This window comes from Lynx rufus, unplaced genomic scaffold, assembly GCF_022079265.1.
Source record: "Lynx rufus isolate CCGP_SWC_20201006 ecotype Redwood Valley unplaced genomic scaffold, mLynRuf1.p SCAF_2, whole genome shotgun sequence".
Classification (NCBI taxonomy): domain Eukaryota; kingdom Metazoa; phylum Chordata; class Mammalia; order Carnivora; family Felidae; genus Lynx; species Lynx rufus.
The window spans coordinates 192,396,386-192,468,474 of NW_025814834.1; the positions used below are offsets into that span (position 1 = coordinate 192,396,386).

Below are 72,089 nucleotides of genomic sequence, written 5' to 3' on the forward strand. Positions count from 1 at the left end.
GTGTGTTTATGGGGCAGGAGGTATATGAAAACTCTCTGTACTTGCCTTTCAGTTTGTCTGTGACCCAAAATTTTCCCTAAAAAATAAAGTCTACTGGGGTGCCTGACTGGCTCAATCGGTTAAACGTCCGACTTCAGCTCAGGTCATGATCCCACGGTTTGTGAGTTCGAGCCCCGCATCGGGCTCTGTGCTGACAGCTCGGAGCCTGGAGCCTGCTTCAGATTCTGTGTCTTCCTCTCTGCCCCTCTCTGCTCGAACTCTGTCTCTCTCTCTCTCTCAAAAAGAAATAAACATTTAAAAATAAAATGAAATAAAGTCTATTTAGTAGAGAGAAACAGGTGAAATTAATTTGAATAATATATTACAAACAGTGGCATAGTCAGTCCTCACAACAATCCTGTACATCTAACATATCCAAAATATTATCATTTCAAAATGTAATTAGCATAAAAAATTGATTAGATAGTTCAATATCTTTTAAGTTTATTTATTATTTTGAGAGAGAGTGAGCAGGGGAGGCTCAGAGAGAGAGGGAGAGAGAGAGAGAGAGAGAGAGAGAGAGAGAGAGAGAGAGAATCCCAAGCAGGCTCCACTCTGTCAGTGCAAAGCCTGACCTGGGGCTTGAACTCACAAATCGTGAGATCATGACCTGAGCCAGACGCTTAACCAACTGACCCACTCAGGTGCCCCAGTATTTCAACATCTTTTTGGTGAACTAGGTCCTCAAAACTCCCATGTGCATTTTACATTCACAGCACATCTCAATTTGGAGCAGCCACATGTGGCTGGTAGTTTCCAAATTGGGCAATGCAGAGGCAGAACGTTTCAAGCAAAGGAAACAGTAAGTGCAAGAGTGCTGAGGCAAGAATAAGTTTCGCTGTGTTTGAGCAGAGCCAGCAGGCATGGGAAGGAGCGAGGGGTGAGTGGGCGGAACACGGGATGAGACTGGTTGGAGAGAAGGGCAGGAGCTGGGGCAGGGCGGGGGGGGGGGGGCGGGGGGGTTAGCCTTGGATTAAGCAGTCTGGAATTGTTCTAAGTGTGATCAGGAAAGCCCTGAGGCGCTCTGAGCAGGGAACATGGCAAGTCCTTTGTGACATGAAATGCAGTGCACATGTTCCTTATCATTATACTGTTTCTAATTATAGGAGAGGCAGTGCGGGGCCCTGGATCCCTCTAATGCTGCAGGGGGAAGCCAGCTATCTCTCTCCCAATTTCACATTTGCAGACCAGAGGCCCAGAGACAAAGAGTGCTCGCACCGGGATGCATAGCACGTCTTTTCTTGTTATTGGTGATTGGATGTAAACAGGCTCAGCAGACTTTTGTGGGTAGAAGCCTGGCTGGAGGGAGTTGAGAAGGAGATGGAGAGGTTTGGCAATGAAGGGAAGGAGAAATGATAGGGTGGGAACTGGAAGGATGTGGAGTCTGTTCGCTTGTTTGTTTTTGAGCAGAGAAAGATTTGGACATGATTGCAAACTGATCTGAAAGCAGGAGTAGAGAGGGAGAGGCTGGGAAGAATGGGTTCCAGATGGTGTGGGGCTCCTGAAGACATGGCAGGCACTGGCTGTGGAGTGGAGGAAAGCTAGGTGGTGATGTAGGTAGGCCTGGGGACTTGGTGGCACCAGGCTCAGCTGCCTCTGTTCCCTTGACCCTTTGCCATCTGGATTCCTGGGACCTGCGTGCTGCCTCGGTCCCGAAGCCCACTCTCTGCTAGTCACTCTCAGCGCCCCCCCAGACCAGAGATGATCCTGGCAGGGCTGCTGCTGACCATCTGCCACTTTCACTCTGAGCTCCTGTGCCCTGGTTAGGGACTGCTGCTTAGAGCCTTCTTCTTTATCCTTCCATTCTATGATCCCAGTTCTACCCTCCAAGCAAGACCTTTGCATGAGTCTCCTTTTTTTTTTTTTTTTTAATATTTATCTATTTAAGTAATCTCTACACCCAACGTGGGGCTCGAACTCACAACCCCGAGATCAAGAGTCGCAGGCTCTTCCAACTGAGTCAGCCAGGCGCCCCAGCGAGTCTCCTGGTTCTGACATCCAAAACTCAAACATCTACCATATGCGGAACCTTCCCTGTTTAAGCACGGTTCTATTTGCTTCACAAAGGTATGTGCTGTCAGAATCTCATTGTACAGGTGAGGAAATTAGGGCTCAGAATGGATAAACGTCTTGGGCAAGTCTTACGGCCAGTAAGCGCCAGAGGGACGATTTGCCCCCAGTCTGTACACTCTACAAACTGGCCTCGTTCTATGATGCCACACTGTCTTTTAGGTGTCAGAAAGAGCTGCTGTCCTGGAGGTCTTTTCTCATTTGGGCAGTGGGCTATGGGCACAAGCAGCAGAATGTGGGGCTCAGCTGTGGGGACAGCTAGAGAAGGTAAGTTCTGTGCCAGCAAGGACTTGTGTCTCTTTGATCACTGCTATACCCCTGTCCCCAGAATAGCATCTGACATAAAATAGGATGCAATAAATATTTATTGAACAAATGGATGCCTGAATGAACTCTAGCCTCTGAGAGGGCTGGTCAAAACCCAACCAGAGATGAAATCAGGCAAGAATACAAAGCAGGGAACAAGTGCCCAGAACTGGCTAAGGTACAGCTTGATTATAGGAGAAAGACAAAAGTCCAGGATTCAAGTTCAGGGCTTCTTTCCTAAACCACTTGAAGAGATCTTGTAAACTAAGCCTAAACCAATCAAGACACTGCATTTCTTTGCCACAGTAAGTAATTCAGAGAAAAACAAACAGCTGCTTTATTCTTTATAAATTACTGTGTATAATTTCATTATATGGATGTATCATAATTTCACTAGTATCCTAATGAGGGACTTTCAGGTGATTTAGAATCTTTTGCTATTACAAAAATGCTGCCAGGAATAACTGTGTACAAATGTCGATTCTCACAGATACATCATATCTGAAATATAAATTTCAAGAAGTGAAATCCCTGAGTCAAAAGGTATATGCACTTATAATTTTCATAGATAACTGTCAAATTGCCCACCATTAAGGTTGTAACTGAAAACTCCCTTCTGAAGTGTGTGAGAAGATGTGCTTACAATATTCTGGCCGAAACAATATCACTGAAATGTTTTATCCTTGATAGTCTGACAGGTGAAAAATGAAATGCCAGTCCAGTTTTAGTTCACAGCACTCTTGTTATGAGCGTGAGCATCTTTTCATGGATTTAAGAAGTTTTTTTTTAAAAAATCCTCCTACTCAGGTGCTTGGCTGGCTCAGTCAGTAGAGCATGTGACTCTTGATCTTGGGGTCATGAGTTCAAGCCTCATGTTGGGCATAGAGCTTACTTTAAAAAAACTCCTCCTACTTAAAAAAAAACTCTTGGGGTGCCTGGGTGGCTCAGCGGGTTGAGCGTCCGACTCTTGATTTGGGCTCAGGTCATGATCCCAGGGTCGTGAGATGGAGCCCGGCATCAGGCTCTGTGCTGAGCGTGCAGCCTGCTTGGGATTCTCTCTCTCCCTCTGCCCCTCCCCCTGCTCGCATGCACTCTCTCTCTAAAATAAAAAATAAAAATAAATTTTAAAAAATTCTCTAAAGAAGTAAAAATTTGCCTCTAATCCTAGATCCCAAAAGCAAATAGTGTTGGTTACTATGTATCTTCCAGACTTTTCCTTAAATTCATACATATTTATATAATTTCACCTAAAAAAACATGTATGTGTATACATACATATATGTGTGTAACATACCTGAATTATGAAACCTCCATTTTCTTTCTTATCTTTTGCCAGTTACATTTTTTTAAATTTGATTTTAGATGCCTTGCATTTTTGGTTAATGTAGAACTTCTCCAAGGTCTGCTTCTTATTTCTTTATGGCTACTTCATATGACCTTTGGGGTATGCGATAATCCACTTAACAATTTCCTTAGACATTTTGATGATTTTCAATTTGTTAAATCCCAGTAATGCTGCAACAAATGTTTTTCTACGTGCATTTTTACATACACGTGCTATTATTTCTTTAGGTCTCATTCCTAGAAGTGGTCTTTGGATGCTTCCAATGATAAACTGATCTGAAGCTAAGAAGGTTGGTCTGGGATAGGAAAGGCTTCCATGTATTTTACCTGCTGTCTTCGGCACATAAAAGAGGTCCACTTTCGAGTCTGTTCCCCTTCATATCATGAACAGCTGGGTATTTCCCTGAACAAATGGTATTACAGTTCATCATGGTGAAGGATTCTTGAGTGGCTGCTGAATTCAATGTAAGCAATGAGAGGGTTAGAATAACACAGAAAGGTCTCTGCCTTCCAAACTCACAGTCTCACAGAGAAACAGGGATAGAAAGAGAAATAGCAATCTACATGATACAATGAGTAATCGGCCCTGGTCCAGATTTTTCTTCTCTTGGGCTGAAGCATTACTGTCCAGGTGGAGAGACTATAACTTAGGCTTCGTCAGCTCTCTGTGCCTGCTCCTTGGACTATTAGGAGAGAGAATGGCTCCAGATATGTAAGCAAGAGACGATCTAAATTATTCCATTAGGCTGGAGGCCAGAGTCTCTATCTCCTCTCCAACGGTCTTCTACACACCTTCATTTGGTAGACATTTCCCTATCTCTATTTCCTGTCAGAAGCTGGGGAGGCAATGGAAACTAGCATTCAAGTACTCGGTAATATATGTTGATTCGGAAGGCACTGGGTGGCAAAAAGATAAAATATTCCAGTGTTTGGCCTAGAAAAACTCAGGCTGAAAGCTGGTATATTTTGTTTACTCCATATTCTTTTGGCGTTGTTGTTGTTTAACTTAAAATACTTTACTGAGGTAGAGTTTACATGCAATAACACACACCCATTTTAAAAGAATGGTTAGTTAAGTTTTAAGAACCGTATTCACTTATGTAACCACAAAGCCTATAGAACATGCTGATCACCCCCAAAAGTCCCCACATGCTATTTAACTTTTTAAAATGTTTATTTAGTTATGTATTTATTTGAGAGAGAGAGAGAGTATGTGTGCACGAGCACAGGGGCAGGGCAGAGGATCCGAAGTAGGCTCTGCACTGACAGCCGCGAGCCCGATGCAGGGCTCGAATCCACAAACCACAGGATCATGACCTGAGCCAAAGTCAGACACTTAACTGACTGAACAACCCAGGCGTCCTGCTATTTAACTTTTAAAAAATCTTTTGTCTTGAAATAATTATAGAGTCACAGAAAGTTGCAAAGATAGTACAGAACAATCCCATGTACCCTTTAATCGTCTTCCCGCAGTGGTTACGTCTTCCATAATTATAGTATAGTACATATCCAGAGCAGGAAATGTACACTTGTACAATGTGAATAAATAGTTAATGTGAATAAATAGCTCTGTGTCATTTTATCACTTTTAGACTCATATAACCAATCCTGCAGTCAAGATACAGATCTGTTCCATCATCACGGGGATCTCCCTAGCGCTGCCCCATTATAATCACGTTCCCGCCATCCCTATCCTCTGGCAACTAATTAGTAACCTCTTTTCCACCTCTACAATTCTGTCTTTTTGGGAATGTTATATAAATGGAATTATACAGTGTGTGACCTTTTGAGATGGCTTTTTTCCGTCAGCCCTTGAGATCCATCTAAGTTGTTGCTGTATCAAGTTTGGTCCTTGTCAGTGATGCACAGTATTCCAAGCTGTATGTGTTTCCCAGAGCTGCCATCACAAATTGGCACAAACTTGGTGGCTTACAACAACAGAAATTTATTCTCTCATATCTAGAGGCCGGGAGTCCTCAATCCAGGTGTCACCAGGGCCGCCCTCTCCAAAGACTTGAAAGGAGGCTCCTCCCTTGCTTCTTCCAGCTTCTTTTGGCTTCCCCCATTCCTTGGCTTGTGGCTGAATCACCCCAGTCTCCGTCTCTATCTTAAGATGGCCCTTCTCCAGTATAACTGAGTCTTCTCTTCTATCTCTTACAAGGACACCTGTCGTTGGATTTAGGGCCCATTTAGATAATCCAGGCTGATTTTATCTCAAGACCCTTAACTTAATCCAGGGTTTTTCAGCTATACTTAGCAGGAGGAACAGGGAAAAATATGTCTGGTCCATATTTCCGGAAGTGGAAGTTGCTCTACATCCTTAAAAAAAAAATTAAGGCCGACCTTTAAAAATCACACGTCTCATAAAAATGTAGACTTCTGGTTTCCCATGAACCGTTGGAAGAAAAGTCATCCTGGCCTGCACTTCTGCTTGGTAACAATTGGCTGTGCCGTTGGGGCACCTGGGTGGCTCAGTCGGTTAAGCCTCTGACTTCGGCTCAGGTCACGATGTCGCGGTTCATGAGTTCGAGCCCCGCAACGGGCTCTGTGCTGACAGCTTGGAGCCTGGAGCCTGGAGCCTGCTTCGGATTCTGTGTCTCCCTCTCTCTCTGTCTCTCCTAGCTTGTGCTCCGTGTGTCTCTCTCTCAAAAATAAATAAACATAAAAAATAAATAAACAATTGGCTGTGCCGCTGTGAATGGGTGATGATGAGTTTACCATAAGCCCTGCCCTTGCCCAGTGAATGAATATAGACTTAGACGTACAAAAGGTTTGTATCGCTAGTCCTTACGTTACTGTAGGAGTCTGAACTTGCCGCCTGTGTATAAGAACTTGTGTTGGGGGGGGTACCTCGGTGGCTCAGTAGGTTAAACGTCTGACCTTGGTTCAGGTCTTGATCTCAACGGTTTGTGACTTCGAGCCCCACACGGTACACTCTGCTGTCATCGCAGAGCCTGTTTTGGATCCTCTGTCCCCCTCTCTCTCTCTGCCCCTCCCCCGCTCTCTCGCTCAAAACTAAATAAACATTTAAAAAAGAAAAAAACAACTTGTGTTTGATCTTCAGGAAGTGTTGGCCACAACAAAGCCTGGATGTCACGCCAGAAAAGGAGCCACTGGCAGGATCCTTAAAGGATTCTGCTACATCATTGAGGAAATGTTCTCTCTCTCTCCCAGCACAAAACTCTGCTTCAGCACAGATTGTTCTCAGCAGTTACAGTAAAAGATAAAACAATAAAATAAATAAAAAGATAAATTCTCTCAGGAAACAGCTAGCTCATTCCTCCTTTTGAGAACCCCTAAGCATGAAGTGACCCAGAGCTAAGCTCCCAGCCCATTCTTGTGGAAGCACTACAGACAGAGCCGGTTGGCCCACAGAAACACCTAAGTCAGCAAAAGCCTTGGATTCTTGGTGACTGCAAAGCAAAGCCCCGAGGGGAGGCAGCTTTGTGATCTAAAACAGCAAAGAATGTTGTGTTGGAAGCTCCCACCAGACAGACGATCCAGGCAATGTGGGAGTTTTCGTGAGGGCCCAAGGAAAGGCCTAAAAATGGCTCATCTCTCCTCACGGATTCAAACAAGTGGTTCCGTTAGCCTGGTCAGGTATGCCATTTCAGTGCCCAAACTTACCAGCACCGGTGGGGCTGCAGAACCACACTCAAGGCAGATATTTTCTTTTATCTATCTATCTATCTATCTATCTATCTATCTATCTTTCTTAATTAATTAATTAATTAATTTTTTGAGTAAGCTCTCTGCCCAATGTGGAGTTTGAACTCACAACCTCGAGATCAAGATCACACGTTCTACCAACTGAGCCAGCCAGGGGCCAGCCCCTCAAGGCAGATATTTTCAAACTGTTGGGTTCACTGACTCCTTTCGGAGACATGAGGCCTCATGAGTGGCCTAGTCTCTTCGATCCACTGCACTCTGGCTTCTTCCTGAGAGGGAAATATCAAGAGGAAGCCACCGATCTCCTTCCTGTTGCTTGAATCCTCACCCCTCCCCGTCCCCAGCGCCTCACCTCTGGTTCTGTGTACAGCAACAGCCACCATTGCTTCTGGCCAGAGCTGAGAAATGCTGAGCAACCTTTTTGCTCTGTTTGGATAAAGCAAAGCCCAACAAGTGACAAGAGGGCAGGAGCTGCCTGAGGAACCCTGCTTCCCTTATGTGCTGTCTCTGGGAAATCAAACACAAAACAATTCAGGTTGTCAACAAGGGCCCCGGCTCAATGCATCTTGAGGGTGTTTTGGCCAGGGACCTCATCATTCTCCTTGGCCAGGGCCCCGTGCCTGGCCCTCTGTGCCATAAGGAAACAAAAGTACTGATGTCAAACTAGGAGGAAACTCAACTCAAAGAGACCCTTCAAGAGGGCTGGCCATATATAATGTAGTAATTGGTATGAGGAAGAGGAGAAGAAGAAGTAGTCCAGGTGGTCCAGGGTTGCTCTGGTCTCCAGCCAGGACTGGCAGGTAAGTGCCTCTAAATTATATGCAAATCAGTACTAAGTAATCCTGGCCTGGGCCATTTATGCTCATATCTCTGTGGTCTGCAAATGAACAGGTGCCACTCTCACTCTGAATGGTTACTGGAATCGAGTGAGTCCTCCAGGTGCCTAGACTGGGTAGTGGGGCAGGAGAGAGGACGCCATTTTGACTGACTCCAGGCAGGGACCTCAGGGCCGCCCTCTTGGCAGTCCAGGGACTTCACCTCCAACCGTGCCTCCCTTCCATCCCCTCCTCTGCTCCACTGCCACCACTACCCTAGGCCAAGTCTGTGCCCCTGCATTAGTCTCCACTACTCTCCTTGCTTCCTCGAAGCCAGAGATGGTGAACCAACACATGCCTCCTAAAAACACAGATCTAGCCTTTCTTGCAGTCTCCACCCATCCCTCTCAGAGACCACCTGATCGATTTTCCAAAGCTTTGATCACATTACTCCTTTGCTCCTAAACCTATAGGGGTTCCCCAGTGCTGTCAGTAAACTCTTGTCCTGATGTTCATGGCTCATCTCATCCTTTTCAGTCAGCTCTCTCTCTTTGCTCCCCCTTGGCCCCATGGTTTTGTTGTTGTTGGGTTTTTTTTTTAATGTTTATTTATTTTGAGAGAGAGAGAGAGAGAGAGAGAGAGAGCAGGAGAGGGACAGAGAGAAGGGGAGACAGAAAGAAGAGGAGACAGAGCCTGACACAGGGCTCAAACTCATGAACTGTGAGATCATGACCTAAGCCAAAATCAAGAGTCAGATGCTTAACTGACTGAGCCATCCGTAGTTCTTGAGCATTCTCTGATTGTACCAGAATGGTACACAAAACCATTTCACAATGAGGACCTCTGGTTGAAGAGGAACTGAGGGGGCTGCTAATAATCCCTTTTCTCCTTCTGCTTGAAAACCATTGCTTGAACCAGTGATTCTGAGCACAGTTGCTCTCAAACGCCTCCAGGCTTTTGCTCAAGTACCCTCTGCCCAGAACATCTGGCAAATCTCCATGTCCAAACCCTATCAGTCCTTTAGGGGTCAACATGAGTGCCACAAAGCCTCCAGCCCATTTCTGCTCCCCTGGCCCCCAATATCCATTCTCATACCAACAAGGCTGTCTCCCTTTCCTGGGCTCACACAGGACTTGAACATCCCTCATGAAACTGAGTACTTTCTACTATGAACTGATTATTTGTGTCCATACTTGTCTCTCACTGAACTGTGAGCTCCATGAGGGTAGGGACCATGATCTATCACCTTTGACTCTTCCACAAGGCCCAACAGAGTAGCTGTTTTTCCTCCATCCCTGTGAATAAGAAGTTTCTAATCCTTCATTTTCCAAATTGGGTAATGTAGAACACCAGGCCCATGGGACGCTTCTTCAAAATTAGGTTCTTGAACCAAATACAGTTGGGTAACACTGTATAGTCTACCCCTTTTTTTCTTTAATGTTTTTCTTTTATTTTTGAGAGACAGAGAGAGACAGCATGAGTGGGGGAAGAGCAGAGAGAGAGGGAGACACAGAATCCGAAGCAGGCTCCAGGCTCCGAGCTGTCAGCACAGAGCCCGACGTGGGCCTCGAACCCACAAACTGTGAGATCATGACCTGAGCCGAAGTCGGATGCCTAACTGACTGAGCCACCCAGGCGCCCCAAGTCTACCCTTTTCTTGGAGATTCACAAACTCTATTAGCACAGTAAAAGTTCTAAGTTCTACAGTTAAAAATGACAACTTGACTTACTCGGCTTTACTGAATTGTATTTGATCTTTTTCCAACTCCCCCCAAAATACATACTGAGATCTCATAAAAGTACTGTTCCAACAGCACACATGGAGGAAATGCTGTTCTAAATTCCTTTTGAAACCTTGATTCTTGTGTTCTCTTTCACATGACCGAGAGTTAACATTTAGGTGAATACAGCAGTGACGTTGAGTAAGACTGCAACATCTTTCAAATCTGGGACCTTCTTTATTGCATGTAAACATCAAGAAAAGGGACATGCATGTAGGGAAGGACTCCATTGCTTTCCTCCTGCTGCCCCCTCTTCCTAGATGCTTCTGCAATCAGGTGCTCTTGGTAAGATTCCTAGTCTGGCAGTCACTGCCCCAGTCTGGCCTCACCTCCCTTTTTAGGTTTTCTCCCCAGCACTCCCCAACAATCCCTAACCTTCACTCTGAAGATGGGACGCTGGCTCGAGCAATTCTGTGAGCAGAGCTATGTTTTCCAACCGCCCATGTGATCCTCTGCCCTGAATGGCCATCCGTGCTCACAAGTTTGCTGGTGGAAATCCTGCCCCACCTTTCAAGGCCCTGATGCAACCTGCACTAGCTGAGCTGGAAGTTCATCGATCAATGAAGTCGAGTGCTGCAAGAAAACTTAGAAATGAGCTAATCCAAAGCCTTCATTTCAGGAAATGGTGATTCAAATAGGCTTAAGTGACCTCCTTAGGTGATAAAACTCAGTAGAGGGTAATTCAGAAACCAGCTCCTCCTCACTCTTTAAAAATTTCCCTCCAGTTGTATTTTATCTTATTGTGCATTGAATTATGGTTAAACGGTAATTCCCCTCCAAGGAATTTACTTTTTATTTCCATTGATAAGTCATAATGCTCTAACCAGAGGATACAGATAGATGGGTGTGGTTTCAGTATCTTTCAAGAGTTTGAGCCCTGGAGTTAAATAAACCAGATTTTTTTCAAAACAGGGTTTAGTTAAATTTATAAATGAAATGCACGCATTTTAAAGTATATAGTTCTAGGAGTTTTGACAAATGTAAACACCACCACCACCATCATCAAAATGTGGAATGGGTTGCCTGGGTGGCTCAGTCAGTTAAGCATCCAACTTCAGCTCAGGTCATGATCTTGAGGCTCATAGGTTGGAGCCCCACGTCAGGTTGGAGCCCCACGTTGGGCTCTGTGCTGACAGCTCAGAGCCTGGAGCCTGCTTCAGATTCCATGTCTCCCTCTCTCTCTGCCCCTCCCCCACTATTCTCTCTCTCCCTCTCTCTCTCTCTCTCTCTCTCAAAGATAAATAAACATTAAAAATTTAAAGGGGCGCCTGGGTGGCGCAGTCGGTTAAGCGTCCGACTTCAGCCAGGTCACGATCTCGCGGTCCGTGAGTTCGAGCCCCGTGTCGGGCTCTGGGCTGATGGCTCAGAGCCTGGAGCCTGTTTCCGATTCTGTGTCTCCCTCTCTCTCTGCCCCTCCCCCGTTCATGCTCTGTCTCTCTCTGTCCCAAAAATAAATAAACATTGAAAAATAAATAAATAAATAAACATTTAAAAATTAAAAAAAAAAAGAAATTGGAAAATAATTTTCTAAGCAATACCATTTTATACTCCCATCAGTAATGTAAGAGAGTTCCAGATGCTCCACTTTCTCACCAACATTTGGTATTCTTAGTTTTAAAAAATTTTTGGCCATCCTAGTGGGTATGAAGTGGTATCTCATTATCATTCAAATCTGCATTTTCCTGATTACTAATACTATTGAGCACTTTTTTAAAAAAGATTTTATTTTCAAGTAATCTCTACACCCAACATAGGGCTCAAACTCACAACCTTGAGATCAAGAATTGCACGCTCTACTGACTGACCCGGCCAGGTGCCCCTAGCACTTTTTTTTTTTTTTTTTGAGCATCTTTTTTATGTGCTTATTGACCATTTGTGTATCTTCCTTTGTGAAAATATATATTCAAGTCTTTTACCATTAAAAAAAAGACTGGGTTGGGGCACCTGGGTGACTAAGTTGGTAAGTGCCTGACTTCAGCTCAGGTCATAATCTCATGGTTTGTGGGTTCAAGCCACATGCCAGACTTTATGTTGATGTGCTGAGCCTGCTTCATATTCTCTGTCTCCCTCTCTCACTGCCCCTCCCTTCTTCCTCTTCTTCTTCCTCTCCTCCTCCTCTTTATTCTTCTTTTTCTTTTTTTTTTTTTCTTTTTGTAGAGAGAGACCATGAGTTGGGGAGAGGGGCAGAGGAAGAGACAGAATCTTAAGCAGACTCCACACTCCGTGCAAAGCCTGATGCGGGGCTCAATCCCATGACCTTGGGATCATGATCTAAGCTGAAATCAACAGTTGGACACAACCAACTGAGCCACCCAGGCACCCCTGCCTATTCATTTTTTAATACTATCTTTTGATGAGAAGTTTTAATGTAATGAAATCCAATTTATCACTTCTTCTTAATGGTTAGTGACTTCTGTGTTCTTTGTAAGAATCTTTACCAACCTAAGATCACATATATATTCTCTTACATTTTCTTCTAGAACTACACTGTTTGTCTATATTCAAGTTCATGGATTCTTTTTTCTGTCATTTTCATTTGGATACTGAGCCCATCCGGTGAGTTTTTGATTTTGGTTACTCTATTTTTCAGCTCAATAATTTCAGATTGGTTCTTTCATATATTTTTCTACTTGCTGAGATGTTTGTTTCAAGAGTTTGTAATTGCTCACTAAAGTATTTTTATGATGACTGCTTTAAAATCTTTATTTAGATAATTCCAACATCTGAATTATCTTTGTGTTGGCATCTGTTGATTATGCTTTCTCATTCAAGTTCCTAGTTCTTGGCATGATGAGTGATTTTCTATTGAAACCTGGACATTTTGCATATTATGTTATGAGACTCTTGATTCTACTTCAATCTATTTTAGCTGGCAGTCACAATATTTAGCTTAGTGCCCAGGTCCCGGCTTCATTTTGAGGGCTGTCATTCCAAAGACAATTTAGTTTTCAGAGTGCTTGCAGTTATATTCTGGTCTGCTTCATTTATGTGTGACCAGAGACCAATCGGAAAACCTGCATGGTATTCCTCACTGTAATTCAGTGCCTAAATATCTGCCATATGAATTCTACTTATTTTATCCTGTGGGCCATTCTGGGGTCTGCCTAGGATTTCACGTACAGGTTTTAAAGAACCTCTTTCAGTGGCACCTGGGTGGCTCAGTCAGTTAAGCCTCCGACTTTAGCTCAGGTCATGATCTCGTGGTCCATGAGTTTGAGCCCCGTGTTGGTCTCTATGCTAACAGCCCAGAGCCTGGAGCCTTCTTCAGATTCTGTGTCTCCCTCTCTCTCTGCCCCTCCCCAGCTCATGCTCTGTCTCTCTCTCAAAAAAATTAAAATAAAGAAAGAAAGAACCTCTTTCATCAGTTTCCTCATCTCCCAAATCCTCCTCTGCACAGATGAGGGTTACCTTGCTGCTGCTGGGTGGTGGGGGTAGGGCTCACAGTCCAAGGCACCTTGCTTCTTCAGAGTGAGCAAGTGAGGAGAATGAGTGAGGCAGCAAGATGGAAGTAAGTCTTTTGCATCCTAATCTCAGAAGTGACATCCTGTCACTTTTGCCGTATTCTGTATGTTAGAAGCAAGTCACTTAAGGCAGCCTGACACACCACGAAAAGGGGATTACATAGGACAGGAGTATCAGGGGATGGGGACCACTGGGAGTCTTAGAAGCAGCCTACCGCAGTTGTCTGATTTTTCTCATCATTTTGTAGTTTTCAGAGACATTAAGTAGAAAAGCTACCTTTTACATTTACTCATATATTAATCTGGTTAGATTTAAGCATCCCCGCTCTGCTATTTGTTTCCTGTTTATTTCACCCGGTTCTTTTGTTCCTGTTCCTTTTTTCTTGCCTTCTTTTAGGTTAATCCTGCACATACGTGAAATACACAGCTCTTAAGTGTACGGTTTCATGAGTTCTGACAATCGTGTACATCCAGGTAATCACCACTGTGATCAAGATATCGAACATTTCCACTACCCGCGAAAGCTCTCATGTCCTCCCCCGTTCGATCCCCATCCAACTGCCCCTCTTAGGCAATTACTGTTTTATTTTCTATTACCAGACATTATTTTACCTGTTCTTGAAATTCCTATGAATGGAATCATACAGTATTGTATACTTTCTTGTGCCTGACTTCTTTCATGTGATCTGCTTTTAAGATTCCTTTTATTGGCTTTTTTGCTATTTTTCTTTGATCTATCTTCAATGCCACTGAACCTTTCTTTTGCTGTCTCCAATTTGTTAAGCCCATCTAGTGAATTTTTAATTTTAGATACGGTAGTTTTCAATTCTAAAATTTCATTTGCTTTGTTTTTCATGTTTTCATTTCTCTTCTAAGATTTCCTATCTTTTCGTGCATTATGCTGATCTTTTTAAGTTCATGAATATATTTTTAATGGATGCTGTTGTCCTTGTCTGTTAACTGAACTTCTGAATCATCTTGAGGTCTGTTTCTGTTGACTACTTTTTCCCTTTACTATGGTTCACACTTCTTGTTTACAATATGTATACATGTCTACCATATGTTGAAAATTGTGAGTGATAAAAGTAGTACAGACTCTGGCTTCTGTTATTATTCTCTCAGGAGTGCTGATTTTGGGGCACCTGGGTGGCTCAGGCAGTTAAGCATCCGACTTCTACTCAGGTCATGATCTCATGGTCCAAGAGTTTGAGCAGCGCGTCGGTCTCTGTGCTGACAGTTCAGAGCCTGGAGCCCGCTTCAGATTCTGTGTCTCCCTCTCTCCCTGCCCCTCCCCTGCTTGCATCTGTCTTCCAAAAATAAATAAAAATAAAAATAAAAAAGAATCAGCTTGTCAATTTCTACAAAGAAGCTAGCTGGAATTCTGACAGGGATTATGTTGAACGTGTAGATGAATCTGGAAAGTATTGCAATCCTCAAAATGGTATCTTCTGACCCATGAACATGATGTCTTTCCATTTTATAGATTTTCTTTAATTTCTTATACCAATCTTTTGAAGTTTTGTGGGGTTTTTTTCAAGTTTATTTTGAGACAGAGAGAGAGCGAGAGAGCTAGCATGAGTAAGGGAGGGACAGAGAGAGGAGAAAGAATCCCAAGCAGACTCTGCACTGTTAGCACAGAGACCAATGAGGGGTTAAAAGGGGTTAATGGGGGGCGCCTGGGTGGCTCAGTCAGTTGGGCGTCCGACTTCAGCTCAGGTCACGATCTTGCAGTCCGTGAGTTCGAGCCCCGCGTCAGGCTCTGGGCTGATGGCTCAGAGCCTGGAGCCTGCTTCTGATTCTGTGTCTCCCTCTCTCTCTGCCCCTCCCCCGTTCATGCTCTGTCTCTCTCTGTCTCAAAAATAAATAAAACGTTAAAAAAAATTAAAAAAAAAAAGGGGGGGTTAATGGTTAACCTCACAAACCATGAGATCCTGATCTGAGCAGAAATTGAGTTGGATGCTCAACTGACTGAGCCACCCAGGCGCCCCAGACCAATGTTTTGAAGTTTTAAGAGTACAAATTTTACACTTCTTTTGTTAAACTTATTTCTAAGTGTTATTCTTTTCAATGCTATTGTAAATGGAATTATTCTCTTAATTGCATTTTCAGATTTTCATATGTGTGATATTCTCTCCGGTCTTTTTGAAACTTCAATTATATGAAGACTGCTTTATATTATTCCATGGGTAACTGATACTCCTTTTTTCTCTAATCTTTTTTCTCTCTCTGCCTTAGTTTTTACTGATCTGTTTTCACATCCACTGATTTTTTTACAGCATCCAACCTGTTAAGTCCATTCAACGCATTTATTTCATACATTCTATTTTTCAGTTCTGTAATTTCCATGTTTATAATATTTATTTATAATAGTTCTGGTGACTTTTTCTCCTTGAGTATGGGTCACATTTTCTCACTTCTTTGCATGTCTTACAATTTGATACTATATATCAGATATTGTATATAAAAGAACAGAAGAATAAAGTATAATAAGAAACCATAAAAAAAGAAATAAAGCATAAGAATAAAGTATAATACTTGTTTTTTAGAAATCCTTTTCTCCAAGAGCCTGGGTGGTGCAGTCGGTTAAGCAAGTACACTTGATCTTGGCTCACGTCATGATCTCTCCATTCGTGGGCTCGAGCCCCACACTGGGCTGTGAGCTGAGCCAGCTTGGAATTCTGTCTCCTCTTCTCTCTGCCCCTCCCCCACTTGTGCGCATGCACGCCTCTCTCAAAACAAATAAACTAAAACAATTTTTTAAGAAACCCTTTCCTCTAACCATTAGAGGGGTTATCATTCAGATTCGTCTTAGAGTAGGGTTGGGGGTGTGTTATGGCTTTAATTAAATTGATTTCACCTGTGATTCACCCACCTCCCAACCTTCCTAGGTGTTGTCTATCAGATCTTGTCAGAATTTGAGCTGGGAAGAATTTGATTTGGATGCACTTCTAGACATTCTTGGTTCACCTTTGGAGTCAACTGACAGGGTCCCAGAATGTAATCACCCCAAGAATGTGCACAGCTACATTATTTATGCTTATCAGCCTCTTCTCAACGCTGTCTCCTCAGCAAAATATGGGGGCAGGCAGAATTGTTGAACCAGGCAATTTGTTGCGTTTGAAGTTCTTCCAGATTCCAAAATGTCTTCCCATTCCAAACAGTCATCTTAGACCCACTTGATTTCCCCTCAACCCTGCAATGTTTCCCTCTCTATGGCAGGCCTACCCATACCCACACCAGGAGCCCACCCCCCCAGACTGGAAGCTGATCAGATTTGTTACCTATATATTTTTTCTGGAGTTCAATTCAACGCTTCCTTACATATGCCATTTTCTATCAGTCCCATGGAAAACTATGAATTCTTTTGTCCAGGTTTTTCTTATCACATTAGCAACAGTCTCTCAAAGTCATCTATACAGTCAGAAGTGAAAGTCTAGGGGAGCCCAGGTGGCTCAGTTGGTCAAGCATCCGACTTCGGCTCAGGTCATGATCTCATGGTTTGTGAGTTCAAGCCCTGCATCGGGCTCTGTGCCAACAGCTCAGAGCCTGGAGCCTGCTTCAGATTCTGTGTCTCTCCATCTCTCGGCCCTTCCTCTGCTCATGCTCTGTGTCTGTCTCTCAATAATAAATAAACGTTTAAAAAAAAAAAAAGTGAAAGTCTAGATTTAGATTCAAATCCTGCTTCTAATACTTAGATGTTTGATACCCATGAAGTTACTTCACTCTTCTAAGCCTGTTTCCTAAGATGTAAAATGAGGCAACTTTGATGTATTTGCTATTCAGTGGGCTTTCTTTGTTACAAGTGACAAAAATCCAACCGGCATTGGCTTAAGGAAAAAGAAATTTATTTACTCATACAACTTTCAAGTCCAGGGACAGGGCTAGGTTTTCGGGGTTTTTTTTTAATGTTTATTTTTGAGTGAGAGAGCACGTGAGAGTCGGGGTGGGGGGGCAGGGAGAGAGGGGGACAGAGACTACAAAACGGGTCCTGTGCTGACAGCAGTGAGCCCGATGTGGAGCTCAGGCTCACAAACGTGGGATCATGACCTGAGCCAAAGTCGGACGCTTAACAGACTGAGTCCCCCCAGGCACCCAGGACAGGGCTAGTTTTATAAAGGACTTGAGGAAGAAGCTCATGTTACCAGACAGCAGTTTTTCTCTCTCAAATTGGCTGTTCCTCTTCATCTATTGAAAATATACCTTTATATTTCTCCTCTTAGTAGCACAGTTGCTTAATCAAATGAATAAAACATGTCTACAGCACCTATAAACTTAAACCTCCTCCACATTAAATCAGAGGAAACATCAATCCTCTCTTCTAATATTCCAAGCAAGTCTCAATCATTGGCTCCAACCGGGTCATGTTCATGATTTGGAACATTCTTGAAAATACAGTAAGGGAAGAAAGCAAAATGCAGAAATCATGTACATAATTTGCTACCATTTTTGTTTAAAAAAGGGCAAAGAAAATGTGTGTTATGTATGTATAGGCACAGAGTATTTCTAGGATACTCAAAATACTGGTTGCCTCTGGTAGGATTACTACTATATGACTGGGAGAGATTTTTCATTACATATCTTTTCTATCTTTTGAATTTTAAACCACATCAATCACCTATTCAAAAAAATTACATTACATTACATTACATTACATTACATTAAATGAGTTGCCAAAGCACTCAGTGGTTTCCCTTGTGTGTTGTATTGCAGCAGTCAGGGTTAAAGAGCACAGGCCAAAGGAGTTAAGGAGTCTTGCCTAGCAGAGTGTAGGGAAGGAAGAGGCAAGCGCAACAAATAATGCTGTTTTGAAGGAGCAAGTAACTTGCTGAGTGTTTAATCATCAGTTACAAAGAACTTCACAGCTTTGTCCCTCCTGCCTCCCAAACCCAGTTCTGCACCAACCTAGTTGGCCAAAAAGATACAGTCCTATTTGTTCTTATTCAAACTGCCTAAAGGAGGGGTGTCTTGGAGCTGGTTCCTTCCTTTTAACAGTTCATTAAAATTTTTTTTTCTCAAAAAAGCAATATAGGGACAAAATTGACCAAATATAAAGGCAAAAGGCAAGGTTGCTTTGTGCCAGGGCTATTTATGGGTATCATATCACCTAAATGAAGGCTTCCGATATTCTATAAAGATATCAAGGCAATCCTTTCCAGCAAACACAATGCAGTGTTCTCTACAACTCATTTTTTACCTTTAGGCAAACACAATCTACTGGAATTTGGTTTCCTTTCATACAACAACCAAGAGCTCAGGAATAAGAGATCTTTGAGTGAAAGGGAGGTACTTACTTTAAGCCTTGATTAACATTCTGCTTTCCTCTCTGGCACTTCCAATTTGCCTGACTTTCCAAAAACATGTATGCACTGAATCCCATTTTGGACTTTAAAAACTCAGAAAAGCTTGTGTGCACGGAGCACAGAAAAACAACCTGACACAGGACACGGCATGGGATCTTGCTGGAAGGACTCCAGCTTGTTTCTCCATTGTGACTGACTGGTGATTAGTTTAAGAAAATGCTGCTTGGCTAAAGATCTGCCCTGTAACACAAAGAATAAGCAGGACCTTGCTCAAATGCCAAATCCTTTTTTCCCAATTTTGGGACTAGAATGCAATCTACTTTCTCTTTTGAGGAGAACCTTATATTCAAGCCCTACAACTGATATTTTTTGACTCAAAATGCTACAAGATTAATAATGAACAATACAAAAAGGAGATTAACAAAACCAATTCCACTTAAAGTAATATTAAAACAAACAAACAAACAAACAAACAAACAAAAACATCCTTTGGGCACCCGGCTGGCTCAGTTGGTAGACCATGCAGCTCTATCTCTAGGTTGTAAGTTCATGCCCCACATTGGGTATAGAAATTACAAACAAACAAACTTTTTTTAAAAATTGAAAACTTGACAGCTGCATTTGTTAAAAAACAAAAAACAAAACCACCAAACTTAGGAATTAACTTAGCCAAGGAGGTGAAAGACTTGTACAGTGAAAATTATAAAACACTGCTGAGAGAAATTAAAGACATAAATACAAAAAGACATCCTATGTTCATGGATTGAAAGACTTATTGTTGTCAATATTACCCAAAGCAAGCTATAGATTTAATGCAATCGTGATAAAAACCCCAGTTTTTCTGCAGAAATAGAAAAACTCATCCTAAAATTCATACAGAATCTCAAGGGGTCCTGAATAGCCAAAACAATCCTGAAAAACAAGAATAAAAGCTACAAGACTCCCACTTCCTGATTTTAAAACTTCCTACAAAGCTGCAGCAATCAAAACAGTGTGGTAGTGGCATATAAAGGCAGACATATGGGCAGAATTGAACAGAATCCAGAAATAAACCCTTGCACATACAACCAAATGACTTCTGACAAGGGTGTCAAGACCATTCACTAAGGAAGAGTCTCCAACAAATGATGCTGGAAAATCTGGATATCCACATGCAAACAATGAAATTGGACCCTTACGTAACACCATCTACAAAAATTAACTCAAAAAGGATCCAGGACCTAAAGGTTAAGACTTAAAAACTATAAAATTTAAAAGAAAATATGGTGGGCGGGGGGAATACCTGGATGGCTCAGTTGTAGAGCATGCGACTCTTGATCTCAGGATTTTAAGTTCACGCCCCACGTTGAGTGTAGTGTTTACTCAAAAATCTTTGGGGGACCTGGGTGGCTCTGTTGGTGGAGCGTCTGACTCTTGATTTCAGCTCAGATCATGATCCCAGGGTCATGGGATCAAGCCCTGCATTGGACTCTGTGCTGACAACATGGGCCTGCTTGGGATTCTCTCTCTTTCCCTTTCTCTCCCCCTCCCCTGCTTGTGCGCTCTCTGTTTCTCTCTCTCTCAGAAATAAATAAACTTAAAAATAAAATAAAGTAAAATCTTTAAGGGCCAGCTCAGTCGGTGGAGAGTGCAACTCTTGATCTCAGAGTTGTGAGTCTGAGCCCCACATTGGGGGTGTAGAGATTAAAAAATAAAAATAAAAAGTAAAATCTTTAAAAAATAAAATACAATTTTTAAAAGAAAACACAAGAAAACATAGGGGGAAAGCTTCACAACAGTGGATCTAAAATGATTACCGGGATAGGACATCAAAGGCAACAAACAAAAAATAAACAAATTAGACATCATGAAAAATTTTAAATTTGGTGCACCAAAAGGCATTATCAGCAGAATAAAAAGGCAACCTACAAAATGATAATATCTGGAAATCATGTATCCAGTAAGGAATCAGTATCCCAAATATACAGAGAACTCCTAAAACTCAGCAAAAGATAACTCAAAAAATGGGCAAAGGACTTGAATAGACATTTATCCAAAGATGCACAAATGGCCAATAAGCATGTGAAAAGATGCAACATCACTAATCACACAGAAATGCAAATCAAAACTACAGTGAGATACTACCTCATATCTATTAGATAGCTACTAACAACAAAAAAGGATACGAAGAGACTGGAACCATTGTGCACTGTTGGTGGGAATGTAAAAATGGTGCAGCTGCTAGGGAAAATTGTATGGCAGCCTCAAACTATTAGAAATAGAATTACTTTATAATCTGGCAATTCCACTTCTGGGAATTTTTTTTTTTTAATTTTTTTTTTTAACATTTATTTTTGAGACAGAGAGAGACAGAGCGTGAACAGGGGAGGGGCAGAGAGAGAGGGAGACACAGAATCTGAAACAGGCTCCAGGCTCTGAGCTGTCAGCACAGAGCCTGACGCAGGGCTCGAACTCACAGACCATGAGATCATGACCTGAGCCGAAGTCGGACGCTTAACCGACTGAGCCACCCAGGCGCCCCTCTGGGAATATATTTTTAAAAAAATGAAAACAGGGTCTTAAAGAGACATCTGTACACCCATATTCATAACAGTATTATTCACAAAAGCTAAAAGATGGAAGCAACTGATGTGCTCACTGACAGATAAGCAAAAGGTGGTACAGACACAGTGGAATATTACTCAGCCTTAAAAAGAAAGAAACTCTTCAATATGCTACATGGGTGAACCTTGAGAATGGTATGCTAAGTGAAATAAACCAATCATAAAAAGACGAATACTATATGATTCCACTTATATGAAGCAGAATAACCCAACCATAGAGACGGAAAGTAGAACAGTGGTTGCCAAGGGCTTGGGGGAAGGAGTAGGGAATTACTGTTTAATGGACATAGAGCTTCAGTTTTGCAGGACGGATGGTGGTCATGGCTTGTACAACGTGAAAACAACATCAATGAACTGTGTACTTAAAAGTGGTTAAGATGGTATTTTACCACACACACACACAAAGTTGGAAAAAATTCTGAAGGACATCTACATTAATTTTTTCGATTCATACCTCCCTTCTACATCTGGATTTTTCCTTTAAAAATGTTTATTTATTTAGAGGGAGAGAGAAAAAGCATGCACGAGCCCAAGCAGGGGAAGAGCAGGAGAGAGGCAAAGAGAGAATCCCAAGCAGACTCTGCGTTGTCAGCACAGAGCCTAACGCAGGGCTCAATCTCACAAATCGTGAGATTGTGACCGAGCCAAAATCAAGAATCAGATGCTCAGCCAACTGAGCCACCCAGGTGCACCTGATTTTTCTTTTTTTAAACGTTTATTTATTTATTTTAAATGTTTATTTTAAATGTTTATTGAGACAGAGAGAAACGGTGTGAGTTGGGGAGGTGCAGAGAGAGAGGGACAGCAGATCCGAAGCAGGCTCTGTGCTGACAAGAGAGCCCGATGTGGGGCTCAAACTCACAAATGGTAAGATCATGACCTAAGCTGAAGTTGAATGCTTAATCAACTGAGCCACCCAGACACCCTGGAATTTTTCTCTTAAAAGCCACTTCTAAACATGTCAGTTAGAAGTACTAATATACCAGGGGTGCCAGGGTGGCTCAGTAGGTTAAGCATCCGACTTTGGCTCAGGTCATGATCTCACGGTTCGTGAATTCCAGCCCTGCACTGGGCTCTGTGCTGACAGCTGGGAGCCTGGAGCCTGCTTTGGATTCTGTGTCTCCCTCTATCTCTGCTCCTCCCCCACTCATGCTCTCTCTCTCAAAAATAAATAGACATTAAAAAAAAATTTTTAAGTACTAATATACCGGTGATGTAAGATAGTAAATTGAAACAATGGTATTGCTTCTTCAAAATTATCTGAAGTTCTCATTTTCTTAGCCTTTAAGTTAGATTTCACAGGCCTGAGAGTAAACACAACCATTCTCTCTACTGCCTCCCCCTCCCAGCCCCAGTCTGTGTTGTGTGGAAAATAAACCAGAATGAAAGCAGTAAAGAATACTGCAACTTCTTAAACCAGTTAACATATTTAAAGTAGCTTATACGTAGTAAGCATCATTAAATGCTGCTTATTACTACCTAGATGCTAATTTTTAAGGCATAGCTAGAGGCATTTTTCCTAACTTAAAAAATAGGTTGCAATTTCATTATAGACAAGTATGATCCAAGAGAAAATAGAATAAATAGGATAGAGCAATCCTTTATTTTTAGACACTTTCACAAAGAAGTTTTCAGCAAATGGACTTTCCGGCGGAGAAGAGAAAACATGAAAATCAGCCTGCAGCCATCAGCAGCAGCTCTGCTCAGGGCCTAGGGTCCTCCTTGCCCAAGTGGTGAGGCGGGGGTGTGTACTTCCCTTCCTTTATCAGTTTATCCCGCTGCCTCCTGATGTCACTCAGACGTTTCATCTGTCAAAGGAAAGAAGTATTTAAACTAGGGGGAAATACGCGCCATAAAGTTGAGGGCTAGAGAAAGAGACTGAAAATTGGTTTCATTTTTAAAACATGGAAGCTTTTCATCTTAGCCTTGGAGATGAAACCCTTCTTTAAAGAAATAACTTGAAATCACTTCCCAAGCTTTAACCAAATTTCTGGTGTGAATAATAATATCTCCTTTAAAAATAATTAAAATGTTCCTGTTGTATACAGGAATACAGGTATTTACAAAAACAATAATAAAACATCACAAATCTAAGAGGCATATTTGTGCATACTTAAATCCTTAAAATATTGAAAGATGAGATCAGCTCACAGCTGATACACTCCTGACCTATGTGAAATTTGTACTGCTGCTGGTGACTGTTCACTGGGTGTGAATGAAGCAGAAATAGCTGATACGAGGTTTCTCGTTACCACACCGAAATAAAGACCTGATATGTTCTCCGCTAATAGTCACTACCAAGCCCTGAGTTCTGCCTCTTCCTCTCAGGTAGGACACTGGTTGCTTCCTAACCAAAGAAAGCCATGCTATACAAGACCGTATAAAGGCTGTAATTCACATGGATTCTTTGACACAGAAAATACACTCACTGATCCTGACTGCATTACTCCCCTGCTCAAAACCCAATGACTTCTCATCTTACTGAGAAAACAGCTGAATCTTTCCTTATAATGCCTTACTAGGCCTACCTCTGACCTTATGTCTTAATGCTTTCCCTCACTCTCGCTGCTCCAGCTCAGGGACCTTTGCACTTGCTCTTTCCTCTAATCAGAATATTCTTCCCTCACATCCACATGGCTCACTTTCTTGAAGTCTCAAAGGTCTCATATCATTGAGGTCTTCTGTGCCCACCCTCTTTAAAAGAGCATCCACTTAGGTCCCACAGTGTTTTCTTTCTTTCTACTTTATCTTCCCCACTGTACTGATCAACACCTGACACTATTGTTTTGTTTTTTTTTTTAACTTGTTTGTTAATTTTCTGACACCCCATATAAGCTCCTTTAGAGCAGGAACTTTTTGCTGTTTTGCTTATCGTATATTCCTAGCACCTACGATAGTGCTTCAATAAATAATTTTTTGGTAAGTTTTCACAAAGGTATGAAAAATTAGTATATTCAGTTAAAGACTCCATTAACCTTAAAGAATCAGTCAGGGTTTAACTTCAGCAGAAATAACTCTAGGTGTCCTAAATACTGACATAAACATTAGCATTTTGGGGGGACAAAACATGAGACTCTTAAATACAGAGAACAAACTGAGAGTTGCTGGAACGGCTGTGGGTGGGGGGATGGGCTAAATGGGGAAGGGGCATTAAGGAGGATACTTGTTGGGATGAGCACTGGGTGTTACATGTAGGGGATGAATCACTGGATTCTACTTGTGAAATCATTATTGCATTGTATGCTAACTAACTTGGATGTAAATGAAAAAGTATAATAACAAATAAAGGAACAAATTTAAAAACAAAAAAATTAGCATTTTAAAAAGATTGCATTCGTTTTTTTAATTCCGGTATTGTTAACATAAAAGACTGTATTCTTTTTTTTTTTTTTAATGTTTATTTATTCTTGAGAGAGAGACAGAGCGTGAATAGGGGAGGGGCAGAGGGAGAGGGAGACACAGAATCTGAAACAGGCTCCAGGCTCTGAGCTGTCAGCACAGAGCCCGACGCGGTGCTCGAACCCACGAACTGTGAGATCATGACCTGAGCTGAAGTCAAGACGTTTAACTGACTGAGCCACCCAGGCGCCCCAAAAGACTGTATTCTTAACATTTCTGTATTAAAGAACCTCTCAACAGAGGACTAGTCATGATTGAGCTATTACAACAACTAATGTCCAACCTTTCTCTGAGTATAACAACTTAGTGTTGTGGATGCAAACACAGGCTCTGGAGCCAGCATTGCCAGGTTCAAATCCCAGTTCCACCACTTACCAGCTATATGACCTTAGGCAATGGCCTTGATTTTTTGGTCTTGCCCCAAGTTTTTAATTGTATAGTGGAAAAATTATAGTAATGTATCTCACAGGATTATTGTGTGAAATAAATCCGCTATTACACGCTAAGAACTTAGAACAGTGCTTGATTCTAATTCCCTGATTCATTAGCATCTTCACTTAGGGCTAAGCATCTAGTCATTTAGGGTGACATCTAAAATAGTAATGGATCTATTTACAAATTCACAGGATGAGTAAGTGACCTGAGAGCAACTCTTTAATATCTCCAGATAAGGAAACCAAGACCAAAAAGGGAAGTGACTTGCCCAAAGTCACAAAACTAGTGATGGCAGAACCAGTATCAAAACCCAGCTCTCAGGGCTCCTGGGTGGCTCAGTTGGTTAAGCATCTGACCTGATTTTGGCTCAGGTCATGATCTCACAGTTTGTGAGATCAAGCCCCACAGCAGGCTCCATGCTGTTATCTCCTTGCTGGTTGGGATTCTCGCTCTCCCTCTCTCTCTTTCAAAATAGATAAACATTAAAAAAAGAAAAAAGAAATTAAAAAAACAAAAACAAAAACAACCCAGTTCTCCTCTCAATCCAATGTTCTTCCACCTCACCACACTGCCTTCTTTTGGTGTAAACTTTACATGTAGAGTAGTCTTAATCTGAGCAATGAATAACTGGGGCCCACAAGAAGAGAAGTTAAGACATATTGTGAACAAATAGCTGGTAGGTGGCTAACCACGACCCACTCACTGTCCCTCAGTAATATTACAATATTACTCATTTAATCATCGATATCCCCACAGTGAGCAATACAAAATACCTGATACCCTCTAATTCCTTCCAAGTTTGGAATAGCACATGTTAGAAGATAGGAAATTAAAATTTTTCTGATACAGACAACTTTAACTAAAAATCTAAACCGCCTTCCTGAACTCCAAGGAGTTGGGAGTCATAAAAACGTTTCTATTTGTTTTATCTGGAGCGCAGAAATAGGCAAAATAACAGGCCATACCCAAAGATTTCTTCTCTAAGGGAGAACAGAGGCCTATATGTGATGGAGCTCATGCAACTCTTGAGGAGGTAGACATCATGCTGTCAACATCCTTTCCCCCTGCCTCTTTGGTCAGACTCACCTAAAGCAATCTCATTAACACGTCCATCTTGCCCAGAATAGAAATTAATCCAGAGATTCTTATATCACATTCAGTGTAACAGACCTGTAGGGTTTTACCTTCTTCTCCAATGAGGGTTCAATGCATTTGAAACATTTTCATCCAGAGATGTTCACGGACAAACAACCAAGGCTGGTTGATAACTTTTACTTTATAACCTACTGCAAAAATGGGAATACGTACACACATGCGATTTCTACCCTGGTAGCTACAGGAGGGTACAATGCTAAGGAAAATATGTCAGAAGATGAGGAAGAACACTGAGGAACAAGAGACAACCCCCCTCAGATCGGAAGGCAATTAACTTCCTTGACATGGTACCTACATAGAGAAAGTGTTTTCACCACAAAAGTTTTGCCAATTCACATTGGTCAAGCCATTGCCAACGACCAATTAAACACACTTAAAGGTAGCCCCAAGAAACAAAGAAATAATTCACATCCCGTCTCCACCACTCCTCACCGTTTTCTGCCGAAGCAGACATTCTACGAAATCATCATATTCTATCTTGCACTCTTTCTCTGCACGGATACCACCAATTCCATGCGCACATTCTATCCATTCTTTTTCAAAAGCATGGCATCGACCTGGAATCTTGTGAGGCTGCTCAGCACTTTGGATTGTCATCCACTGATCTAAGTTAAGGCCCAGCCTTTTCTGCACATCAAAGAAAGGCATGGCTGAAATGGAAGATAAAAAAGAAAGAATGCCATAAAAGTGCAATCAAATGAGAAATTTCTAAGAAAAATGAGATAGTTAATTATGACAAACATCCCTTTAGAAAGCTATGTTACGCTATTCTCCCAACATAATCTCATTAATTTTTTTCATTTGACAGGTTCTTCCAGTTTATAGTAGATAAGCAATATCTTTGTTTTCATAAAACTCAGGGGGAAAAAAACCACTAGAACTAAAAAGCAATGCATAAAAATCAACTCTGTATTGATAAGGTCATTTTATTTTGATAAGGTCATTTTAATCAAAAAGAGTGTTTATGTTTTGACTCAAGAATCCCAATTCTTTAAGACAGGTCTGAAGAAATTAGCTGAAAAAGAACAAAAAAGCCCAAGCACAAAAACATCTTTTTTTTTTTTTTTTTTTTTTACATTTTTCTATCTGTAGCAACTGAGATGACAATTCTGTGACGTCATCCTGAATCTGGTGTCCCTCATCTGTGTTCACACAGCATCTCAACTTTCCATAAGAGTACTTTTCATGCCCCTGTAATGGATTATTAACTTGAATGTCTCCCACATTGCAAAATGAGTGCTGTGAGTGCGGGGATCAAGTAAGGGCTCAGTAACTGTTGAAAAAAAATGAAATTCAAACAACTTAAGTGTGCAATAGGGAAATGGATAATTAAATCTAGTAAGTACCCGCTTATTAGAATATGACAGACAACAGGAAAAAAGGATAATATACACAGAACATATATTTTAATGTTAAATGATAAACGGTCTACGGAGTCAAAGAAAAACTGCAAAAGATTGGAAGGAAGCACAAAAAAATGCCAATAAAGATTTACAGGTGAATTTCGATTTTATGTTTTCTATCCATTCTTTCATTCTATCCAGTACCGTTCCAGATAGTGGAATGGGGGTAAAGCAGCAGCTGCAACGTAAGCACTAGATTGCAGACACGGAAGGAACTGGGAACCCAAAGAACAAGAGGGTAAGAGCTGGAAGGAGGAAGCACCACTCTGCCTAGGAGACTGGAAAATGCCTTTAAGATGGGTTGAGTTTTGCCAAGTGAAGGTCAGTGGACAGAGTATTCCAGTAAGGCACAGCACGAGTTACAGCCGGAGGTGTTGGGTATGCCCTGGGGGACACCGAGCACCCAGGAGTGGCTGAAGCGCGGAGCTCAGAGCGCATGTCGGGACGAAGAACGAAAAGGCGCTGGAGGGTGGCGCGGCCGTTATCACTCAGGGCCTTGAAAACCAGGGTAAGGTGGGTAGACTTGGGGTTAAGAAACAGAAGGCCAAAGCATTAGTCCGGCAGAAATCCGAGAGAAACGCGGTCTACAGACTTCGGTGACCCTGCCTGTGGGCGTAGGGGCCTGGGAACCCAGAAAACACGTTCAGAGTTCGGGCCTGGGACAACACACACCCAGGAAAGCAAGAGGAAATTCGTTTAGAAAATCTCGGAATAAATCTCTTTGCCTAAACTACCCGCAGACAAACGCAGCACCTACCGCCCAGCTGCGATGCCCTTGTCTCCTCGCTGACCGCCGCTACCGGATGATCTGAGAGCGACGCAGAGGCCTGCCGCAAAGGACGCCCGCAGTGCGACTCTTGCAGCGCGACTGCGAGGCCCAACCTTCTCTCTGCAGTTGCGCCCGGAAACCATAGAAACCAAGCCCCTGGGTCTGCGCCTGCGCGGTCGTGGGCTCTGATGATACGGACCAGGCATAAAGTGACCCTCTCTAGATGACCGCTTTAGAGACTGCCTAGCGGTTAGTGTGTTCCTGCTGCCTGCTCAGCCCTGTGACTAACACCCTCACGACAGCTCGGATTGGTGAGGGACTTGACCAAGGCCACAGTACAGAAAAAGCATGCCTTCCCCATCCCCATCCCCGCCGGTAGTAGTTAAGGCCTTGCGCTGTGGATTAACGCTGGGTGGATTCAAATTCTAGCTTCACCATTTCGGTGCGACTCTAAGAAAGTGCCTTAACCTTGCAGTGCCTCAGTTTTCTTATCTTAAGAGAAAAATACCTTGGGGAGCCTGGTCCTCAGTCGGTAAAGCAAAAGACAGCGTCTCAGGTCATGATCTTAGAGTTAACGAGTTCCAGTCCTGCGTCTGTCCTGACAGCTCAGAGCCTGAAGCCTGCTTCGGATTCTCTCTCTCTCTCTCTCTCTCTCTCTCTCTCTCTCTCTCTCTCTCTCTTTCTCTCTCTCTCTCTCTCTCTGCCGCTCCCCACTCACACTTTGTCTCTCTCTGTCTCAAATAAATAAATAAACATTGAAGGTCAGCCCTTAAAAAATAAATAAAAATATCATCTTAAAAGATAAAAGTACCTACAGCCTAGGGTTCCTTTGGGGATTAAATGAGTTAAGTGTAAAACAATGAGGCGGTTCCAGGCACATGGAAAGCTCTCCAAGGTAATCACAGTTCTTTGTTATTTTGTTTTTAGTTTTTATTTAAAATCACAGTTCCTTAATATCTCAATTTCTAAAGTTTGCAGATTCGGGGTGCCTGGTGGCTCAGTCGGTTGAGCGTCCGACTTCAGCTCAGGTCATGATCTCGCAGTTTGTGAGTTCCAGCCCAGTGTTGGGCTCTGTGCTGATAGCTCAGAGCCTGGAGCCTGCTTCAGATTCTGTGTCTCCCTTTCTTTGCCCCTTCTCCGCTCATGCTCTGTCTCCCTCTGTCTCTCAAAAATGAATAAACGTTAAAATTTTTTTAAAAAAATTATAAATAAAGTTTGCAGATTCAAGAAAGTGAAAGAGACCGTGCCCCTCCTGTGTTTCAGAACATCCAGTGGCTCTCTGATTACAGCAGGGCCTTGGAAGTGGTGTGTGTGATATGATACACCAGGTGGGAGGGAAGAAAATACTCAAATACTTTTTTAATCTAATCATTTTAATTTCTATTTTTTAATATACTTATTACATAAACTCCATGCCTGAAGTGGGAGTCATGACTCTGAGATCAAGAGTCCCAATGCTCCATCAACTAAGACAGCCAGATGCCCCTTTAATTTCTATTTTTTGATGTTAATCTTTATAAAGTACATAACATTACTGCAGTTGTACATATAAGTAACTTAAAAAATAAGTGTTTGAGGTTTGGGCTGAATATTTATTCTCATTTTAAGTGATGTGCTTTCAAAAACATTTAAAGAAGTCAAGCCTTCCACCCTTCCCAGCCTCATTGTCCAAAATCCTCTGCTTAATCCCCCACCCAAGAGCTTGCTGTTCCATTGTATTCTTGGAAAAGTTCTGCCACCCAGTCTCTGATTTTTCCCCCCTTTCCCCTGGAATGACACTATTCCCACCCTGTCTCCATTTCTACATACCAAATTCTTGCTTTGCTTCAGGATTTGGGCATAAGTTTTTCCCCAAAACAGGTGAACTGCCTCCAAGTCCCAGGAGTACCCACTCTAGAGAAAATTCCTAAAGTCTCACAACTTAATTGGTTTCTTTCAAGCATTCCAATTCTCCCTCTGCTCCCCCTAGCCCATCAGATATATATATCCCCCCCAACTGAGATCAGAGTTTCAATTCAACTGGAATCTCCTGAGCACCTAACGCATGTCCAGCAGAATACTGGAAGATTATGGAATTAATCATTCGTGGCCCTTGCCCAGAAAATAGTGGAGATAGCAAGATGCTACTGATAGCCACCCCACTTTCCACTTCTTCCACTTTCTTGTTTATATTGGTGGCATCTTCCTGGTCATTCAGACAGGAAACTCTGAAGTTGTATTTTGCCTTTGCCTCAACTTTCATCCAATCTTTCATTAATTACTGGCCGTTAATTCAAATACTCCTTCAACAGGTTGCCAATTTATTTCTTCCTCTCTGCCTTGCAGCTCCTCACTTCAATCTGTTTTGCACTGAATGTTTCTAAAATACTAATTTCATTGTATCACTCCTCGGATACCAGGCAGGATTAGTACAAAGATGGGTCACTCAAATACCTCCAAGGCCAAACAAAAGTGCACTATAAGGAAATAAAAACAGAAGCACCATAGAAAATGGCAACTGGTATTTGGCTTCAGTTTGACTGATGGAAAGAGTGGTATGGAATGTGACGAACTGGAGAGGGTCTGTCCTGTCTGAAGGCAGCTGCAAGCTACTCTGCTCCGTCCTATAGCTGTTGAAAATATCAGGGCTCCAAATTGTCAAATCTTCAACTTTTTCAAGAGAAGCCAGAAATCTTTTATTGTTTAAATGTGAAAACTACCACTTTCTTGTTAAGTTTATTTATATATTTTGAGAGAGAGAGAGAGAGAGAAAGAGAGTGGGGATGGGAAGACAGAGAGGGAGAGAGAGAATCCAAAGCAGGCTCTGTACTGTCAGCATGGAGCCCACTGCCGGGTCCAAACTCATGAACTGTGAGGTCATGACCTGAGCCGAAATCAAGCGTTGGACGTTTAACTGAGCCACCCAGGTGCCCTGGAAACCTACCACTTTTATTTATTTCTAAATGTTTATTTATTCTGAGAGAAAGTGCTCATGTGCTAGCAGGGGAGGGGCAAAGAGAGAGGGAGAGAGAATTGCAAGCAGGCTCCCCACTGTCAGCGCAAAGCCTGTCTCGGGGCTCAATCCCACAAATTGTGAATTCACGACCCAAGTGGAAATCAAGAGTTAGACGCTTAACCGACTGAGCCACCCAGGCGCACTGAAACCGACCACTTTTAAACTGCAGGGCAACTAATTTTTTTAAGTGCTGGCGCCAAACGAGACCCACATTGGAAATGGCTTGATGTGCCAGATTTCAACCCATGGATAGAGGGAAATTTGAAGGTGGGGAAAAAAATTTACTTGGAACTCTGATGGTTTTTTACATCCAGCCTTTCTCCCTTCTTACCCACTCTCCTTATTGCTGCCAGTTGCTTTTCTAAAACTCAAAACTGATCATTCAAAGATACTTCCTGAGCTCATATCATATACTGTGGGCCTTACTGAGTTCTTGGGACTAAGACACAGAATGATGTCGCAAGTGATAAAGATGGACAAAACAAGGGAGAACGCGAAGTACGGGGACATTCATACTGCTTGGGTTGTGTGTGAGGTGTAATTGTATTCAAGAAAATGTTCAAATTACTGGGTTTGGCATTCAAGATCCCTCGATGATTTCTTCCCATTTCTAAATCCTCAGATACAATTGCTTTTCAACCTCCTCGTATTCTCAGCCATCTAGAATTGCTCTTTCTTCCAAACCTTGTAGGAGCAGTTTCTTCTGCCTGGAACAATTCCACCAGCTCGCTGCCACCTACCCACTGCCTCCCAGGTGAATGCCTAATCTGCCCAGACCATTTAGCGAACATTTTCTTTTTTTCTTTTTTAAGTGTATTTTTTTTCTTTTTTTTTAAGAGAGAGAGAGAGTGGGAGAGTGCAGGCGGGAGAGGGGCAGAGAGAGAGAGAGAGAGAGAGAGAGAGGGAGACACAGAATCTGAAGCAGGCTCCAGGCTCTGAAATGTCAGCACAGAGCCCGATGTGTGGGTCTCGAACTTAGGAACCATGAGATCATGACTTGAGCTGAAGCCAGCCACCCATGCGCCCCTCCAACGTTTTCTGGTGAAAGCTTCCCGAATTCCTCAGGCATTTACTAGGACTTTCTTGAAGTCCCGCTAGCCCTGTAGACTTCCATTGCAGATACTGTTGACTGTTTATACGCCGGCCCCCTCCACTGGACCACGCATATACCTCTGTAACAGCACCGCGCGCGCAAGGGTGCCTGTGACAGGTCTTCCTGTATACACGGCATACATTGGAAAACTACAACTCCCAGAAATCCCACGCCAGAATTGAGCCTGCGCCGTTGCTATGGTGAGTACGCGCGCCCTCCAGGATTCTTTCGCTTTACGTTGTAAGTGACGTAGTTTTCTCTGTAGGGGTCCGTGGTCGCTTCTGTTAGGTGCTCGGTTTTCCTTCCCTTTAACTTGCTCTGCGGATTGTGTTTCGGGGAAGTGTGATTTTAGGACGACGTCAAAGAACTTTATGTGCAGAAGCCTGAGCAGTCCAGTTCTTCCATTTGGTGTTCCGGAAGCCGAGGCGCAGAGACCCAGTGAAATACGACTAGGCGTTCGCTGGGGCGATCACGGCTATTTGTTCTGACCTAGTAGAGCCTTGCTCCCAATTTCATCGCATGAGAATGGCCTGATGACCTAATCTAAGCCCCCGGTATCACCCCTTAGTCATAATCCGAGAAAAGCTTTAACACTACTCTTCGAACATTGGGAACTACATTGGGAACTTCAGGCCTGTATCTGATACCACTGCTACAGTTGGGGAAGACGGTTGGGAAACTCTCCCCCACTCTCACCCTGAAGCCCCCAGCTATGTGATAGATACAAAAGCGCCAATACACAGAGGCTTGCTGGCTTAGTGGGTGGAGCATGTGACTCGATCTGGGCATTGTGAGTTCAAGTCCAACCTTGGGTGTAGCGATTACTACAAAAAATAAAGCGTAGGATGGCTTGTAATATACTGGAAACCAGAGGGATCATTTAGAACTAAAAATGAATGTGTGGACTGAGGGTGGAGAAGATACCAAATTGAAGATGCAACAGGACCAGGAACTAATGAAGCATAACTTTAAGTGGGATGGCTCTGCCAGGTTCATGGTGATAGGTGTAACTTAATATTGGCAAACATTCCATCACTAGAATTAACTCCCCTCATTCGGACATGTAAAGCTGCCCCTTGACTTTAGGTTTCCCAAGTGGTATGATTGCATGAAGAAACCACACTGTTAAGGCCAATGGCAGTAGTCTACTGTACCTGACGTATTTATCATCGTAAGTTAACACACTGGAGGGGTGCGTTGCTGGCTCATTCGGTAGAACAGGAGACTCTTGTTCTGAGGGTCATAACTTCAAGCCCCACATAGGACACAGAGCAGACTTAAAATAAAAATAAATGAACACACTGGAGACTGGTTTTATAGACCAATACAGATTTATTAGTGAGTCAGCCTTCCTGAGTACAGATCAGGGTAAACTACCTGGAGGGAACCTGCCAGGGCAGCTTAGTCTTCCCCAGGAAACACCCTGATCTCTCCGTCCAGATGCACGACACTTATGAAAGCAAGTTTTATCACATTTCTTCCCATAGACTGTGCGCTTTTCTAGGGTAAGGACTACATCTCTTGTAATCCTGGCTGCAGAGACAGAACCTACCAAAGGCTTAAAATTACTTGATCTGAGAGTCAAAGAAGAGTTTCAGGTAGTGTACTGATTGACTGGAAAAGGGAAGGAGTAGCCACATCATTTAGTCACTCATCATTTAAGGGCCAAGAATAAAGCACCTGGCTGGCTCTTACTCTCAGGGTTGTGAATCCAACACCCACGCTGGGTGTGGAGATAACTTAAAAATAAAAAATAAATCTTAAAGAAAAAAGCCACGAACAGAGAGAGGAGCTCAAGGTGCTGATAACTGCTCAATATAGTGAAAGAGTCATGTAGACAAATAAATGCATTATACAGCTTTATAAAGGCATAAAATGAAGTGCTGAAATGAAGTACTATGTAAGAGTACACCTCCTTAGAACTTCCTTACAATCCAACTTAGGGACCTAGTTACTCACATTACCGTTTTATTTCTTTGAACACTTTATTATTATTTTTTTAAACATTTATTTTTGAGAGAGAGGGGTGGGAAGGGGTAGAGACAGGAAGACAGAGAACCCGAAGCAGGCTATGTGCTGTGAGCACAGAGCCCAATGCAGGGCTCAAACCCACAAACTGAGATCATGACCTGAGCTGAAATCAAGAGTTGGCCACTTAACCAACTGAGCCACCCAGGCACCCCTAAACACTTTTAAATCTTGGATTAACTTGTTTTACTAGTTTGCCTGTTTTACCTCATAAGAATATAAGCACAAGACAGGAACCTTGTCTGTCCAGCTCAGTGGTATATTCCTGGTGCCCAGAACAGTACTTGCCAAATAGTAGGTGCTCGATTAACATTTATCAAATGAACAGGTAACTCTGCCTTGAAGAAGGGGGCAGAAAGACAACTGCCACTTGAGTGGGTAATTGTCAAGTAAGGGCTTTAATTCCAGGCAATGGAATGGGAGCACCATTAAAAATGACAGACTGAGTTGGTGCAGGGGACATTTTCAGGAAAATTTCTCAATAATCCATGTAAAGTGCTTTTACGAGATAGATTTAAGAGAATCTATGCAAACAAAAAAAACCCCACAGCAGCAGTTATGGAACTGGGCTGGATTAGCTAAGCGAGGGGCAAAGACAAGCCAAACCAAAAGAAAAAGGATCTTTTCAAAGTCTGTCTCTGTGAAGAGGGAAAATGAGACTAGACAGATCCTTCATAAGGATCATGCTCTTCTTTTTAAGTTTATATATTCATTTTGACAGAGAGAGAGAGAGAGAGAGAGAGAGAGAGAGAGAGAGAACAGGCATGCAAGCATGAGAGGGGCAGCGAGAGAATCCCAAGCAGGCTCTGCACTGTCAGTGCAGACCTCAATGTGGGGCTCAAACTCATGAATCATGAGATTGATCACGACCTGAGCCGAAATCAAATGCTTAACCAACCAAGCACCCAGGCACCCCAGGACCATGCTCTTCTTAGCCAGGCAAAACCAGAGCCATGTTTAATCATCCTTCCCAATCAATGTATAGGCCTTTGTTATCTCTAGACCAAAAAAAGGCTCTTTAACTGGTCAATCTGTTCTCTAGTTTGGTATTTGCCCTTCTGTCTTATATTTACTCCTGAATTAGTTTCCCCCAAACTCTCCAGATTCCCACAGATTAACGGCTAAATGCCTACTAGTCAAAACCCTTCATTATCTAGCCCCTACTACCTAGCTTCAAGCTCTCTTCCTGGGATCCACAAGTTTTCTACTTCGACTAAACAAGAATGTCCTCACTGCATACCACCATGAGTTCCCACCACCCAGCCTTTGCTCATTTCAAGCCCCCAATTCCTATTTTTGCCTGAGCTTTATTCATCCTTTGAAAACTTGCTCCAGCTCTACCTCCCCAAATGAAAACTTCTCTGATCCCTATTACTTAGAACCATCTCTTCCTTTCCTTAGTCCATTATCTGTATCATTCACACAACACTTAGCAACTTTTACCTTGCCTTACATTCCTTGCTAGACTCTGACTCTCGGAGGTCAAGATCCGAATGCCTAAGTCATTTATGTATATTAATTCCATACCAGGTATTGTGGATATAAGACCGACTAGGGCTACTTACAAAACCTGTCGGTCTTTAAAAACTCAAATATCTGCCCTTCACAAATAAAGAACTTAGAAGACAACCGTAATGCTTGCCGAAGGATTGGAAAAACACTCAAAGCCAGTATAAACATGTCTTTCCCTACTTATCTTCCATTAACATGAAGGCATGTTGGGTACCAAGCTACATTAAGCACCTTCACCAAAGCTCTGAAGAGACAAAAAAACACAGGAACTTGCACTTCCAGAAATTGAGCATCAGGAAGTTTGGATTAGCCTATTGCTAAGACCAACTAAAAAGCAATTGAAATATAAAAATTATTTTCTTAAAAGCATAAAAAAGGCTAACTAGGTAATAAAGAATTACTGAGCCAAAACCTGAAAACCCAGAAAGCTTACAACTCAAAGCTGTGCTTTCTATTAAGGCATCTGTCAATCTAGAAGACACCCCTGGATACCTGCACTGTACTTTCAGAAGCCTCATGGACTGAAGGGGACAAAAATCAAAACCTAAGACCAGCTAAAGGTGGGAACCCCCATCACAGACTGGGATTTCAAAGTATTACACTTTTTTTTTTTTTAATTTTTTTTTTTTCAACGTTTATTTATTTTTGGGACAGAGAGAGACAGAGCATGAACGGGGGAGGGGCAGAGAGAGAGGGAAACACAGAATCAGAAACAGGCTCCAGGCTCTGAGCCATCAGCCCAGAGCCTGACGCGGGGCTCGAACTCACGGACCGCGAGATCGTGACCTGGCTGAAGTCGGACGTTTAACCGACTGCGCCACCCAGGCGCCCCTCAAAGTATTACACTTTTAAGATACAGGTGAAAACAAAAGTAAATCGGTCTTCACACTGACTTGAGACCTGGTTGTGTGCCATCTGGATGATCTAGGGAACCTCCAGCTTTCAGTATGAATTAAGGTTTGGTAATATTCCCAGGTAAAGGCAACCAGAAATCCTTCTAGAGGTAGATGCCTCATCCTTATCCTGTTTATTCCTATAATTAATTGTTCAAATATAGTATTCAGCTCATAGATAACCTGGCACATGTAGAGACAAGACACTATGAGCAACAATCAGTAAAAACAAGAGACCATTAAGACTTCAGGTACTTAAATTTTAGACAAATTTAGGTAATTTTCCAATCCTCCCTACAATGAAGTGCTAATTATTTGAAAGTATCATTTGGGGTGAGTAGCTGGAGATTTTTCCCTAAGTAAACATGCTTTCTTCCTGAAGGTGTCAACATTATTCAAGGTCCAGTTTAACTGTACCTGTAGACTATAGCATTCTCTGAAGCCATTTTCAAGGAAATAATCACTAGGGCAGCAATCAAGTCACTGTTCCTTAAGAACAACACTTAACAATTTTTAAACCTACGCTATCTTCTGATAAACATAAAATTCCTACACCCACATTTGTATCTCAATTTCAAAATTAACTATGCTAAAAATAAAAGTCATCCTAAGCATCCACCCCCAATAGCATGTTCCCTGTCCCCATCTTTGAGAATCCTTGCTTTGAAAACTTCATTAGCTTTTTCTGTTAAGATATTCACTTTAGCAATCATTTGTAAGCAGAGACTTTTTTTTAAAAAAAAATCATGCCACAACCTGAGGTGTAACTCCCCTAGAGGTAACAAATTAAGGTACTGGTCCACCAATCCATGATGCACCAAGTTTGCCTTGTTTGTGAGCTTTTCAAATGTGTATCAGTGCTACAGTTGCAAGGGCCCACAAACTTTTTTGTGAAGAGCCAGAGAAAGTATTTTCAACTCTGTGGCCCATACTGTTTCTGGAGTTGCAAACTGTGAAAAGCAGCCACAGATGCAAACAAATAGGTGTGGCAGTATTTCAGTAAAACTTTATTCACAAAAACAGGCCTTAGTTTGCTGACCCCTGCTATAGTGAATAACAAAATACAGATTCACCGCAAGGCATTACTGAATTCATTTGTCATTCATCTTTTATTGTTTTCTTAGTCAAACACTTAAAAGTACAAATTCTAATTAGAGAATGTGATATTTTGAGGTTAACAAAGGGCTATTTATTCATACTGGAAAGTTGAGAATTGCTGCTGCAGAAAGGAAGGTTTGGCCTTCAGATCTGATGAAGACCACTGTAAAGAAACCTGCTATTAACAGTTTCAAATGCATATTTTGTGTCCCAGGCTGTGGCTACTTTTTTCACATGGGCTATTTAATTTAATCTCGCATTTGAAAACAAAACCCAATGATGTACATACAATTAACCCTCATTTTGCAGACAAGAAAACTATGGCTCACAAAGTTCAGTAGCTTGGCAAGGCTGACGTAACAAACTAAAACTCTAGGGCTACACACATCCAAAGGCCATTCTTTAACTACTACACAAGCCAACCAATCCTCCCTGGCGGGCAGAGAAGATTCACCACGTTTGAGAGGCTGGCCCAAATTCTTATACTCCCTGATATTGTTCTCCTTGGGGAGCTCTTAACAGTCATCTCCATCTCGGGAACCTTCATCTCCCCTGTACTCCTCTGACCTAAGCATGAACACTTACTCCTTTCATTCCCCTTCAGCTTAAGATTTTACCAAAAGAAGGTAACAAATGGAATTAAAACCAAAAATTTTAACTAGCTCAGTAGATATGGCTGTTCTGAGACCACAGGTCTTGGCCCATTGTTATAGATCTCTGTAGATCAACTTCTTCCCTGGACACTGACCTACCTCCATGGGACAAAGACGCTTCCCTACCTGGCAACGCCAGTGTTTAATAAGCTCTAGAAATCAAGCTCTGGAGAAAAACTCCTTTTGCTACTCTAAGGCCTACATTATAGGTCCTCATTTTCTGTCCTAGGAACTGTCTCTTCTCTGGATAAAACACTAAACAAACATGTCTAGTCCCTTTTGAGGAGATTCTAAAACCCAGCCATGGTGGTCTTACCCTATGGCCCCAAAGGGCAACCATACTGTAACAGCCTAACAACACTGGGTGCAGTGAGAGTGTCTATCAGTTTCCTTATAGAAACTTACCCTACCTCCCAGCCAGAAGTATTTAGTGGGAACGGGGCTGACACTTGCAACAGTGAGCGAGCAAGCATGTCACTGATTACACTGATTCTGTAACAATACTTCAGTGCAGCAGTATTCCCTATTCCTGATCCTCCTTTCAGGACTTTTCATGGCTCCCAAGGCTGCCCTACCCTTGTTTTGGTGTGACTATCCCACTGTAAGGCCACTCCCATGACAGCCACTGCTATGCTCCTCTTCCAGGAACAAGTAACTACCCTGGAAAAAGAAGAGATGAAACAAACTACCCTTCAAATATGAAGTAAAATAGTGCTTTAATTATTAAAAGATCACTAATGGGCTTTTTAAAAAGTCTATAAATCTTAAATGTAATGTTTTACTGGGGAAATGGTTATAGCAGCCTCCCATAAATTATTTGAATTAATAAACATTATCACAGTATTAAGAAGGCAAGGTAAACAAATAGCTTAAGTATTTTATTTGTTTGCAACTAAGCTTGTTAACACTATATAATGAAAATGTACAAAGAATAATGTTGCAGTTTTTGGTTAGATTTAAGTCAAAGACATTCATTAATAAGGAATCTTCGAATATGAATATTCCAGAATTTCTCTAAGCCATCTGATCAGAATGAGTCTCTGAATATTACCTTACTTTGGAAGGTACTGGCGTACATTTGAATTAAACTCAGAATTTTTCAAAATAAGCCCTAATTAATAAAACTATTCTATATTCAAACTAAAACAATTTTAATAGAACTCTCCTTTCCAGAAACAATGATAAAGGAAACAAGGCATTTTGTAAAATGTGGTCCTGAACAAGTCACAGTAAAAAATAAATGTATACTTAACTTCCACCTCCTCAAAACAGAGGCTACTTTCTGTTCCTCGGTCTCGGAACAAGGTGAAGAACAGTCTGTAAGCAACTTTGGGCAGGGGGTTGCCAAAACAAAGCTCAAGCAGTTGAACGTGGTCACCTCCTAAAAAGAATTTGGGGGAACCTGACCAAAGGATCCTAATTCTGTTTGTAATAACCGATTCAAAGGCGAAGCGGCTCCTCCCAAGTAGCAGTGCCACCAGGGGCTGGCCCAGCCCCGCGCTCACCTGTGTTGTGCTCCCAAGAAAACCCTGATGCTCCTGCTCCAGGGGAGACTTTTTCTTTTTAGAGGTTCAGTGTCCAGGGAGCTCTCTGTGTGAATGAGGTGAGCACAGACTCCATGTGGGTATTTTAAGGCTTGGAGTCAACATTTTTCAACACGGCTGGGCAGAGTCCACATGTCAAATGGCCCATCTCCAGTTTGTCCTAATTCCTCACCACGCATTTGTAGACCTAGGACCACAGACCTTTGCTATGTCATCATAATCACATCTAATGTCCATCCTAACTTATGATTCATATTCTGTGCCTGGAAACAGTCCCTGTATTTAACAATAATACCTACACATAAAACAATCCACCATTACAACTTATATGGTCACAAAACATTAATGATCTTCTGTAGACCAAGCAAATGTTTTTAACCATAATTGTCGTGCATCAAATTCACAGCCAGAATCCCCAAGATCAAAAAAATTTGCACAATACAAATAATAACTTAAAATACACACACACACACACACACACACACACACACACACACTCACACACTCTCACACACACACTTCTTACAGAACTGTGCTTGGGGAATCTCCATTTGCTGAGTGCCAGTGAGGGCATATTTTGCTAAACTGCTGCTCCAGGTATTTTTGTTTGGAAAATCTATCACAGTAGGGCACAGCTGTTTATTGGATGAGCAGAAAAGAAAGATATGCTTGTGGCAACCAGAAAGTTTTAAGGTCTTTCAAGTTGTATAAAATGGACCTGCAGAAACGTTTAAGTGTTCTCAGGATGCAAAGTTGGAGCTGAAATGTGATACCAAACCAGTTGCAAAAAGTGTACAGCAGCCATCTCTTGAGGTCAAACCTGGTACCCAGATATGCAAGAAAGCTTCAGGACACATCTATAAATTAGGAATAAAAACAAAAGAGTTTAAGAAAACTAAAAATATAGTGTCATGCTTTTTAAAAAAATTAACCAATGGGAAATGTGATAAGCGGCACGAAGACACAAGTCAACACTTAAAAGGTCCTAAGTTTTCCAGAATTTAAGAAACCTGACTCAGCTTCAGTTTAGATATACAGCTATTTATTACTTTATGCTTTGAGTAACCAGTAGTTCCAAGATGTCTAGAATTAAGAAATTCTGACCACACACTTGATAAGCTAGCTTAAGGAACTAACTTCCATAAATTAACAATTCAAACTATCTTTCTGCAGGAAAAGCCAGGTATCACACAAATTGGCATTGCAGTGAGACTACCTAGGTTTCAATCCTGGCTGAACTACTAGCTTTATGAGCTTGAACAAATTATTTAACCTCTTTAAGTGTTATCCTTGCCTATAAAATGGGGCTAATGACAGTTCCTCCCTTACTGTATATTAAATAAACTCCATGAGGATTTAAAGGGCTTTACACAGTGCTAGACATTTTCTTTTTTAATGTTAGTTAATATTTAGCTTCACAGGGGTTTTGCTCTCAGGAGACAAGGTATTCAGTATCAAGATCTTGCTCCTGGAAGTCTTGGAAAATTCAAAGAAAAACTTGGCAATACTTACAGCTTGTTGGCCTTGTCCCATATCGTCGCATAATCTGATCATGTGTGAATTTCACAAAAGATTCATATTGTTCTGTAAGGGGAAAGACAGTATATACTATAACAATAAATTCTCCCCTGGTTTTTCAAGAATCAAATGTCAGGATCACAGCTAGCTTCCCAGTTTAAGTTATCTACTCTCAGACTCTCCTTTGTAACAGCCACCGAGGTGTGTTACTTCCTCTTAGATCCCAGAGCCAAATCTCTGGCTCCTACATTTGGTCACTAATCATCTATAATAGTCCGACTCTTGATTTCAACTCAGGTCATGATCTCAGTTTGTGAGATAGAGCCCCATGTCAGGCTCCACACTGACCGCATGGAGACTGCTTGGGATTCTCCCTGCTCCTCTGCTGCTTATGCATGTGCTCTCTCAAAAATATAAAATAAACTTTTAAAAATTAATTAATTTAATTAAAAAAAAATAAAGGGGAACTCCATGAACAGAGAAGTGACTCAGAGTCAACTGAACGATTTGGGGGTGAGGGCAGAAGGGAAATGATATATTGGAGCTGCTTCTAATATACATTATTAGTATACTAAAGGATCAAAGAAGTTCAACTATAAAGAAACCCATTTAACTTTGTTGTTAAACCAACAGTTGGTTTAACAGTTCTCAATATAAGGCAGAGTTTCTAACATTCTGAGGAACCATGTGGTATAGGTCACCAGATTAGGAAATAATACTGTTACAGGAAGAAGTTGTTGCCTAAAACCTCTCTGATCACAACACTGTCCCCTTTCACTACATGGGTATTACTTTGTATTCCTGATTCAGATCTCTTCCTTTCACAAAAGGCTCTACTTGTTGACATCACTATCAACTCCTTTGTTCTAACCTGAGCTATGCTTTCCAAACTTCACTCTAATGTACCTCGGAATCACAGGATGTCTGACTTCCCACATCCACCAAGTGACTCCCACCACAAGTCTGAATATACGGACTATACTCCACTCCTCCCAACCACCTGTAAGGAGGTTAACCCAAATAATCTACTTAACACCTTTATTTACATGGAAAATTTTCAGAAGAAAAGCTTAGTTTATCTCATTTCAGAAATATAAATGAAAAGCCTTTCCATAAAAGTATAAATGAAATGTTTAGAATCACCAGAGAGTAACAATATTCACAACTCATTAAACCTTCTTACATGAGGTCCAGCTCTTTTTCTAAGTTACCATTTAACTGAACCTTATTTACTGAACCCTGTTAACAATGGCATAGCCGCTACCTCAGCCTACCTGCTAGTTTGGTATTGAGGATTTGCTCATACTCCTCCCGAATTTTATCTTCGTAGTCTTTTAAGAGACGCTCACATATTATTCCAACTTGTCGGAGGGTAAAAGTGGGCTGGTCCTTCTTCATCCAGGAGGTACCTGGCCAAAAGACAAACCTAGTTTTGTTTCTTTTTTGTAAGATTTTAAGTAATCTCTACACCCAATGTGAAGCTCAAACTCAACCCCAAGAATAAAAGTTGCATGCTCTACCGACTGATCCAGCTGGGTGCCCCAAGACAAATCCAGTCTCAACAGTACACTCTAGTTCTAAGGCTCAGAATTAATAACTTTATGCAACAGTCCTAAGGTACAAAAACTGTTTAGAAAAATGTTATTTTTCACAACTCTAGATGGAATATTTTCATAAAATTCTCTGAACTTCTGCCATTAGTTTTACAAAGTAAGGCCAAAGGTGAATTGAGAAGCAGGAGGAACAATGTAAGCCCATATTCAATGCTCACTTGGTAAAGAACAAGAACGAAAAGTTGATATAAAGCCTCTACTCTGGATTAGAGAAAGCAGATTCACAGAGCTACCCAAACCCTTGGAGATTATCTAGACCTCTGTTTAAGTGAGGCAGTGCATCATAATTACCTATAGAATTTACAAAAAGATACACGTTCTGATTTAATTCTGGGTTAGGGCCTGGCTACCTTTTAAGTTCTACAGGTGACTCTGAAAAGAAATGGCTAGGAGTCTGATGCTTAGGAGACCAAGTGACTTGCCCACTATGAAAAAATGTTAGCAAAGTCACTGAAGTATGAATGAAGGAGACAGTTAAGCACTACATATCTCATCCTTGATCCCTTTTGAATCTAGGAAGAGAAGAGTGAAATGTTCTTAAGATGGAGTTAGAAACCAAAACATCCACTGGAATGCTAGAAAACATGGAAATTGGGTTCCCGATCCTGGGAAAAACAGCAGCTCCTTTGGTAGCCCAGTTATGAGTTTTGCCTAGAATCAGTTTCTTCAGCCCACTTAATCTATGAGCCATTTAACACTCTGAAACAAGTCGTTTTTACTTAAACCAAAACCAAAATTTCTTCTCTACAAATGAAACCTGACCAAAAGTTCTACCCAGGCATCACTGTATTGTTTTTCTGCACCCATAACATATTCTATTACTTCAAAATTCTATTACTAAAATCTCAAAAGAAAATTAAAGACAGACCTGCTAACTATTACCACTGAAAGGTCTACCACTCATGGGGCACCTGGGTAGCTCAGTCCATTGAACGTCCAACTTTGGTTCAAGTCATGATCTTGGGGTTTGATCCCCATGTCAGGTTCTGTGCTGACAGCTCAGAGCCTGAGCCTACTTCAGATTCTGTGTCTCCCTCTCTCTCTGCCCCTCCCTGGCTTGCACCCTCTCTGTCTCTCTCAAAAATAATTAAACATTAAAAAAAAGAAAAAGAAAATTCAAGAGCAATTTAAAAGGGTGTTCTGGGGACCTTTGGGTTATAAGACAAAAATTATTTGAGGTGAAATTCACATAAAATGAACCATTATAAAGTGAACAATTCAGTGTCATTTAGTAACAATTTTGGGACAACATTTATCTAGTTTCAAACTATTTCCACCACACGAAAGAAACACCCCTTACCTATTAAGCTTTTCCCCTCTTATTCCTCTCTCTCCCTAGGTCCTGGTCAACACAATTTGTGTTCTGTAAGGAGACGATTTTTAATGAAGGTAATCTTTAACTCTCAGAACTATTAAAAAGTAGAATACTTTGTGAGGAAAAACTCCTTTACTGTTAAAAGGACAGAGTTTACCACCAATGGAGATGTTTGAACACTAGCCTGTTAACTATTTGCAGGGATATGGCAGGCAAGACTGATGGTTGAACTATGTGACCATGAAGATTCTCCAACCCTGAGATTCTATTTTTGAGCACATCCTCTCTGACCACCTGTCAATGTTATAGGGCAGTGCTGTCACACAAACTTGTGCAGTGATGGAAATGTCCCATAGTTGTGCTAATACTAGAACTACATGTGGCTACTCGGCACTTGAAATGTGGCTACTGCATCCAAGAAACTACATGATAAAATTTTATTAAATTTTAATTAACTAAAATCTAAACAGCCACATGTGGCTAATGTAATGACTATGATATTAGACACTGCAGTTACAGAGGGTACTTCTGCACTGTCAAATCAACCTAAGGTTTTTTTCCAATTTCATGACTCTATGGTTTCAAAACTATGTATAAGTAGTAATATAGTGCATACACTGTACCAATTTTATTGCTTTAGATGAAATCAATTCTGGATTAGGAAACCATCATTTGAAGTAGCATTTACCGTTTTTTTTTCCCATTTACAAACTCTTAAATGGTCTGTCCACATTAATACTCGCTTACCTGGAGAACTAGGTGCTGTGAGTGCTGTAGAATGAGGCTGACTTTCCGAAGTACAAGCTTCACTCTGATTAAGAACAACTTCTAATTGTCTCCACCTCTGATAACGACTATATTCTTGTTTTATGTTCTGAAAAATTTGTTCTAATAAAAAAGAAACACACTTTTTGAGCATTCACTTTATTGTGCCATTTCTTCAAACTTCTTGTCTCTTCCCCCATGTTATTAATATTAGCAAGAAAAATGTCGATACTGAATAAAGTACTCCTCCTAGAACTCCCACAGTATGCCCTCTTACTGCTATTTTAACAATACACAGAAGAGCAGCTATTTTAGCATAAGCCTCCCAGATAGTTCCCTTTGCTTGTCTTCCTGTGACAGTGAAGACCAGATCTGTTTGCTTTAGGATTAACGAGTACAACTTACAGCAAAATAAAAAAAAACTCATCCTTCACCTAACAAGGAGCTACTTTTCATCTCCATTAAGCTGCACAATTTTACAAACTAGCATATTAGAGGGATTCTCTTACACAGGCCTTCTAAAAATGAAACTCTTGCCCCAATTGGGACTCAAGATCTTTGGGTGAGAGGACACCAGAAATCCCAGACACAGACCATGGGAAGACCTGAGATGTACTGCTTGGAATTGATGATCAGGGCTTAGAAAAAGAACTTTCTGATCCTAGGAGGCAATATTTGATAGGATTCAGATTACTGTTCTGAGTCAAAGCAGTCCTGAACCAAATTTGCTAATGCTATTGAAGGGAATCCAGGACACACAAATTCACTTTCAAGTACATTCCTAGAGACAACAAAGAGTCTGGAAGGAGGTGGTTTTCAAGTTTTTCGTTTTTGTGGTAGAATATGTATCCACTTTCCAGATAATAAAGCCTCTTTATCAAACACAAAACCCAGAAAATCATATCGCCACCCTACTCATGTTATTCTAATGTATACTCTGCTATAATTTTATTTTTTAAATGAGATTAAGTGTTAATAATGCCATTTTGCTTCTTCCTAGCTATGTGACTATGACCTTGGAAAAGTCATTCAGGATCTTTAGCCTAGTTCTTCAATATAAATGTTAAATGCCTACCTGATAAAGTTTTGAAAATCAAAATCAAAGATTTTAATAATCTTCTAATAACAAATGACAGTACATACAGCCCAGGAATTGACACAAACTTAAAGTAGCTCTACATGCGGCTAAATTCACTAACGCTTAGCCTAAACACACAATGTAGGATTAGCAAAACTTTCCTTTAAAAATGCTATGAAGTTCATATTTTAAGTCCCCTGAATTTATTAAGATTTCACTTCATCTTTAGAACGTATTATTCTCCAGCATATACTTGCCAGATTCAATACAAGGATGTAAGGAACTGTGAAGACTTGAAACAAGAAAGGACAAGTATGAGGACAATGCTCATGAGAACAGAAGGTCTTTGATAAACCTCTAAGTGCCTCCTGTATGGCGAAGTGAAGAAATGGAAAGATACAACTTTTAGGCTGGTTAAAGGACTAGCATATCCAAAAATTGAAACATGGCATGCAGAGAAGAAAAATAAGGAAGTAGATGTGATTTTCTCTCCAAGAAGGCCACTTAAAAAAAAAAGAAAATGCAAACTTCTTTTTAACAGCGGATGGTTAACTTTAGGGACATCTGGGTGGCTTAGTCAGTTAAGCATCAGACTGCTGATTTTGGCTCAGGTCATGATGTCACAGTTCATGAGATCGAGCCTGCAGCGGGCTGTGTTGACAGCACAGGGCCTGCTTGGGATTCTCTCTCTCTCTCTCTCTCTCTCTCTCTCCCTCTCTCTCTCTCTCAAAATACATAAACATTAAAAAAAAAACAAAACAGTGGATAGTTAACTTTAATTCTTGCCTCCTATTATTATTTGAGGTTATGCTTCCAGGTTATATCAGACTAAGCCCATCCTCAAAATTCTACAATGATTCCTAGCTGCTACAGACCAAAATCCAAACTCTTATCATGGAATTCCATGCCTTCCAAGACTTGGCCCCAAGTTATGTTTCCAGTTCCATCTCCCACTATAACCCAGTTGCATTACATTATCCTTAATTTGTACATTTTCTGGCCTTTGCTCAGTTTCCCTTTGTTTGAAATGTGGGTATCTTTCTTTTCCCAACATTATTCAAGACCCAGCTGAGGGGCGCCTGGGTGGCTCAGTCGGTTGAGCGTCCAACCTCAGCTCAGGTCATGATCTCAAGGCTTGCGGGTTCAAGTCCCCATTGGGCTCTGTGCTGAGAGCTCAGAGCCCGGAGCCTGCCTGCTTCGGATTCTGTGTCCCTCTCTCTGTTCCTCCCCCATTCATGCTCGGTCTCTCTCTCAAAAATGAATAAACATTAAAAAAAAAAAGACCCAGCTAAAATGCTACCTCAATCTGGATATTTACTCTCCAACTCTTAAGTCTTGATCAATTAATTGCTCTGCACCTAGACTCACTCCATGTTTACAGGTTAGCAACACCCTCCTATGTCTGGTATCCACCTAGCTCATTTAAGCAATAAAAGACTTAATTTTATGTGCCTTTTCCACAAAAAGTGCTATGACACTTATCTTTTCTTTAAAGTGAAGCAGGAGTGCTTGGGTGGCTCAGTCAGTTAAGGGTCCAACTCTTGGTTTTGGCTCAGGCCATGATCTCACAGTTCTTGAGTTCAAGCCCCACATCAGGCTTCATGCTGACAGTGAGGAGCCTGCTTGGGATTCTCTCTCCCTCTCTCTCTGCCCCTCCCTCACTTGCTGTCTCTCTCTCTCTCTCTCAAAATAAATAAATAAAAACTTAAAATTTCCTCCCCCCATTCTTCCTTTTCAGTCCAGAAGGCATCTTTCACTTAAGCCAAAGCATCATATAATCAATCATTCATACTTTCTTTCATGACAGAACCATACTCCAATGAGCATTAAGGAATTTAACTGATCAATCTTTGCAAATAAATATTTTAAGTAAGATATTTTAATATAAATTGCCAAGAAGGTAGTTTGCATGATCTATGCAAAAACTAAAATTTAAGATAAAAATGGACTCCCATTACTGCACTCTGCAACACTGAAGCTTCCAAAGGCATTCCATAATCATTTACTAAACAGTTGCTGTAATGTGAACTACAGGAGAATTAGTCTAAAGGGTAGTATTAGAAGAAATAAGATATTTGCATAAAATCCATGAAGACAGGGCAAGTATTAATCTATTTTGCAGAAGAGAGATCCAGAAATTAATTCTATTTTGCAGAAGAGAAATCCAGACTATTCTTGGTGTCTGTAGGAACAGCAGAACAAAAAGTATCACTTCAAGTGGGCATTTTTGTCTCCTGATTTTGAAGGACTCTTCACAAAAAAACTTTTGCAAACATTATCTCCTTCAGTACATAGGGCTTTCCAAATAGTAAGTGATCAGGGAATTTAAAGTGTAACAGAGTTCCTTGTGGGGCAAGGATAGTCAGGTAATGGATGGAAGACTTAAAACAGAGCAAAAGCATAGTTTGGAAAAAAAAATGTGTTGAAGTCTAGGTAAGACATAGCTGATAAATCCTTTGAATGCCAGGATAAAGAAAGGTGAACGTGAGAGAGATGCAGTGTCTAGGAGAGCTTGCCTGGCAACTGCAGGAATCTTGTGAGAGGATGAGGGCCTGAAATCTGCATTATGGAGATGCAGAGGAAAAAGGAAATAAAGCCCAAAGGCATCGGTAACTGAAAAGGGGTAAGGAAAGAATGATATTAAGGCGGTCCTAAGGTTTTGCTCATGCTTGAGGAATAGAAAAACACACACAAAGAAATAACTTTGCTCAAGTCCAGTTCTGAGGACCCTCCCCCATCTCCGGGAGCCCTTTAAAACTGCTACATATTAATTCTGATGCACTTTCCCCTCTATTCCTGCACAATGCTGGGGGTGGGGGGGTGGGGAGGAGAGGGGTTGTCCTAACTTTACAGTCACACTAGCTCTTCCCTTTCCCTGGCCAATGTGGAATCCTGACTGAAAGAGAGCCTCTGTTACGGATAGTTGAATTCCTGCTTCTGGAATCTCTGTATGTTTAAGGATTCTCAAACAAATTCTAGTTAACGACCTACCGATTTCAAGCCATATATGGTACAAGACAATAGCCATACAATTAGAAAAAAAACGGCCAGTCCCTTAGAAATAGGTTCAAATCGGATTCCATGACTTCTGCGACGGCCTCCGGTCCCTAAAGACTTCAGGAAATCAGGTCTCCCTCCAAGCTACAGTACAGTGAACAGCACGCACTCAGGCCCCTTCCCAAGAACCCGCCCCCAACCCCCACCCTCAAGGCCGGCTTCGTGAGGAGAATCCCATTTTCCATGGCCCACTGGATCTGCTGGGCGGCTCTGTGCAGGCCCGGGCAGCGAAGGCAGGAGGGGCTTCGCGCTCGGGAAGGGCCCAGAGCGGCCAGGGGTATCCCCATCTTCCTCTGCCCACCCCTCTAGTCTCTCCAGCCCCAGGAAAACCGAAAACGGACACTGTGGCCCCATCACCCCTCCCGGATGTCTCCCATCCCCGGAAGCGACAAGGCCCAGCGCACCCCAGTTCCCGTTTCCGAGGGCAAAGAGGGGGTCTGTGGGTGAATGAGCCCAGGGCCCAGAGCCGCCCCCCCCAAAAAAATGCCTGGGCCTGGCTTCCTGCCAAGCCCGCAGCGCAGGTTACCCGGTGTTGGAAGGCGCCGCTCGCTCCCGGGCGGGGCGGGCTGCTGCAGAGTCGGCGGTGGGGTCTGCGTCTGGAGCAGCGGCGGCGGCTCGGCGTCCGGGGGCCTGAGGCCCGGAGTGGGGCCGGGCAGAGGGGCGCAGCGCCTCCGCTTTGGGGAACCAGGGCTCAGCAGCGCCGCCTCGAACTCCATGGGCCGCTTCAACGTCGCCCCGCACGCCATGCCGCCGAGGGGCCAGGGACCAGGAGCGGACGCGGAGGCAACTGCAGGCCAACCTCCGGCTCCTCAGCGGAGCTCGCAAGCCAAGCCGGCTCCAATGGCGCCTACAGCACCCGGCAGCGGCGCTGGCCCCGCCTCCTGTGACGTCACGGGCCCTGGCCACCGCCCGGCAGAGGGGGAAAAGCCGGAAGAGGTCCGCTCTGGGAGGCCCGTCAGCCACGTTCCGGCCCCCGGCGCCTCCCGCTGAGGAAATGGAACAGTCTGGGCGGAGAGCCGGGTCGCCAAGCAACCTCGGGAAGGCCCCCGCCCCCGCCTCCGCCCCTCGCGGGGGTCCCATCATCCCCCACCCCCACCCGGCGTCCCCCCACAGTTCCTCGAGCCGTCTCGCCGGGGTGGCCCCTTAGCTCTTCGCACCTGCGCGGCAGGGGCGTGGGGGAGGGGAGAGCTCGGAGTGGCCGGTGAGAGGGCGCGGGGGTCGGGTGTCTCCGAGTCCGGTAAACGTCCTTCTACTTAAACCTATCTAGGCCGCTCTAGTCCCCATAATGGAAGAGAGGGGCCTTCTGAAAGGTCTTCAAGGGCATTCCCGAGTCCAGGAAGTCTTCACTTAAGCATGACTTGAGACCTGAGGATGGACGTTAGGAAGTCCACCAATCCCATGAGATTGTGTACAAAATTGTGTGTGTGTGTTTTGGAATACGTGACCCGTATCTTCAGCTCATCAAAGGGGTCTGCTACTCAAAATAGTTAAACAAAACCCATTGGCTTAAATCATCCTAGAATGGTGTCAGAGTATTAAGAACTTAAGCTGGTTACTCATTTGCCAGTCTCTCCGCATCTGACCTGGCAGCTCAGTGCTTCCTCAGGGCCATGAGAATTCTTTACAGCAGTGGCAGCTGTAAAGTGCTTTTGATAAATTCTGGAAAGGCACATAGATAACAAGAGGGTTTCGCTTTCAGAAACTGAATATGCTTATGTATTACTGGGAAGCAGGTCAAATGCTTTCAACTGTTCACCAAAGAAGCTCTGATCCAAAAAAGGTTAAAACCTTCCTATAAATATTCATATACATTAAATAATGGCCATACCTCCTGGGATCTGTCTGCTTCAACATAGCCTGGGGTTTTCCAGAAAACGGTCCCAAGTTTCAGATACTCTTTTCTAACAGGCCAGCCAGATGCCAGATCAATGTGCCCCAAGATTTGAGTTGGAAAATATGGGCATGCTACCTCAGTCCTATTCTTTGTCCTTATTCTGTTGCTTTTCTCAAGATCCAAACATAGGCTAAGTGTTTTTTTGTTTAATTTATCTTTGACAAATAGCAGAAATAATTCTAAGATGACTGAGCATAACAGATGTTATATTTTATCCCATCTCTTTTTCTAAAGACATAAGGAAGGTTTACCATAGGCTAGAAAACTAGAAATAAAACATTAGGGCCAAACTAAAAAGAGATTGCAATCAGCCTGAAGTTAAACATGTCTGTGACTGAATTTGAAACTTAGTTCTGAGCTTCCTGCCTGCCAGGGCAAAAATGAAAACATAGTACATGGCATCTAAAAGGAATTAGTGCATCAGAGAAGACAGACCATAGATTTTTTTGCCATAGCTATTCTTTTTTTTTTTTTTTTTAAAGTCAACTTCACCTCCAGTGTGAAGCCCCTTGCGGGGCTCAAGCTCACCACCCTGAGATCAAGATCTGAGCTGAGATCCAGAGCTAGACGTTCAAACAACAGCCACCCAGGCACCCCTAAAAATTCTAATTCTGAAGGTAGTTGCTCATTCGACCTTATTGGGAACCAGTGAATGATATAATAAAGTAATCAAGATTTAAACAATAAATGCAAAAGCAAGATTCAAACAGACATTTCTTGTTATGCCAAATAAAAGCCAAGGACATAAAAACAACCTAGTGATGGTTATTTTTTAAGGGGCTTGTCTAATGTGTCCCAGTAAATTGTTTTCTGTGGTCTAAACTGGTCCAAAGTTAGAGCTTAGAATGTTTAAAAAGTGTGTCCCCTGAGTCATCACTAACAGCACTTTTTCTAGCTAGGGTTTTGCTGAATGCTTTGATAATCAGTCTCTTCTCTGTGATCCTTTAAAACTTTGAGCGTGCCTTGTAAGATTAGTGTTTTAAAACAGGAAGTTATAATTTGTTTACATATTTGTGCATCAAAACTATAAATTCCTTGAGAATAATAAGCAGGCCTCATTCATCTGTGTTTCCCCACCCCAGCACAGTGTTTAAATACAGTAGGGGTAGGCACAGAATAAATATTGGTCGAATGAATAAATGGTAATTATTTCGGGGCTGTTCTGTCTGTCCCTGAAAGTTGATAGTCCACATTGCTGAATGAGGGTGGATTCAGATGATTCAGAAACCAAACAAGTAGGTGGTATATCCTATTATAAGTTGCAGTTGACAGTGGCCCAAACAGAGAGATATCCTTGAGGGAAGCAGATGGGGTACTCTGACGGCCACCCAGTGTGGTGTCTCATGAGGTCACCACAGTCCAGGTCTACATTGCTTTGCATATCCAGTCACTTGACCAGTCATACACATGCACACACATACACACACATTACTAATTACCAGCACTATGCTATCATGGTGGAGGCTTCTATGATATGAAAAGAGACACGGTTCCTAGGGTTTCCAGCCTGTTGGAGATGGCAGACATTACTCAAATCATCACAACAACAAATATATAATCACAAAGTGTGACAAGGATTATGAAGGAAAAGGAGAGAATATCATGAGAGAGTACATCAGACATCTTAACCAATCTTGGAGAGTAATGAAGACTTCCCTGAAGAAGGGATATTTGAGCTAGGAATTAACTAAGCAAAGACAGGTTGGGAACATCCAAAGCTGAAGGAACAGCATATCCAATATCTTGTTATAAAAAAGACCATGATGTATTATTTGAAGAACCAAAAGAAGACTCAAGTGGCTGTGGTACAGAGCCTGAATGCAGAGAGTCAGGGAATAAAAAACTGATGAGGAAGACAGGAGCCTGATCATTTAATGCCCCATGGGCGGCCCAGAGATGTTTTACCTTTATCTTAAGAGCAGTGAGAAGCCACTTCAGGGGTTGTGGTGGGAACAAAAGAGTTTAAATATGATCAGATTTACATTTGAAAAGATTCCTAGCAGCTGTATCGAGAACCGGTTGAAGGAGAGCAGGGGTGGATGGAAATCAGTAAAAAGGTTATTTTATCTGTCCATTTTCATGCCTTGCAGTATTAGTTTTATAATATTACAAGGAATCTTTTACGTCCCGGCAAATTCTTTCATATCCCCACCTGCGGGTATTTCTTTGCTAATTCACCCTGTGAACGCTCAGTAATAGGTTTTGGGCTCTGTTTACTGGTGCCAGTAATTGTCTGACCCAGGGGCATGGCTGGACTAAAGTTGGGGATGGGAGTGAAAGGAAAGAAGGATACCATCTTCCAAAATCTTCCAGAATTCTTTGCCTAAAGTTTTCAAGAGTTGTCTATATTTGCTGTCTTCTTTTACATGCTTCCTACCCACCAAGCACCAACCCACATCAGTCTGATTTCTGCCCCTCCCATTCCACTAAAACAGGTAAAGTCACCAATGATCTCCAAGCTATGGAGAGAAGTGGACTGATTTGAGCAAAGTTCAGAAGATAAAATGAACAAGGGCACCTGGCTGGTTCAGTAGGTAGAGCAGGAGACTCTTGATCTCAGGGTCCTGAGTTCAAGCCCCATATCAGGCACAGAGCCTACTTAAGAAAAATAAAATAAGGATGCCTCGCTGGCTAGGTCAGAAGAGTATGCAACTCTTGATCTTAGGGTCATGAGTTCAAATCCTATGTTGGGTGCAGAGATCCCTAACAAAAACAAATGAAGTTTAAAAAAATATTAAAAATAAGGGTACCTGGGTGGCTCAGTCAGTTAAGTGACCGACTAGTGATTTCAGCTCAGGTCAGGATCTCACAGTCTGGAATCTAGCCCTGCCTCAGGCTCTGTGCTGACAGAGTGGGGCATGCTTGGGATTCTCTCTCTCTCCCTCTCTCTCTTCCTCCCCTGCTTGTGCTCTCTCTTTCAAAATAAATAAATAAACTTAGAAAAATAAAAATAATAAAAATAACGGTAAAATGAACAGATCTTGGTGAGGATTAGGCACGGAGGTGACCGAGATGAGGACTCAGGTATGACTCCTAAGCTTCTAGCTTTCCCAGTGCCATTTTCTGAGAAAGTTTTTATCAGGTAAGTATAGGGGAAGAAATGTGTAGTTTGGGATATGTTGAGTTAGAGTTTCCTTGAAAGCATCACGTGTGATTCTCAAGTGGAGAGTGTGTGTATAAATCTGTGGGTCTGGGATTCAGAAGTCTGGGCCAGAGAAAAATTAGAGTCATTAGTGTCAAAATGATAATTGAAGTTACAAGGGCAGCTGGGATTCTCTAGGGTAGGAATTCTTGGCTATTTTTTTTTCTTGGCCATTTTTAAAAAAGATTTTATTTTTAGGGGTGCCTGGATGTCTCAGTTGGTTGAGTGACTGGGTCTTGATTTCAGCTCAAGTCATGATCTCACAGTCATGATATCATGAGATCAGGCTCCATGTTCAACTTGGGATTCTCTCTCTCGCTTTCTCTCTCTGCCCCTCTCCCTCCCTCATTGCACGTGTGCGTGCACACACACACTCTCTCTCAAAATAAATAAATAAATACATGTAAAATATTTATTTACTTTTTAAAATAAAGTTTATTTATTTTGAGAGAGACAGAGAAGGGGAGGAGCAAAGAGAGAGAGGGAGGGAGGGAGAGAGAGAGAGAGAGAGAGAGAGAGAGAGAGAGAGAATTCCAAGTAGGCTCTGCATTGTAAGGGCAGAGACTCATACGGGGCTTGAACCTACCAACCGTGAGATCATGACCTGGCTGAAATCAAGAGCCAGGCAGTCAACTGACTGAGCCACCCAGGCACCCTATTTATTTATTTTTTAATGTTTATTTATTTTTTGAGAGAGAGAGAGCGTGCGCGCGCGCGCGCGCGCGCGCACACACACACACACACACACACACACACACACACACACACATGAGGGAGGGGGAGGGGCAGAGAGAGGGAGACAGAGGATTGGAATCAGGCTCTGCAATGACAGCAGAGAACCTGACTCAGGGGCTCACACTCACCATGAGATCATGACCTGAGCCCAAGTCACATGCTTAACTGATTGAGCTACCCAGGCACCCCAAGATTTTATTTTTAAGTAATTTCTATGCCCATTGTGGGGCTCAAACTTACAACCCCTGTGATCAAGAGTCACATGCTTTGGGGCGCCTGGGTGGCGCAGTCGGTTAAGCGTCCGACTTCAGCCAGGTCACGATCTCGCGGTCCGTGAGTTCGAGCCCCGCGTCGGGCTCTGGGCTGATGTCTCAGAGCCTGGAGCCTGTTTCCGATTCTGTGTCTCCCTCTCTCTCTGCCCCTCGCCCGTTCATGCTCTGTCTCTCTCTGTCCCAAAAATAAATAAACGTTGAAAAAAAAAATTAAAAAAAAAAAAAAAAAGAGTCACATGCTTTGCTGACTGAGCTCCTCTTAGCCATGTTTTGTGTGCCATGAACTCCCTCGTCTAACAGTATCCATTGGTGATCCATTGGATACTAATAGACTACCTGGAAATATATAATATATATCCACTGGCTATTAATAAACTATCAGGAACTGTGTAATATAAAGGCTAAAAACATTATTAAGATTGAAGAAACATACTGCAAAGTGAACTCTTTTTTTTATTAAAAATTATAAAATATAATTTATTGTTAAATTGGCAAACATACAGTGTGTAAAGTGTGCTCTTGGATTTTGGGGTAGATTCCTGTGGTTCATTGGTTACATACAACACCCAGTGCTCATCCCTACAAGTGCCCTCCTCAATGCCTATCACTCTTTTTTTTAAATTGTTAAGTAATCTCTACACCCACTATGAGACTCGAACTCACAACCCTGAGATTGAGTCACATGCTCTACCAACTGGGTCAGCCAGGCACCCCAGGAAATTCTAATAATAGCCTGAAAAAAAAAATACCAAATTATCTGAGCAAGACCTAGGAATTGGAGTGGGAGTCAGGAAAGAAGTGGTAAAATCCATCTAAAGTTTTCATGTGAGTGGAGAATGGGGAAATAAAAGTATTCTAAAAGATCTTATCTTTTGGGGAGAAGGGAAGGAAACGAAGGGGAGAGAAAGTATCTCTGTAAGGCAAATAGTCGGTATTTTTATATATCAGAAAAATATATGGGTAATATAAGCATAGGGAAAGAAAATCACAAATAAAATGGAAAATTATGGGAGAACTCAAAAATTAACAAAAAAGAAAAAAGGGGAACAAATGATAGTTTGATAAAACCAGAAGGATCAGCAAGGTAAAATAAATAATAAGCATACTATTGACCAAGAACTGAGTGTTATCAACTGCCATTAAATGTAAACAAATAGAACTATCCCCTGAAAGACAGAGATCATCAGATTGAGTTAAAAATGAACCCAGGTAAGTACTGTATATAAGAAACATGTATTTTTTTTTAATGTTTATTTATTTTTTGAAAGAGAGAGAGACTGTGAGCAGGGAAGTGGCAGAGAGAGAGGGAGACACAGAATCTGAAGCAGGCTCCAGGCTCCAAACTGTCAGCACAGAACCATTGCAAAGCTCAAACTCTTGAGCCATGAGATCATGGCCTGAGGCGAAGTTGAAGTCGGACACTCAACTGACTGAGCCACCCAGATGCCCTGTATATAAGAAACATTTAAAATGCAGTAATAAAGAAAAGTTGAAAGTAAGGAGTGGGCAAGGCAAATCCAGCACTAAATAAACAGAATGTAGAAGAAGCAATGTTAATATCAGGAGGAATCTAAAACAAAACAAAACAAAACAAAAAAACAAAAAAAAACCCCGCACTCAATGGTATGATATAATAGTAGAAAGCATAACTTAAGAAGTTTTAACACTTATAAATTAAATAACATGGCAGCTAACTATACGAAGCAAAAACTATTAGAGAGAACCTGGCTGGCTGGCTCAGTCAGTAGAGCATGTGACTCTTGATCTTGGGGTGTTCAAGGCCCACGTTGGGCATAGAGAACATATTAAAAAAAAAAAAACTATTAGAAAGGCAAAGAGAACTGATAGAAATACAATTGGGGGCCTGGATGGCTCAGCCGGTTAAGCATCCAACTTCAGCTCAGGTCATGGTCTCACAGCTTGTGAGTTCAAGCCCCATGCTAGGCTCTGTGCTGACAGCTCAGAGTGGAGCCAGCTTCAGATTCTGTGTCTTCTCTCTCTGCCCCTCCCTGTTCGCGCTCTGTCTCTCAAAAATAAATGAAAATTAAAAAAAAAAAGAAATACAATCATGTTGTGATCATACTGAAAAAACAGGCAAGAACATAAAGGAACTGAATAATTGAATAAACAAATGTGATTTAATATTCATTTATGGAACCTACCATCCCTTGAATATCATTTTTTAAATATGCACATGAATCATTTACAAAATTAGACCATATACGTGGGTCAAAAGAAAATATTAAGGCCTTTTTTTAAAAAGCAAGTTTATAGAGCACACTTTAATTATAACCCAATAAAATTAGAAATATATAATAAAAAGGTAATGGCAGGCACCTGGCTGGCTTAGTCGGTAGAACATGAAACTCTTGATCTCGGGGTTAGGAGTTTGAACTCCACATTGGGTGTAGAGATTACTAAAAAACTAAAATAAAATAAACTTTTTAAAAAAGGTGATAGGAATACCTTTGGATGCCTGCATATTCCTAGATAACACTGAAATCAAATAGGAAATAAAAATTGAAATTATAAACCAGAAAGCAATAAAAAAGAGCATATTTCAGATTAAAACCCATACACACATATATGGTCAAATGATTTTTGAAAAGGGTGCCAAGACCATTCAATAAAGAAAAAAAAATCTTTTCAACAAATGCTTATGGGAAAACTGGGTATCCACATGTAAAAGAGTGAAGTTGGACCTTTACCTAACACCATATGTAAAAATTAACTCCAAATGGATCCATGGCCTAAATATAGGACATAAAATAATAAAATTCTTAGAAGAAAACTTTGGGGGGTGCCTGGGTGGCTCAGTTGGTTGAGGGTCCGACTTTGGCTCAGGTCATGGCCTCGTGGTTCACAGGTTCGAGCCCTGTGTCAGGCTCCCTGCTGTCAGCTCAGAGCCTGCTTCTGATCCTTGGCCTTCCTCTTTGCAGCCGTCTCTCACTCTCTCTCAAAATAAATGAATAAACTTAAAAAAAAAAAAAAGATGAAAACATAGAACAAAAACTTCACAACCTTGGATTTGGCAATGTCTTCTTGGATATGACACCAAAGGCACTAATAACAAAAGAAAAAAATAGGACTTCATAAAAATTTCAAAGTTTGTGCATCAAAAAACACTATCCATAGAGCAAAAACGCAACTCACAAAACAGGAGAAAATATTTGCAAACCATCTATCTTGTAAGGGATTAATATACAGAATACATAGAGAATTTCTAAAACTCTACAACAACAAAAAAATGTGATTCAAAAATGGACAAAGGATTGGAAAAGACATTTCTCCAAAGAAGATATACAAATGGCCAAGAATCATATGAAAAGAAGGTCAATATCACTAATGATTAAGGAAATGTGAATCAAAACTATAATACCAGGGGTGCCTGGGTGGCTCAGTTGGTTAAGCATCTGACTTCAGCTAAGGTCATGATCTCAAAGTTTGAGAGTCTGAGCCCGGCATCGGGCTCTCAGCACAGAGCCTGCTTCTGATCCTCTGTCTCTTTCGCTCTCAGCTCCTCCCCTGCTCCCATTCTTTCTCTGAAAAATAATCACCTGCATCTGGTGAGCCCCGTTTCTCTCTCTCTCTCTCACCCTCTCTCTGCCCCTTGCTCACTTGCGCCCTCTTTCTTTCAAAAAACAACAACTACAACTGTAATACCACCTCATACCCATTAGGACAGCTAATAGAAAAACAGAAAATATCAAATGTTGGTGAAGGTATAGAGAAATTGGAACCCTTGTGTACTGTTGATGGGAATGTAAAATAGCATAGCCACTGAAGAAAATAGTATGGTGGTTGCTCACAAAATTAAAAATGGAATTACCACATGATCCAGCAATTCCACTTCTGGGTATATACCCAAATACTTGAAAGCAGAGTCTCGAAGAGATATTTATACACTCATGTTTGTAGCAGCATTATTTCACCACAGCTAAAACATGGAAGCAATGAAAGTATCCATTGACAGATGAATGGATAAGCAAAATGTGGTATATACGAACAACACAAGGCTGAATATTTTCAGCCTTAAAAAGAACACAAATTCTAACAAATAAAAATAAATTAAAAAAAAACAAGAAAAATTCTTTTAAAAAGGAAGGAAATTCTGCAATATGTTACAACATGGATGAAGTTTGAGGATATCAGGCTAAATGAAATAAATCACAGAAAGATAACTACTGCATGATTCCATTTACAGCAGGTACTTAGAATAGTCAAAGTCGTAAAGACAGAAAGTGTAATGGTGGTTTCCAGAGGTGGAGGGGAGGAGAGATTGAGGAATTATTGTTTAATAGGCATGGAGTTTCAGTTTTATAAGATGAAAATAGTCCTGGAGAGGGGTGGTAATGATGGTTGCACAGCCATGTGAATGTACTTAATGCCATTGAACTATGTACTTAAAAATGGTTAAGACGATAATTTTAGTTCTTCAATTTTTTATTTTTTAAATTCCAGTATAATTAACATACAGTGTAATATTAGCTAAGATGGTAACTTTTATGTGTATTTCGCCACAATAACAAACAAACAAAAAAACACCTAAAATTAAGTTGAACAAAGTCAGGGGGCCTGGGTGGCTCAGTTGGTTGAGCGTCCGACTTTGGCCCAGGCCATGGTCTTGTGGTTCTTGAGTTTGAGCCCCACGACAGGCTCTGTGCTGACAGCTCAGAGCCTGGAGCCTGCTTCAGATTGTGTCCCTCTCTCTCTCAGCCCCTCCCCCACTCATGCTCTGTCTCTGGTTCTCTCTCTCTCTCTCTCAAAAATAAATAAACATTAAAAATAATAATAAAAAAATAAAAAATAGTTGAACAAAGTCACAGGTCATATATGAAGAACATGGTGAAATATTATTGAACAACACAAAATTGTAGCTAGACAAAAAAGAAAGTTTTTGTTCTTGGGTAACAATGTTATGAAAACAAAGAATATTTTTATTTTTTAAAGTTTATTTATTTTTGAGAGAGAGAGAAAAAGAGAGAGAAAGAGAGCTGGGGAGGTGCAGAGAGAAAGGGAAAGAGAATGCTGTCAGCACAGAGCCCGATGCAGGGCTCAGACCCACAAAACGAGATCATGATCTGAGCCAAAACCAAGAGTTGACGCCTAACCCACTGAGCCATCCAGGAGCCCCCATTTGGGAAATATATTGAATTGAATTGTTAACATAATCTTAAATCCATATGGAAGAATATAGGCCTTAGAATAACCGAAGAAAGTATGACAAAGTACAGTGAAGGGGAACTAGTTGCTTTACCAGATGTCAGAGTATTCATAAAACTGCTGTAATGAAATTAATATAATGTTGGTATAGGACTAGTTCGGTGGAAAATAATAGAAATCTAGAACTAGATCTTAGTGTATTAGACAGTTCAGCATGTGACAATGGTATCATTTGTCATAGAGGGAGAAACATGGTTCCTTTAGTAAATGGTGCTATTGAGCTAGCTCTGTATATGGAAGAAAATAATTTGACCCCTATCTTGTACAATTTTGAAAGATGACTTAAATATTTACAATTAAGTATAAATATAAAATAATAAAAGTCTTAGAAGAAAATGTAGGAAGGGATCTAATGTACAGCATGGTGATTATAGTTAGTATTACTGTCATGTATACTTGAGGTTTGCTTAGAGTAGGTTTTAAAGCATTTAAAAACTTTTTTTCAACTATTGAATACTTTTTTAAATTTAAATTCAAGTTAGTTAACATACAGTGTAGTCTTGGCTTCAGGAGTAGAACCCAGTGTTTTTGTCTTTTACATATGACACCCAGTGCTCATCCCAAAAAGTCCCTCCTTAATGCCCATCACCCATTTAACACATCCTTCCACCCGCCTCTGCTACAGCAACCTTCAGTTTGTTCTCTGTACTCAACAAGACTTTTTTAAACCTTATTTATTTATTTTAGAGAGAGAGCGAGCTGGGAGGAACAGAGAGAGAGGGTGACAGAATCCCAAGCAGGCTCCGCACTGTCAGCACAGAGCCTGATGTGGGGCTCAAACCCACGGAACTGTGAGATCATGACCTGAGCCGAAATCAAGAGTGGGATGTTGAACTGACTGAAGTACCCAGGTACCCCGTTCTCTGTATTTAAGAGTCTCTTATGGTTTGCCTATTTTTTTAAAAAAATATTTATTTATTTAAAATTATTATATATTTTTTACATTTACTTATTTAAAAAAATTTTTTTACATTTATTTATTTTTGAGAGACAGAGAGAGAGCACAAGTGGGGGAGCGGCAGAGAGAAAGGAGACATAGAATCTGAAACAGGCTTCAGGCTTTGAGCTGACAGCATAGAGCCTGATGCGGGACTCAAACTCACAAACTGTGAGATCATGACCTGAGCCGAGGTCGGACACTTAACTGACTGAGCCACCCAGGTGCCCCTGTGTTTACTTATTTTTGAGAGGGAGAGAGAGACAGAGCATAATCAGAGGAGGGGCAGAGAGAGGACACAGAATCCAAAGCAAGCTCCAGGTTCTGAGCAAGCTGTCAGCACACAGTCCTACGTGGGGCTCGAACCCACTAACCATGAGGTCATGACCTGAGCCAAAGTTGGACACTCAACCGACTGAGCCACACAGTCTCATTTCTATTTATTTTTGAGAGAGAGAGAGAGCACGAGCAGGGGAGGGGCAGAGAGAGATGGGGACAGAGACTCTGAAGCAGGCTTCCCATTCTCAGCACAAAGCCCAGTGTAGGGCTTGAACTCACGAACTGTGTGTGAGATCATGACCTGAACCAAAGTGAGACACTCAACCGACTGAGCCCCCCGAGTAGCCTGCTTAGAATAGACTTTAAAGTGTTCTCACCACACACCATGACTATACGAAGTGATGGATGTATTAATTACCTCAGTGGTAATCATTTCAAAATGTATACGTATATTAAATCATCACTTTATACACTTTTAAAAATTGTATTGTACAACCTAAAGATACAAATGTGTATGTCAATCATACTTCAGTAAAGCTGAGGAAAAAAAAGTCACCTTCCCTGATAAAGTACCTGCATAAACTGCAGATGCTCAAAACATTTTGATAAAATTTGGATATGTTACATAATTTGAAGAGGAAAATATTTATTTATTTTATCTATTTTTTAAATGTTTATTTATTTGGGGGGGAGGGGACAGAGAGAGAGAGAGAGAGAGAGAGAGAGAGAGAGAATCCTAAGCCTTGCTCTCAGCACAGAGTCCTATGTGGGATTCGAATCCAGGAACAGTGAGATCATGACATGAGCTGAAATCGAGTTGTATGCTTAACCAACTGAGCCACCCAGGTGTCCCAGAAAATATTTTTTAAAAAGCAACTATTTGGGGGCACCTGGGTGACTCAGTCGGTTGAGTGACTCACTCTTGATTTTAGCTAAGGTCAGGATCTCATGGTCATGAGATTGAGCCCCATGTAGGGCTCTGTGCTGACAGTGCAGAGACTGCTTGGGATTCTCTCCTTCTCTCTCTCTTTCTCTCTCTCTCTCTGCCCCTCCCCAAATCACATGCACGCATGCCCTCTCTCTCTCTCTCTCAAAAAATAAGTAAGTAAATAAATAAACATTAAAAAAAGAAAGGGGTGCCTGGGTAGCTCAGTTGGTTAAGCGTCCGACTTTGGCTCAGGTCATGATCTCATGGTTTGTGGGTTCAAGCTCTGCATCGGGCTCTGTGCTGACAGCTCAGAGCCTAGACCCTGCTTTGGATTCTGACTCCCTCTCTCTCTGCCCCTCCACCACTCGCACTCTCTCTCTCAAAAATAAATAAACATTAAAAAATTAAAAAAAAAAAACAAGAAAAGAAAATGTAGGAGACCATATGTATAACCTAGGTATGAGGTAGACCAAGGCAGCAAACTCAGCTGTTAGAAAAGTAGGGGCGCCTAGCTGGCTCAGTCTGCAGAACATGCAACTCTTGATCTCTGGTTGTGAGGTCAAGCCCCATGGTTGGTGTAGAACCTACTTAAAAAGAAAAAAAAAAAAGGGGGCGCCTGGTTGGCTTGGTCGGTTAAGCGGCCGACTTCAGCTCAGGTCATGATCTCACGGTCCGTGAGTTCAAGCCCCGCGTCGGGCTCTGTGCTGACAGCTCGGAGCCTGGAGTCTGTTTCAGATTCTGTGTCTCCCTCTCTCTGACCCTCCCCCGTTCATGCTCTGTCTCTCTCTGTCTCAAAAATAAATAAACGTTAAAAAAAATTTAAAAAAAAAGAAAAAAAAGTAGGAACTACTTGACTAAATGAAGCTTTTTGAATGAATTTATAAAACAGGCAACAAATTTGGGGGGGAAATGCAAAGAGTGAACAGACAGTTAATATTTACAACATAAGAGGAATTCTTGCAAATGGACAAGAAGGGGACTAAGAACTGAATAGAAAAATGGACAAAGGACATGGAGAAGTAATTCACAAATCTGAATGCACAAGAAGCATAGAAGAGTTTTCAGACTCACAATAACCAGGGAAATGCAAATTAAAGTAACAGTAAGATTTCACTTTATACTTACCAGATTCTGAAAATTCAAAAATTCAGGTCATATTTATTGCTGATGGGATTACTAAAAAAGAGGCATTATTATGTATTGCTGTAAAGTAGTATGGCCTTTTTAAAATTAGGTAATCTCTATGCCCAATGTGGGGCTCAAACTCATGACCCTGAGATCAAGAGTCACATGTTCTACCAACTGATCCAGCCAGGTGCTCCTGCTATAGCTTTTTTGGAAAGCATGCCAGCAACACATATTAAAAATAAAAAACAGGGGTGTGTGGGTGGCTCAGTTGGTTGAGTGGCCGACTCTTGATTTCAGCTCAGGTCATGACCCCAGGGTCATGTGATCCAGTCCACGCTGGGCTCCGTGCAGAGTGTGGAAACTGCTAAGGATTCTCTCTCTCTCCCCCTCTACTCTTCTCCCCCACTTGTGCACTCTTTCTCTACAAATAAAATAAAATAAAATAAAATCATACCCTTTCATCTACAAATCCCCCTTCTGGGTAGAAAAGCACTGGCTATATCTATAAGGATGTTTATTGCAGCATTGTGTACAATGGCCAAACACTGAGATTAAAGAGAATGTTTATCTTTCAAGCAGTGATTGGAGAAAGTATGCTACATCTAATGTAGCTATTAAAAAGAATGGATCGGAAGTATGCATATTTACACGGTAAGATTTTAAAAAGGCAACTAAGATATGGGGAGTGTATGTAATTTGTCCAAGATCGCACAGCTAGTAAGGAGTAGGGCCAGAACTCAAAAGGTCTGGGTCCAGAGTCCATGACCTTAGCCACTGTACTATGTTATTTCTGAGGGGAAGTAAACAGAAAGTTGGTGGAGGATGACAAATAAAAGGGAGAAAAAGAAAGATAAGCTAAATACCACAAACGTCAAAGGAGCATAGAACAAAAGGGGAATAATCATCTGGTGGCAAATGTTTGCTCCCCATCCCCCAAGACAGGATGGGACAGCAGAGGCCACCCTCCCTAACTTGCAATACGGTATGGGAATGGTGACTTTTCTTAGGCCACCAGAAGACATTCCGGCTTCCTTTGCTGAGATGTAGAACCCGTATTAGCAGGTATTAGCAATTTTAGCAACAGGTATTAGCAACAGGTACCGCATAGCAATTTTAGCAACAGGTGTTATTAGCCACAGGTACCGCAATACTTTGCGTCTTCTTGCCATCCCTCCCTGAGCTGAGACTGAGTCTCCTCTCTGCTGGGGTGGTCCTAAATGCCATTGCTGCTGGCAGCTGTTCCTAGACGTGGGATGCAGCAGAGGCCTCTCTTCTCTCTGGCCAAGAGCGGCATGATGTGGTTAAAACACAGATCTGAGGATCCAGCAGACGTGGGTTCAAATCCCAGCTCTGGTTTTGACCATGTTGGGTAAGCCTAGGCCACTTGCCGCCTCTCTGAACCCAGTTTGCTCACCCGTCAAATGAACTTGTATCACTGGTGAATTACCAGAATTAACTGAGATAATGCGTCTCAAATGCCAAGCACAGCTCTTACTAATAAAGTCAGAAAGTATCTCTCGATGCAGCCACTTATATTCAGCTAGTTTTCCTTTACTTTTCAACTCAGCTCTCCTTTTCTTTCTTTCCATTATTTGCTGTGGGACCCCAACAAAGAGAGAAGCTGGGCATAGAACCACCTGTTTTGCTTATAACGTCTGAAACAGTCTTGAAAAATTGTGTACTCCTGTACATACGTTTTAATTGACATTTAAATTTTTTCATTCTAAGATTGAATACTGCAAAGGAGAGGATTTCCAGCATTTTGCAAATAACAGTATTTGAAAATTAAAAACCATTATGTAGCTGTTTTTTGATATATTGAGTGCTATCTAAACACTATAAAGTGGCCTAGAAAGAGAGCTCTAACCAATAAGGGTACCAGATCAGATAGTGCTTGACCAACCTCACCATATCCCTATTGGGGACATTTGACTATGCGTGAAACAGTAGTTGAGACACAGAAGGAAAAAGTTCTAAGGAGAAACCATAAGATAGTAGCATCCATGAGAAAGAAGAAATCAAGCAGAAGATGGAAGAACAGGGTCAGAAGAAATCTGTAGAAGCAGCAGGAAGAAGCAGGGGCAAGGACAAAGATCAACTGTGTTCACAGAATGGAGGAGTGACTTGGGTAGAAAGCAATACATAGAGGACCTCCTGTGGATGGGGGAAGGGAGCGACCACTGGAGTCGTGTTTGTGCGCTAGAGCTGTTACTGTCTCTTAAATGGCAAAGAACCCTGGTTCAGTTGCACAAAGCCTGAACATACAGCCCAGGATGGTTTTTGTGCTTCTTATCTGTGAATCTTAACACCAATTTCCCATTTCCTGTGGTAAGCTAGGGATGCCTTTGTTTCCTGTAGCCTAGAAGAAGTTAATGCAGAAATCAGCACCCCCAGGAGGGTGCTGTGAAGAAGTGAATGTGGCAAGCGCAGCCCGTTGGTGAGCTGTGAGAATCTTCTTTCTGTTAACTATAGGACAGTGTAGCCATTAGGAGCATAGGCTCTGGAGCCAGGTAGCCTAAATGTGACTTTGTCCTTGTTGCAGGATTTGGGGACAGTTCTGGGCCTCAGTTGTATCTTTAAATGAGATATGTTGGTTTCCGATGGCCGCTATAGCAAATTGTCGCAAACTTGGTGGCTTGAGACAGCAGGAATTTATTCTCACATAATTCTAGAGGTCAGATGTTGGAAATAGGTTTCACTAGGTCAAAATCAAGAATCAAGGCCTTGGCCAGGATCTTCTCCATCTAAACACTCCAAGGGTAGAATCTGTTCATCGCCTCTCCCAGTTTCTGCTGGCTGCTAGCATTTCTCAGCTTGTGGCTACACTAACCTACTCTGCATCTGTGGTCACATTGCCTTTTCTTCTTCTGCCTGTGGCAAATCTTCCTCTGCCTCCCTCTGCCTCCCTCTTACAAGGATACATGTGATTGACTTTAAGGTCCACTTGGATGATCCAGGTGGATTATCCTTATCTCAAGATAGCTTTAATTTAATTACATCTTTTGCCATATAAGCTAATATTCTGACACCAATTCGTGCACTAAAATAAAATTCTGGCACTACCCCTCAGGAGTTAGCACAGAACCCACGATTAAAAGGCATGGTCCCCAACTGCTTTCACTTCAGATGCCACCCAAACTTCAGTCATCCCCAGGCCACCCCCAATTAGTATGAACTGGTTACAAATGTGAGGGTTCCCACAGCCCCCTCCGGTTTGAAAATTTGGTAGAATGACTCAAATAATTTAGGAAAGTTCTATACTTAAAATTAAATTTTTATTATAAACAATACAAGTCAGGACCAGCCAAAAGAAGAGATTCAGAAGTCAGGATGGCCTCAAATGGAGAACTTTCATGCCCTCTACCTGAGAAGTCAGGGCGTATCACTTCCTGACACATCAATGTTTGCCAACCAGGGAGGTCTACCAAGCTTCAGAGTCCAGAGTTTTTACTGGAGCTTCATTATATAAGCAGATTGATTAAATCATGAACCACTGGTTGTCCATCAGCCATTGGTTGAACTCAATGTCCTTTCCTCTTTTGCTTCCCTAGAGGTCAGACTGATGTCAGGTGGGTATCTCACTGGGGTTTTTATTTGCATTTCTCTGGTGACCAATGATGAATGATGTTGAACATATTTTCATGTGCTTATGTCATTTGTATATATTATTTGGAGAAGTATCTATTCTAATTCTTTGCTCAATTAAAAATTTTTTTATAATGTTTGTTTATTTTTGAGAGAGAGAAAGAGAGAGAGAGAGAGAGCACGCAGGAGAGGGGCAGAGAGAGAGGGAGAGACAGAACTCAAAGTGGGCCCCAGTCTCTGAACTATCAGCACAGAGCCTGACATAGGGCTCCAACTCATGAACTGTGAGATCATGGCCTGAGCCGATGTTGGAGGCTTAACTGTTCTTTGCTCGATCAAAAAAAAATTTTTTTAAACGTTTATTTTTGAGAGAGAGAGAGTGAGGATGAGAGGCGGAGGGGCAGAGTGAGAGAGGGAGACAAAGGATCTGAAGCAGGCTCCGTGCTGTGAGCACAAAACCCAGCATGGGGCTCAAACCCATGAACTGTGAGATCATGACCAGAGTCAAAGTTGGACGCTTAACTGACTGAGCCATCCAGGTACCCCTCTTTGCTCAATTTTTGATTGAGCTTTCTGTCTTTTTAATTCTTGAGTTCTAAGAGTCCTTTATATATTCTGGACAAACCCCTTATCAGATATATGACTTTGGAAATATTTTCCTCCCATTTTGCGAGTATTTTCTCTCATTTTTCTTTTTTGGTGGTACTGTTTGCAGCACAAACATAAATTTTGAGGTAGCCCAACTTACCTATTTATCCTTTTGTCAATTGTGCTTTTGCTGTCACATCCAGGAAACTGTTGCTTAACTCAAGGTCACAAGGACTTTACTCCTATTTTTCTCCTAGGAGTTTTATAATTTTAATTCTTATACTTAAGTCTATGATCCATTTTGAGTTCATTTTGTGTATAGTGTGAGCTATGGGGCAAACTTTATTTTTTTGCATGTGGATATCCAGTTGTCTTTGTACTACTTATTAAAAATTACTACGTTTTTGAGCCAGTTTTGAACAGTTCCAGACTGCTGGATACAGGAAGAAAGGTTTCCTGCCACATTTCATGATGGTTCTGAATTTTATTTTAATTTTTTGATTTTTTTGATGGTTCTGAATTTTAAAATTTGCTCTGATCTGGGAAATTTAAACCAAAATTTTCCCTGTCTCGCTGTAGGTAACATAATCAATTATCCCTTTGTTACATTTTCCAACTTCATGAAATTGTTCTAATCATGTCCTCAGTGCCTAACGTCAGGGGGCACATCGTCAGGAAGTCTAATAAGCACAGTTAATTAAGTGTCACAAACAGCAGACCAGTAGAATTCCAATAAATATTAATCGGGGTTGTCAGTTGCAACAATAGAAGCCAAAAGTGGCTAACTTAGGCAGAAATGAATTTATTAGAAGGATATTACATAGCTTATAGAAAAGAAGGGAAAATAAAAGAAGTAGGCTTGGAAAAGGAACAGCTAAAAAAAAAAAAAAAGCTAGACAGCATTGATCATTTCTCTCTCTACAGTAGAGTCTGACTACAACACCACCACTGGACATTTGTTGCTTCCAGACTCTTGACATCATTGTTGCAGCCCTTAATGGTTTCAAATTGAGTCTTTACAAGACTCCAGTGTCACAGGTATGAGCATCTTATTGGCCAAACCCTGGTTATTGGCCCATGGCCTGGATGATAGGAGATAGGAAGGGCAAATATTTGTCTCCCTTCAAACTTAAAAAAAAATTTTTTTTAACGTTTATTTATTTTTGAGAGACAGAGAGCAAGCAGGGGAGGGGCAGAGAGAGAGGGAGGCATACAATCAGAAGCAGGCTCCAGGCTCTGAGGTGTCAGGACAGAGCCTGACGTGGGACTTGAACCAACGAACGGACCACGAGATCATGACCTGAGCTGAAGTCGGACGCTTAACTGACTGAGCCACCCAGGTGCACCTCCCTTCAAACTTTTGTAACACAAGTTGGGCTTCTCCCTTCTACTGAGACCAATAAACGAAACCATTTCTCAAAATTAGAAGGGTGTTCAGACATGAGATGGCTAAAAAACCAATAAGGTACATTACCAAAATGAATAATAATAAATACAATAGCCAACATTCTTTGGGAGCTATGTATGTACAAACTCAGATATGGCTCAAAACAGCTGTATGAGGTATATCCCATTATTAACCTGTGTGGTAGGCTAAATAATGCCCCCCAAAGATATCCACTTCCTAATCCCCAGAACCTTGTGCATGGCAAAAGGGTGAATATTACCTGTCATATAATGAAGAATTTTGGGGTGCCTGGCTGTCTCAGTCAGAGGAACATATCACTCAGGGGCATGAGTTCAAGCCCCACATTGGGCATAGAGCCTAGATTTAAACAAATGATAAAAATTGATCGGCATTTGTCTCTGTTATGCCAATTGTGTCTCAACAAGCTGTTAGAAAAATTTATTAATGCACGGTAAAATTGCTATGGAAGATAAATCTGACTTCACCATGAAGGTAGATCTGTGGCTGCCAGCAGTTCCAGACTCCTGTAGCCACAATTTTTTTTTTTCTTCCAGAAAGGAAAAGAGCATATTCCTCCCAACTTTGCTTTGAAGAATCTCAGGGAAAATGCTGATTAACCTTGTCTTGGGTTATACTCCCATCCTGTTTCCCAGGGAGATCACAGGTCTGTGATCAGGAAAGAGGAGCCTAAGAGCAATCTGGGACAATGAAAACAAGATTCTGCTGCATTAGGGAATATATGCAGTGTGTATTTACAAAGATCGGTTCCCAGCCAAGCAGTGCTACAGGGGTAATGAACAGCCAGTATTCAATGCCAAGGGTACCACTGGCACAGCCGCGTGTCCAGAGCTCTGCAACCACAGCAGGTGTCCTTACCACCAGTTCCATTCTGCAAGTTGACTTTGGTTGTTTCTCATTGTGTAGCCCAGAATGTGATTCTTCTCTTCAGTCCTCTCATTAATTCTACTAGCTACTTAATGTTCTTTTAATAAATTGCTTTTCTGCTTAAAATACCCAGAGTTGGTTTGGGTTGCTTTCAGTTTAGAATCCTGATGGATGCAGATAAAGAAGACAAATTCTCCCTCTTGCGTAGGGCTTTTGAGCAAGATTTTCAGTTTAAGGAACACCCTCTGCGCTGACAGAGTATGGCGATAAGTGATAGAATGGATGCCTTGGTGCTATCAGATATCTTGTATTAGGGCATTCCAGATACAGACAAACACATATATGATATTTTTTAATGTTTACTTATTCTTGAGAGAGAGATAAAGAGAGAGAGAGAGTGTGTGAGCAGGGGAAGGGCAAAGAGAGAGGGAGACACAGAATCCGAAGCAGGCTCCAGGCTCCGAGCTGTCAGCACAGAGCCCACCCAACATGGGGCTTGAACTCAAGAACTGTGAGATCATGACCTGAGCCGAAGTTGGACGCTTAAGCGACCGAGCCACCCAGAGGCCCCTGTGATAATTTTTAAATTGAAGTATAGTTGACACACACAATGTTACACTAGTTATATAGTGATTGGATAAGTCTATTCTATGCTAGGTCTATTCCTTATGTTAATGCTCATCACAAGTATAGTTACCTTCTGTTACTATACAATGCTATTACAATACCATTGACTATATTCTTTATACTATACTAGGTTTTTCTTTTATAAGATCCTAATAACAAAGTTTTCCTATATATGTCTCTAGGTATCCATCTATGAATCATACATTTGGAATTATAGTAGATTCTTGGTAAATCAAAACTCTTCAATTTATAGTAGCCCTCTTTATCTCTGATAATTTTGTTAACTTAAATTCTATTTTGTGTGACATTAACATAACTATATGAACTTTCTTTTGGTTAGTTTGATGATATGCTTTTAGATGCTTTAAAAAAATCTTTTGTATACTTAATTTAAAAAAAGTTTTTTAATGTTTATTTACTTTTGAGACAGAGAGAGACAGATTATGAGTAGGGAAGGGACAGAGAGAGAGGGAGACACGGAATCTGAAGCAGGCTCCAGGCTCTGAGCTGTCAGCACAGAGCCTGACACGGGACTCGAACTCATCAACTGTGAGATCATGACCCGAGCCGAAGTCAGACGCTCAACCGACTGAGTCACCCAGGCACCCCTATATTTCAATAATAAAAACCCCCAATTTTTCCCAGTTTCTTAATTTGGGGGTGTGTCTTCTTTAAATAGATTAGTTCATTTAGCCTTGGTTTACTCCTGTTTTCTCCTAGGGATTCCTTAGATACCCGTCAAGGTCA

General features: G+C 41.7%; 2 protein-coding genes across 2 annotated transcripts; both read right to left on the bottom strand.

Annotated features, from left to right (window-relative positions):
- Nucleotides 1–22,972: 22,972 nt before the first annotated feature.
- NDUFS5 (NADH:ubiquinone oxidoreductase subunit S5) lies at nucleotides 22,973–28,637 on the bottom strand. The gene is made up of 3 exons (XM_047085165.1): nucleotides 28,538–28,637; nucleotides 26,810–27,027; nucleotides 22,973–23,196 (listed from the first exon to the last, which is right to left on the bottom strand). The coding sequence occupies exons 2-3, from the start codon at nucleotides 27,023–27,025 to the stop codon at nucleotides 23,092–23,094; spliced, it is 321 nt and encodes a 106-aa protein (XP_046941121.1). The 5' UTR covers nucleotides 27,026–27,027; nucleotides 28,538–28,637; the 3' UTR covers nucleotides 22,973–23,091.
- An 11,041-nt stretch (nucleotides 28,638–39,678) lies between these two features.
- AKIRIN1 (akirin 1) lies at nucleotides 39,679–50,558 on the bottom strand. The gene is made up of 5 exons (XM_047083522.1): nucleotides 50,238–50,558; nucleotides 45,559–45,699; nucleotides 43,158–43,292; nucleotides 41,878–41,949; nucleotides 39,679–41,222 (listed from the first exon to the last, which is right to left on the bottom strand). Exons 1-5 carry the CDS (start codon nucleotides 50,455–50,457, stop codon nucleotides 41,212–41,214), a joined length of 579 nt encoding a protein of 192 aa, XP_046939478.1. The 5' UTR covers nucleotides 50,458–50,558; the 3' UTR covers nucleotides 39,679–41,211.
- Nucleotides 50,559–72,089: the final 21,531 nt, after the last annotated feature.

Coding starts and splice junctions, on each gene's coding strand:
- NDUFS5 (XM_047085165.1), bottom strand. CDS start 27,025: ATGCCTTTCTTTGATGTGCAGAAAAGGCTGGGCCTTAACTTAGATCAG. Junction 23,197..26,809: donor GTCTGCTTCGGCAGAAAACG/GTGAGGAGTGGT, acceptor TTCCTTTGACAG/ATGAAACGTCTGAGTGACAT.
- AKIRIN1 (XM_047083522.1), bottom strand. CDS start 50,457: ATGGCGTGCGGGGCGACGTTGAAGCGGCCCATGGAGTTCGAGGCGGCG. Junction 45,700..50,237: donor GCGGCGCCTTCCAACACCGG/GTAACCTGCGCT, acceptor CTTTTTTATTAG/AACAAATTTTTCAGAACATA. Junction 43,293..45,558: donor CACAGCACCTAGTTCTCCAG/GTAAGCGAGTAT, acceptor TCTTTTGGCCAG/GTACCTCCTGGATGAAGAAG.